We start from the raw sequence: 60,948 nt of genomic DNA on the forward strand, positions 1-60,948 counted from the left end.
TCTGCACACCAGGATCCCAGCAGTTGTTTCCCCCTCCAAGCCCCCACCCCCTCCCCCCACCCGAAAGGAGAGTGAAAATGTCTGCAATATTCATTGCCCACTTTCAGAAAACACCCCCCGCCAACTCTGTGTGAATTTGGAAGGTTTGACCCCTACTGTAACAGGACAGAGGCCATAGGCTCTCACCGCACAGCCAGATCCTGAGGGCTGTACTGTGAAAACAGGCCTCCCCCCTCCCCCATTACAACTCAGGAGCTGGGCTCTGACTGAACACTGGTGTTAAACCTGCTTCTCCCATTCACCCAACCCCCCCCCCCCCCCTCAGATCCTGCGCCCACACCCCCAACAAACCCCCTCTCCCTCTGGTCAGCTGTCTTCCTTTTCCCTCCAACATCCCCGTCTAACGCCCCCCCCAACTTCCACCCTCACCCCCTGCTGTACAGGATCCCACAAGCAGCAAAATGTTAACATGACCCCCCCCCCCCATGTTGGCAGAGAGGGTTAATTTAATCTGATACATCTGGTAGGCGGGGGTCAGACCCTGCAGTTTCTGCTCGTTTCAAATACTCCCCATTCCCAGAGCCTTCACTGTCTTCCCACACCCCCACACTTCCTCAAAGCCCCCCGCACCGCCCCCCACACTCCCCCGAAGAGACATCATCAAGGTTCCAGTCAATGGGAACAATTCTTAACCCCTCTCTGTCCCGTGTAAAACTAGAATGAGGCAGATGAAGCTCCATGGCGAGTGGAATTATAAACAGAGAAGCAGAAATTGTTTTTAGGGGGGGGCAAAATATTTGTGGACTATGGCTCAGTGTGGGGAATATTTGAAGGGATCTCAATTTCTTATGGAGGTGGCCAATATTGGGGGGCACACAAAGTGGGTGTGTTGAAATATTGTGTGAGAAACGAAACTCACTCACTTCAATAATTTCAGTCCGAGACGAGATCTGAAGCAATCAGTATGTTTATTATACGCTTGCAAGCGTGGTGCCTGGAATACACACGCAGAGTTTAGCAAGTACATATCTTATATAGAATTCACTACTCCAAACCCAGTGTCCATTACTATTGCTTATCTCCTGCCTTATATATAACAAAGTACAAGTTTTACTCAGCCATTTCACCACATCCTGCTGTGGCCCATCGTTAGGTATGTCCTCCTTCACTGCCATCTCTTTCCCCCACTTGTGACATTTCCTCCCATTCCCCAACCATATTGATCCTTATGACCTTTTAATTGGGGTTTGTTTTTGTGTTTTTGCAGAAGTGGGAAACAGATGCTTATAACTACTGCTTGTACAGGCATATCTGGCTTAACCTACACCCTCACAGCACCTTATCTATTTGTCTGTAACGTCTATCGTTGTTTGCAGGCACATTTCATTCTTATGTGCACATTTTAGCTAATACAAAAACAATTATATATTTCCTCCACATAGTTTTCACTCTTTTTGACTCAGCTCTTGATTGAAACAATTATACACTGGTGTGAGTGCATTTATCTTGCATAAGTAATTATGATTGCAGAAGGAGTGGGCGACATGGTGGCACAGTGGTTAGCACTGCTGTCTCACAGTGCCTGAGACCCGGGTTCAATTCCCGACTCAGGCGACTGACTGTGTGGAGTTTGCACGTTCTCCCCGAGTCTGCTTGGGTTTCCTCCGGGTGCTCCGGTTTCCTCCCACAGTCCAAAGATGTGCGGGTCAGGTGAATTGGCCATGCTAAATTGCCCGTAGTGTTAGGTAAGAGGTAAATGTAGGGGTATGGGTGGGTTGCGCTTCGGCGGGTCGGTGTGGACTTGTTGGGCCGAAGGGCCTGTTTCCACACTGTAAGTAATCTAATCTAAAAAAAAAGTAACACTACTTTACCTATATCCCACAACCGTGATGGGGGGCGATATTTGGGGGCGATATTTGGGGGAGAACTGAAATGGGGGAAATGCATATTTGAGGGGATAACATTTGCCAGGTGGCTGGCAAAATATTTGTGCAGGGGAGCGCAATTACCTGAGGAGGAGCAACGTTATTTGGAGGGGTCCAAGGTTTGGGGATTGGGGAGAAAACCGTGGGGAGAGGACAAAACTGAGTGACACCCCTCGGGGATGGGTAAAGAGAGGAGCAAAACTATGAGGCAGTGAAACATGTTTAGGGAACATCGGGGTGTGGGGGGTGGCAAAAAGTGGAGGAGGGGAAGGTATGAAATGAGCGGGCTAAAAGGGGGGGGGGGCTCAAAATTGGGTGACACAAAATTCTCAGGTGCGCATTTGACTGGGAATATATTTGGCAGGGCCAAATTTAGATGGAGACAAAATTTTGAGGGTGTGGGGGGGCTGTGGGAAAAAGAAAGATGCAGTGAAAAACATGAGGCAGAGGAAAGTAGAGGCAAAGAGAAAGATGAAGAGAGAAAGATGGAGGGAAAATACACAGAGAGAAAGAGAGACAGAGGGAGGGGACAAAGAGAGTGGGAGAATGAAATAAAGCAACATAAGAGTTGACTTTGTGAGAGACAGAACCACAAGTGAGAGAGAGAAAGAAAAGGAGACAAAGCGAGATAGCAAAATAGAGACAAGACACAGAGGGAGGGAGAGAGAGAGAAGGTGCAAGGGAGAGAAGCAGAGAAAGTCAAAAGGAGGAGTCAGTCAGGGAAAGACAGGAGTTCAGGAAGAGGTGACACTCACCACGACTGTAGGTCCCAGGACTGTCTCTGCCTCGGTGCTTTCTCACACTCCCTCTTTTCCATGAGGGACAGACCTTGCCCCTGGGGTTTGCTTCAGGAAACGGTGGGGGTGGGGGTGTGTAAAGAATCAAACCTGGCATTGACATTCCAGCAGTACCCATACACTCTCTTTCTCGATTTGAAGGTGCCAGTGTTGGACTGGGGTGGACCAAGTTGAAAATCACACAACACCAGGTTATGGTCAAAATGTTTCTCGCTCACTCACTCAAACACACAGACAGAAACCCTCTGACACTGACCTCCTGCTTCTGGCCACATGGCTGCCCCCAGGTCTGTCACTCAAACCCTTCTCTCTTCCCAGTAAACCCCAGCTCATCCAGTCAGATCCCAGCTCTTTCTACCTGGAACACACCTCCCAACCAGTAAGCAGCAGACCAAGAGGGAACGGACCATGATCAGGGGAGGAAGGAAGTATAAGAGAAAGCAGTAACTCAATAGTTCATCCCAGATGGTCCCCATCCCTCCCCCTCACTCATACTTCCTCTCTCTCTGTCTCTCACACACACATACACATTCACTGTCACGCATGCACATACACACTCTCTCTCTCTCTCACACACACACATACACATTCTTACTCTCTCTCTCACACGTGCAAAAACCTAACCTGAAATTTTCACAGAGACAAAGCTGCAGTTTCAAACCAGCTACAGCACATTTTTACTCAGCAAAGGGAACAAAGGATTCTGTAGGTAAGGAACTCAGATTTATCCCACAGAGGAACACAGTATTTTCACACAGACCAACACATGGTGTGAGTGGGACTGATATTAACCAGCTAGCTCAGCAAATGTTACTTTTAAATAATTTCTGAGAATGAACATCAATCCATTTCACAGACGGATATCATTTGATTACGTGGATCTGGTATACGAGTGGATGTTTGCTTGTTGTACAAATGATAATGAACTTATTAAACACATTCACCTCCTTCCTGACAATTCAGAGAGGGACAACACATCCCGTCCCACTTTCTCATCGGGATTATGTCCGCAAGAGCTGGAAATTAGCTTGTTGTCACAAACTGTGTTAAAGACGGTTAAACTCAGGGTAGTGTCAGTTACTGCGCAGAGGATCTCCGTGTGTGTGTGCGTGTGTATGTGTGTGTGTCTATGTGTATGTGAGTGTGTCTGTGTGTGTGTGTGTGGGTGTGTGTGTCTGTGTGTGAGAGTGTGTGTGTGTGAGTCTGTCTGTGTGTGAATGTGTGTCTGTGTCTGTATGTGTGTGTGTGTGAGAGAGTGTGTGTGTGTGTGTGTGAGTCTGTATATGTGTGTGTCTGTGTGTGTGTGTGTGTGTGTCTGTGCGTGTGCGTGTGTCTGTATATGTGTGTGTGAGAGAGAGTGTGTGTGTGTGTGTGTCAGGAGTTGGAAGGTCACATAACAGCTGTACAGGGCATTGGTTAGGCCACTTTTGAAATACCACTTGCAATTCTGGTCTCTCTGTTATAGGAAGAATCTTGTGAAACTTGAAAGGGTTCAGAAAAGATATATAGAGATGTTGCCAGGGTTGGAGGTTTGAACTATAGAGAGAGGCTGAACAGGCTGGGGCTGTTTTCCCTGGAGCATCAGGGGCTATAGGGTGACATTATAGAGGTTTATAAAAACACAAAGGGCATGGATGGGGTGAATAGCCAAGGTCAGTCATGTTGATGTGTGTTTCCATGTGTGTATTTATGTCTGTGTGTCTACCTCTGGCTGACATCAGACTCACTGAAGGGAAGTTTGATTGAAGGAATGAATTAAGAAGTCTCTCTCTCTTTCTCTCTCTCGCTTGCTCACTCCATATATTTTAAGTGATACAATGTCACCCTCTGGTGGCCTGCCCACACCACTATGCCCGGGGACAGGTTCTTTTTTAAGAGTAAGAACAGACATGAGAACATAAGAAATAACAGCAGGAGTAGGCCACCCAGATCCCTCTGCACAGGAGTATATGTAGCCTGCTCCCCCATTCAATAAGATCATGGCTGATCTTTTCATGACCTCAGCTTCACTTAACTCCTTTACTGTTCAAATCATTATCTACCTTGGCTTTGAAAGCATTTACTTAGGGAGCCTTAACTACACAGGGCAGGGAATTCCATAGATTTACATAGAACATAAAACATTCGGCCCTCGATGTTGCGCTGCCCTGTCATAATAATCTGAAGCCCATCCCACCTACACTATTCCATGTACATCCATATGCCTGTCCAATGACGACTTAAATGCACTTAAACTTGGCAAATCTACTACCGTTGCAGACAAAGCATTCCATACCCTTACTACTCTCTGAGTAAAGAAACTACCTCTGACATCTGTCTTATACCTATCTCCCCTCACTTTAAAGTTGTGTTCCCTCATGTTTGCCATCCCCATACTTGGAAAAAGGCTCTCCCTGTCCACCCTATCTAACCCTCTGATTATCTTATATGTCTCTATTAAGTCACCTCTCAACCTTCTTCTCTCTAACGAGAACAGCCTCAAGGCCCTCAGCCTTTCCTCGTAAGACATTCCTTCCATACCAGTCAACATCCTTATAAATCTCCTCTGCACCCTTTCCAAAGCTTCCACATCCTTCTTACAATGCGGTGACCAGAAATGTACACAATACTCCAAGTGTGGCTGTACCAGAGTTTTGTACAACCCTGAGTGAAAGGTTCCTCCTCAGCTCAGCCTGAGATCTACTCCCCCTAATTTTGAGGCTATGCCCTCTTGTCCTAGTTTCACCTGCCCCTGGAAATGTCCTCTCTATTTCTATCTTATCTATTCGCTTCATAATTTAATATGTTTCCATAAGATCGCCTCTCTTTTTTCTAAATTCCAATGAGTATAATCCCAGTCTAATCAGTCTCCCTCATAACCCAATCCCCTAAACTCCAGAATCAGCCTAGTGACCCTCCTCTGCACCCTCTCATCCTTGTGCCAATACATCCTTTCTCAAGTAAGGAGACCAAAACTGCACAAAGTACTCCAGGTGTGGCCTCACCGACATCTGATACTGCTGCAACATAACCTCTCTGCTTTTAAACTTAATCCATTTCGCAATGATGGACAAACTTCCTGCTGCATCTGCACACCAACCTCCTGTGATTCATGCAGAAGGACATTCAGATCCCTCTGCACAACAGCATGCTACAATTTCTTACCAGTTTTTGCAGTTAATTTATATTTTACTATTCCTACCAAAATGGGTGACTTCACATTTATTAACATTGTACTCCATCTGCCACACACTTAAACTATCTATGGCCTTTTGCAAAGCTTCACAGTCCTCTGCACACTTTGCTCTACTACTCATCATAGTGTCATCCACAAATTTTGACACGCTACACGTGGTCCCCAACTCTAAATCTGTGTAAATTGTGAATAATTGCAGTCCCAGTACTGATCTCTGAGGCACACTAGTCACCGATTGCCAACCAGAAAAACACTCATTTATCCCCACTCTTTGCTCCGTGTTAGTTAACCAATCCTCTATCCATGCTAATGCATTGCCTTAACACCTTGCATCTTTATCTTATGCAGCAGCCTTTTGAATGCCTGTGAAAATCTAGATGCACTACATCTACTGGGTCCCCATTATCCACCATGCTCATAAAGTCTTTATAGAATTCCAGTAGATTAGTTAAGCATGAACTGCCCTTCATAAACCTATGTCTCACCTGCCCAATGGGACAATTGATAATAGCCTCAAGCATCTTCCCCACTATAGATGTTAAGCTAACTGGTCTATAATTCCTCATCTTTTGTCTACCTCTTTTCTTTAAACAGTGGCATCACATTTGCTGTTTTCTAATCTGCTGGAACTGCACCAGAGTCCAGTGAATTTTGAAAATTTACCACAAGTGCATTTGCTATTTCTCCTGCTACCTCTTTTGGCAACCTGGAATGCATTCCATCAGGGCCAGGAGATTTGTCTACCCTTAGCTCCATTAACTTGGTCAACATCATCTCTTTTGTGATAATAATTGTTTCCAGTTCCTCTCCTACTCTCGTCTCTTTGTCAATCACTGGCATGTTACTCATGTCCTCCACTGTGAAGACTAACACAGAATATCCATTTAATACCTCAGCAATTTCCTCATATCCTGTGACTAAATGCCCCTTCTCATCCTCTAAAGGACCAATGTTTACTTTATCCACTCTTTTTCATTATATTTATTTATAGAAATATTTGTTATCTATCTTTATATTCTGACGTAGTTTATTCTCATAACCTATCTGACTTTTCTTTACAGCTTTTTTCATGACTTTCTGTTGACCTTTAAAGCTATCCCTACCTTCTAGTTTCCTGCTGATCTCGGACACGTTGTATGCCTTCTCTTTCAATTTGATAAGCCTCCTTTATTTTCTTAGATGCCCATGGTAGATTACTTCTTTTCTTACAGTCTTTCTTTTCATTCATTTATACTTTTGCTGAGCACTTTGAAACATTGTTCTGAAGATCCTCTACTGTTTGCCAATTGCCCCACAATAATGTCTTTGCTTCCCATCTACTTTAGCCAACTTCTCCTTCAACCTATTGTATCTCCTTTGTTTAAGCACAAGGCCCTGGTATTGGATTTTATTTTCTCGCTTTCCATTTGTAATCTAAATTCAACCCTTCCAAGAGGATCCCTCAGTATGAAATCATTAATTATTCCTGCCTCATTACACAGGACCAGATCTAGGATAGCTTGCTCACTTTACAGTTCCATTACATACTGTTCAAGAAAATTATTGTGGATTCAATAAACTCCTTCTCGGGGCTACCCTGACCGAGCTGATTCGGCTAATCAATGTATAGTTGATTCCCCCAGGTTGTGCGGTTGTTTTGACCTTCAAACAATGTCTTTGGAGACACAGAACAGTTTTCTCCAATTGATGTTACCCCCTGAGATATGAGGAGGAGATGAAAAAACGCAGTTTTGGCCTCATCCGCTGCACTTTGAATTATTTTCACACTTACAATCACTTACTTACAAGAGTACTTGAATGAGCATTTTGAATTATCATAGCATTCAAGGCTATGGGGTCCAGGTAGGCAAGTGCTACTAGTGTAGATTTACAAATAGAAACAAAAATTTCTGGAGAACTCAGCAGGTCTGGCAGCAGCTGTGCAAAGAAAGTTAAAGTTTCGCGTCCAGTGACCCTTCTTCAGGGGTGGTGTAACTATGGTGGTACAGATTTGATGGGCCAAAGGGTCTCTTTGGATGGATGATTCCCTCCCTAACTATCTTCTGATCAGAGAAGAAATGGTGGGGGGTTGAAAGCTGGGAGGACACATACTATGAAAGAGTGAAGTTCAAAGGGGAATCAGGCACAATGGAGTAATGGCTGTCTTGTTACCCAAAGTGCCCTGCGCTCGGAAAAGCGGTCTATCTCGGCCATGTGGGCGGGCGAGGTTTGCGAGGCGCTTGCGCAGTGCCGGCCGGGCGGCCATTGTCACAGGAGCTGGGAAGGAGAGACTGGGATTTGTGGAGGAGGGGGTGCAATCCCAGACTGCTTCCCCCGGGTAAGGAGAAGCATGCACAGGCACTAATGCAGACTTCCCCGTCTGGAAGGGTCGACGTTTGTTGTAATCCCGCAGGAAAATAACCTTTTTTTAATTTTCATAAGAAAGCAGACAATAATAAAGTCAGCCCAGGTCTGTAGGGGTGGGGATGGGGAGATTGGTTTGGGGGAAGATGGGTCTTTTTGTTTTGCAAAATGCTTAAACTTTCCTCTCCCCATCTTTTCCATTCATCAGCATTTTTTAAAAATTCCTTTGTTGAAGGTTGGAAAGGATGTGGGATGGGCAAGTTCTTTGCATGGTTAGGAATGATGCAGGTGTGCCCCCTCAAAGTGATATTGAAGAGAGTGGGCATTAGTACCAGCTGACAGGGTGGCAGATAGCGACATGGCCTTAACAAGGGCATTGCCGGGCTGACACACCGAGCAGGCGAACGGCATTTACAATTTTAACGTGGAAGTGTGGGATCAGGCTCTGCATTTTGACCGAGAGATCTACTGGTGGGGGGGAAGGAGTAGAACTTAGACTATTTCCTACATGATGAAAGGCTTCTGAAACCTGGAGCACAAAATGTACTTGGGAGTCCTTTTTCAAAACACTCTGAAGGCGAACAGGCAGGCTCACTTGGTGGTCTGGAAGGCAAATTCAATGTTATCATTCATTTTGGGAGGGATAGAATGCAAGAGCAGAAATGTACTGTAAGACTCTAGTCAAATTGCATTTGGAGTATTATGAGCTGTTTTGGACCCTTATCTAATGAAAGATATGCTGGCTTTGGAGGGGATCCTTGAATACAAGAATGATCCTGGGGATGAAGAGCTTGACGTGTGAGGAGAGGTTGAGGACTCTGAGTCTGAACTTGATGGAGTTTAGAAGGATTAGGAAGAATCTGATTGCAACTTACAGAATACCAAAAGGCCTGGACAGAGTGGACAAGAAGATTAATAGTAGAAGGGTTTGAGCTACAGGCAGAGGTTGAATAGACTGGGGCTATTTTCCTTGGAGCATTGAAGGCTGCGGGGTGACCTTATAGAGGTTTATAAAATCCTGAGGGGCATGGATAGGGTGACTAGCCAAGGTCTTTTCCTCAGGGCAGGAGTGTCCAAACCTAGGGGTTATAGGTTTAAGGTGTAAGGGGAAGGATTTAAGGGGGACCTGAGGAGCAAATCCCCTATCATGCAAAGGGCAGTGTGTGTGTGAGAAACGAGCTGCCAGAGGAAGTGGTGGAGGCTGGTACAATTACATTTAAAAGGCATCTGGATGGGGAACATGGAGAGGAAGGGTTTAGAGGGACATGGGCCACGTGGTAACTTACAGTATCTGGTCAGCATGAATGAATTGGACCGAAGGGTCTGTTTCCATGCAGTACATCTCTGTGACTGTTCGAGACTCGGACCTGAGGGCACAGCCTCAGAGTGAAGGGAAGACTGTTTCGAACTGCATTGAACGTATAATGTTACTACGCAGTACAGGCCCTTCGGCCCTCGATGTTGCGTCAACATGTGAAACCAATCGAAGAATTTCTTCAGCCAGATGAGAGAGATGGGAGAAAATTCAACTTGTGAAAGGAGGGGCAGAGAAAAAAAAAACCTGAGAATGGGGGAGAGGGGGCACCGTTCAGTGGAGATGGTGGGAAAGGGATCGCGGAGAGAGAGAGAGCGGGAGACTGTAGCATGAACTGGTGTGAGAGGCTGCCAGTTCTCTCTATCTCTCTCCTTTCTCCCACCTGTCTCATCTTTCTCCTCTGTCTCTATCTAGGTATCTCCTTTCCCCATTCTCTTTCTCTGTCTCTCATATCTCTCATTTCCCTTCTCTATCTCTCTCTCTGATGTCTTTCCTTTATGATCTCTCATTCTGACATAGCTCCTAGCCTCTTTGCCCCACCCTCTCTCATTCTCTTTCTCACTTTATCTCTAATGTCCTTTTCTCTTTCTCTCTGTCTGTGTCTTTCTCTCTCCCTCTGGCTCTGTCTGACATTTCTCCTCCTCCTCCTCTCTCTTTCTGTCGCACACACACTCTCTCTCTTTCTCTCTGTTCCTGTCCGACATCTCCTCCCTTTATGTTTTCCTCACTCTCTCAGTCTCCCTGACATCTCTCATTCTCTCTCTCTCTGTTTCTCTCTCTGTGTGCTTTTCTCTCTCTTTCTGACACCTCTCCTCTCTGTCCCGCTGTAGAGGTGATGAAGAGAAAGCTGTGGCCCCGGTGGAGCTGGGACAGTAAGAGGATGCTGACTTGTGTCCGGGAGCCAGTTCGACAGGAGCTGACTGCAGCGGCGATGGGGTGTTCTGCTGCTCCTGGCCAGCAGGAGGCACCGGACATGGCTGAGACAGTCCCTGAGCAGCCTGGGGAGTTGCTAGTTGCTGGAACTGGGGAAGAGGAGGAGGTGTACATTTGCTCGGTGTGTGGGCGCGGTGTGACCGGGGCATCGCCATTCTCCTTGCACCAGAGGGTCCACGCCAGCCACTGCTGTGCCACCTGTGGCAAGGGTTTCAGCCGCTCGTCCAACCTAGCACGCCACTGCCGCACACACGCCCTCCAGCCAGCGCATGGCTGCCCGTGCTGTGGCAAATGTTTCCGCCAGGCCTCCGACCTCCGACGGCACCGGCTGGTGCACACTGGGGAGCGCTGGCACCGGTGTGGCGAGTGTGGCAAGTCCTTCACCCAGTCATCCAACCTGGCACGGCACAGGCGCATCCACACCGGGGAGCGGCCCTTCCGGTGCCTGCTCTGCGGCAAGGACTTCAACCGGATGTCGAGCCTGGAGCAACACCAGCGCGTCCACACTGGCGAGAGGCCCTTTCGGTGCCTGCTCTGTGGCAAGGGCTTCAACCAGTCCTCCAATCTCTCACGGCACCGGCACATCCACCGCCGGCATTGGGCATGCCATCACCGCCGGCACTGGGCCCTCGGCCCATCCGACCAGGACACTCTGCCATGAGAACATACCACCAGAGCCAACACTCACCAGAAACAACACCAATGCCGAGCCCCCATCAGAACTGACACCAACACTGAACCCCACCAGAACCGACACCAACACCGAGCTCCCACCAGAACCGACACCAACACCGAGCCCAAACCAGAACCGACACCAGTACTGAGCCCCCACCAGAACCAACACCAACACCGGGCTCCCACCAGAACCAACACCGAGCCCCCACCAGAACCAACACCAACACCGAGCACCCACCAGAACCAACACCAACACCGAGCCCCCACCAGAACCAACACCAACACTGAGCCCCCACCAGAACCAACACCAACACCGTGCCCCCACCAGAACCGATACCAACACCGAGCCCCCACCAGAACCGACACCAGTACTGAGCCCCCACCAGAACCAACACCAACACCGGGCTCCCACCAGAACCAACACCGAGCCCCCACCAGAACCAACACCAACACCGAGCCCCCACCAGAACCGACACCAGTACTGAGCCCCCACCAGAACCAACACCAATACCGAGCCCCCACCAGAATCGACATCAACACCGAGCCCCCACCAGAACCAACACCAACACCGAGCACCCACCAGAACCGTCACCAACACCGAGCCCCCACCAGAACCAACACCAACACCGGGCTCCCACCAGAACCAACACCGAGCCTCCACCAGAATCGACACCAACACTGAGCACCCACCAGAACCGACACCAACACCGAGCCCCCACCAGAATCGACACCAATACCGAGCACCACCCCAGAACTGACACCAACACCGAGCTCTCACCAGAACCGACACCAACACCGAGCCCCCACCAGAACCGACACCAGTACTGAGACCCCACCAGAACCAACACCAACACCGGGCTCCCACCAGAACCAACACCGAGCCCCCACCAGAACCAACACCAACACCGAGCACCCACCAGAACCAACACCAACACCGAGCCCCCACCAGAACCAACACCAACACCGAGCCCCCACCAGAACCAACACCAACACCGTGCCCCCACCAGAACCGATACCAACACCGAGCCCCCACCAGAACCGACACCAGTACTGAGCCCCCACCAGAACCAACACCAACACCGGGCTCCCACCAGAACCAACACCGAGCCCCCACCAGAACCGACACCAGTACTGAGCCCCCACCAGAACCAACACCAACACCAACACCGGGCTCCCACCAGAACCAACACCGAGCCCCCACCAGAACAAACACCAACACCGAGCATCCACCAGAACCAACACCAACACCGAGCCCCCACCAGAACTGACACCAATACCGAGCCCCCACCAGAATCGACATCAACACCGAGCCCCCACCAGAACCGTCACCAACACCGAGCCTCCACCAGAATCGACACCAACACTGAGCACCCACAAGAACCGACACCAACACCGAGCCCCCACCAGAATCGACACCAATACCGAGCACCACCCCAGAACTGACACCAACACCGAGCTCCCACCAGAACCGACACCAACACCGAGCCCCCACCAGAACCTACACCAACACCAAGCCCCATGAGAACCGACACCAATATCGAGCCCCCACCAGAACCAACTCCAAGCCCCCACCAGAACTGACACCAACACCGAGCACACACCAGAACCAACACTGAGCCCCACCAGAAACAAAACCAACACCAAGCCACCACCAGAACCGACATCAACACCGGGGTCCCACCAGAACCGACACCAAGCCCCCACCAGAAACAACACTGAGCCCCCATCAGAACCGATACCAACACTGAGCCCCCACCAAAACCAACACTGAGCCCCCATCAGAACCGATACCAACACCGGGCTCCCACCAGAACTGACACCAACACGAAGCTCCCATCATAACCGACACCAACACCAATCCCCGAGCAGAACTGACACCAACACCGAGCCCCCACCAGAAACAAAACCGACACCAACACCGAGCCCCCACCAGAACCAACACCAAGCACCCACCAGAACCGATACCAACACCGAGCCCCCAACAGAATCGGCACCAACACCGAGCCCCCAACAGAATCGGCACCAATACCAAGCCCCCACCAGAACCAACACCAATACTGAGCCCCAACCAGAACCGATACCAACACTGAGCCCCCACCAGAACCGACACCAACACTGAGCCCCCACCAGAACCAACACCAACACCGAGCCCCCACCAGAACCGACACCAACACTGAGCACCCACCAGAACCCACACCAACACCGAGCCCCCACCAGAATCGACACCAATACCGAGCACCACACCAAAACCGACACCAACACCAAGCTCACACCATAACTGACACCAACACCAATCCCCGTGCAGAACTCACACCAACACCAAGCCCCCACCAGAACCGACACCAATACCGAGCCCCCACCAGAACCGACACCAACACCGAGCCCCATCAGAACCTACACCAACACCAAGCCCCATCAGAAACGACACCAACACCGAGCCCCATCAGAACCGACACCAACATCGAGCCCCCACCAGAACCAACTCCAAGCTCCCACCAGAACTGACACCAACACTGAGCACACACCAGAACTGACACCAACACCAAGCCAGCACCAGAACCGACATCAACACCGAGCACACACCAGAACCAACACTGAGCCCCACCAGAAACAAAACCAACACCAAGCCCTCACCAGAACCGACACCAAGCCCCTACCAGAACCAACACTGAGCCCCCATCAGAACCAATACCAACACTGAGCCCCCACCAGAACTGACACCAACACCGAGCCCCACCAGAACCAACACTGAGCCCCCATCAGAACTGATACCAACACTGAGCCCCCATCAGAACCAATACCAACACTGAGCCCCCACCAGAACTGATACCAACACCGAGCCCCACCAGAACCAACACTGAGCCCCCATCAGAACTGATACCAACACTGAGCCCCCATCAGAACCAATACCAACACCGAGCCCCCATCAGAACCGATGCCAACACCGGGCTCCCACCAGAACTGACACCAACACCAAGCTCCCATCATAACCGACCCCAACACCAATCCCCGAGCAGAACCGACACCAACACCGAGCCCCCACCAGAACCAACACCAACACCGAGCCCCCACCAGAACTGACACCAACACCGAGCCCCCACCAGAAACAAAACCGACACCAACACCAAGCCCCCACCAGAACTGACACCAACACCGAGCCCCACCAGAACCAACACCCATACCAAGCCCCACCAGAACCAACACCAACACCAAGCCCCATCAGGACCAACACCAACACCGAGCCCCCACCAGAACCAACTCCAAGCCCCCACCAGAACTGACACCAACACCAAGCACACACCAGAACCAATGCTGAGCCCCCACCAGAAACAAAACCAACACCAAGCCCCCATCAGAACCGACGCCAAAACCTAGCCACCACTAGAACCAACACCAACACCAACACCGGGGTCCCACCAGAACCGGCACCAACACCGAGCTCTCATCAGAACCAACACCAACACCGTGCCCCCACCAGAACCAACACCAACACCGTGCCCCCACCAGAACCAACACCGAGCCCCCACCAGAACTGACACCAACACCGTGCCCCCACCAGAACCAACACCAACACCGTGCCCCCACCAGAACCAACACCGAGCCCCCACCAGAACTGACACCAACACCGTGCCCCCACCAGAACCAACACCAACACCGTGCCCCCACCAGAACCGACACCAACACCGTGCTCCCACCAGAATTGACACCAACACCGAGCACCCACCAGAACTGACACCAACACCGAGCCCCCACCAGAACTGACACCAACACCGAGCTCCCACCAGAATCGACACCAACACCGAGCACCCACCAGAACCAACACCAGCACCAAGCCCCATCAGAACCGACACCAACACCGAGCCCCAACAGGAGCCCCCACCAGGACTGACACCAAGCCCCCACCAGAACTGATACCAACACCGTGCCCCCACCAGAATTGACACCAACAGCAAGTCCCCACCAGAACAGACACCAACACCGAGCCCCACCAGAACTGACACCAACACTGAGCCCCCATCAGAACCACAGCAACACTAAGCCCTCACCAGAACTGATACCAACACCGAGCCCCCATCAGGACCAACACCAACACCGAGCCCCCACCAGAATTGACACCAACACCAAGTCCCCACCAGAACCAACACCGACACCGAGCCCCCACCAGAACCGACACCGAGCCCCCACCAGAACAGACACCAACTCTGGACCCCCATCAGCACCAACATCAACACCATGCCCCATTGACACCAGAACCATCCTAATTCCTCCAGGGACTCGACCCCTGGGAGTCTGTCCCTGTGTTGGATGTAGCACTGAAACAGCAACTACAACAACAACAGCAAGGCACCACGTAGCACCTCTGTACGTCAGATTAAAGCCGGGTTTCTCACCAAACAGCTTCCGTGCTTTTTGAACAAGGGGGGAAGGGCAGTGAGTCCTGCACCATGGGTGTGGTGTTTGGGTGATGGCGATTAGGGGAGGGGAGAGCGTGCATGGAGAAATTAGCTGCATGTTGGTAGGAAAATGGCAGGCAGCAAAGACGGAGCTCGAGAAGAGGCTACCAGCTACACATTTTAACAGATTATCCAAACACTGGAGACGGTTCATACAAGTTTCACTTGAATGACCCCTGGGATGGAGGTTGCGCAGGGGTTTCTGTCTTCAGTGTAAAGGTCAGACAGGTTGGTCCTGTTTCCATTTGATGTTTAGAAGAATGAGAAGGTGATCTATTTGAAACACAGACTATCCTAAAGGGGTGGGAATTGACAGAGGATCTGAGAGGATGCTTCCCAGCATCTTCCCTGTCAAGTCATATTGTGAATATTCTATTTCAGTAAAGGTTGTATCTCATTTTTCTAAACTCCAGTACAGACAGGCCCACCCAACTCAGCCTCCACCTCAAGAGACAGTCCCTTCAAATTCATGTTCAGTACAACTGTTCACAGGATCCCTGCTGTGGTCTGACTATTGTCTTGTTTTAGCAAAAAAACCTCCCAATGTTTCAACCCCACTCCCTTTGAAACAACCGCCAAGAGTCCACTGGTCTCCCTGATGACCTTCTACATGTTGTTGTTGGCTTGATCGATGAGGGCTTGCAGCTCAGACCCTGTTAGTGGTATACCAGGAGAGTGGGCAGCTTTAACAGGGTGAAGCAAAGGGAAGAAGCTCACATTCACTTGGGATTTTCCTGCCTTCTTTCAAGAGCTTATATCTTCAAATGAAAGCCTGTTGGCACTCCTTTTCAGCTGACTGAGGGGTTCCGGACTCTCAGCAAGTCTTCAGTACAGACCAAGAGAACAGACTTGGAGTCATACAGCAACTTAGGGTTGACCAGATATCCCAATTTGACCAGGTCCCGTTTTCCAGCACTTGGCCCACATCCCTCTTAAACCTTTCTTATTCAGGTACACATTAAAGTGCCTTTTAAATGTCACAATTATACCCACCTTCACAACCTGGTAGCTTATTCCATACACGCTCCACCCTCTGCATGAAAATATTCCCCCTCAGGTCCTTTTTAAACTTTCATCCACATTTTAAACCCCCACGCTCGTAAACAAAACAAGGCAGGAGGTTAACACAAGGTGGTTGGGACAGTGTGCGTGGCCGGTCCAACAGAATCGAACTAAATTGAATGTGATTTACAGGAGAAAGCATACCACAGGTGATGGAGTTGCAAGTTCAGCCATCATTGTATTGAATGGTTCTGGATTGGTGGTGCTGGAAAATATCCTCGGATGTTGCCTGAACTGCTGTGCTTTTCCAGCACCACTAATCCAGAATCTGGTTTCCAGCATCTGCAGTCCTTGTTTTTACCATCGTATTGAATGGCCAGACTGGGATAGAAAAACCGAATGGCATTCTCCTGCCCCACCCCCCCCCTCCCAAGTTTCAAACACAAAGTTGGTCTGTGAGGTGAGCTGTGAGGAGGAGGCAGAGATGCTGCAGTGTGATTTGGACAGTGGGAAAAGGCACAGCAGGTGGAGTTTGATGTGGAACTTGAGGTTCCCACCAGGAATGCCGATAGTTTGGGAAAAGGGTCGGCGGGCAGTGAAGAAAGCCAATAGGTGTTGGCCGTCATAGCAAGAGGAATCGAGTACAGGAGCAGGGATATCCTGCTGTCTTTGTCCAAGGTGAGGCCACACCTGAAATATTATGTACACTATTTAGGGGTCTCCCCATCCGAAGAAGAATGTTCTGGCTATGGAGGGAGTGTAGCAAAGGTTCCAGTCTGTATCCTGGGATGGCAGGACTGGCATTCCCGGGAGTGAGTTACAGACCGGAATCAAATTGAGGGGTTCAGGGTGGTTTATACACAGATTAAAGATACTCCAGGAGGGAGTTACAGACTGGAATCTAATCGAGGGGTTCGGGGTGGGGTTTATACACAGATTAAAGATACTCCGGGAGGGAGTTACAGACTGGAATCTAATCGAGGGGTTCGGGGTGGTTTATATCCAGAATAACAGATACCCCGGGAGGGAGTTACAGACTGGAATCTAATCGAGGGGTTCGGGGTGGGGTTTATACACAGATTAAAGATACTCCGGGAGGGAGTTACAGACTGGAATCTAATCGAGGGGTTCGGGGTGGGGTTTATACACAGATTAAAGATACTCCGGGAGGGAGTTACAGACTGGAATCTAATCGAGGGGTTCGGGGCAGTTTATATACAGAATAACAGATACCCCGGGAGAGAGTTACAGACTGGAATCTAATTGAGGGGTTCGGGGTGGTGTATATACAGAATAACAGATACCCCGGGAGGGAGTTACAGACTGGGATCTAATCGAAGGGTTTGGGGTAGTTTATATACAGAATAACAGATTCCCCGGGAGGGAGTTACAGACTGGAATCTAATCGAGGGGTTTGTGGTGGTCTATATCCAGAATAACAGATACCCCGGGAGGGAGTTACAGACTGGAATCTAATCAAGGAGTTCGGGGTGATTTATATACAGAATAACAGATACCACAGGAGGGAGTTACAGACTGGAATCTAATCGAGGGGTTCGGGGTGGTTTATATACAGAATAACAGATACCCCGGGAGAGAGTTACAGACTGGAATCTAATCGAGGGGTTCGGGGTGGTTTATATACAGATTAACAGATACCCCGGGAGGGAGTTACAGACTGGAATCTAATCGAGGGGTTCGGGGTGGGGTTTATATACAGAATAACAGATACCCCGGGAGGGAGTTACAGACTGGAATCTAATCGAGGGGTTCGGGGTGGTTTATATACAGAATAACAGATACCCCGGGAGAGAGTTACAGACTGGAATCTAATCGAGGGGTTCGGGGTGGTTTATATACAGAATAACAGATACCCAGGAGGGAGTTACAGATTGGAATCTAATTGAGGGATTCAGGGTGGTTTATATACAGAATAACAGATACCCTGGGAGGGAGTTACAGACTGGAATCTAATTGAAGGGTTCGGGGTGGTTTATACACAGATTAGCAGATATCTGGGAGGACGTTACAGACTGGAATCTAATCGAGGGGTTTGGAATGGTTTATGTATAGAATAACAGGTACCTGGGGGAATATGTCCATCCATACAGACACAGTGATGCCCAGAAATATTGAGGCAGACAGACACTCTAAAACATGGTTCACTTCCTGTTTGTATTTGATGTTAATTACACAACCTCAGCCAGTTGATACATTTAATGGAGTTCTGGTACAAATGTGACGTCCCCAGTGTTGCTGAGATACCCAGGGCAGGGAGACAGTGCAACTGTATTCTCTCATCTGCCTGTCTCTGTCTGCTGACTGGAATGGACTTGCTGCTCTTAGCTGCAGTCCCCAAGGCTGCAAGGTGGCCACTGTCCTGGTGAATCCCTCCCTATGTAATCACAGCCAATCTTTCACCCTCCCTGACAGTCCATCTCTAATCCTCCAGAAAATCCCTTGCTCCTATGTCCTCTCCACCATCCACCCCACTCCTCAGTGTGACTGAGTGTGTATGAGTGAGTGTGTGTGTGTGGGAGAGACAGTGACTGAGTGTGTAAGTGTTTGTGTGTGTGTTGTGTGTATGAGCATGTGTGGCTGTCTGTGTTGAGAGTGTATGAGTATGTGTGCCAGTGTGTGTGTGTCTGTGAGAGTGCATATGAGTGTGCGTTTGAGTGTGAATGTGTGCCTCTGTATGGTTGAGAGTATGTGTGAGTGTTTGTGTATGTGTCAGTGAGTGAGTTTGTCTGTGAAGGTGTGTGTGTGTGAATGAACGAATGAGTGAGAGCTTGTATGTCAATTTGTGTGTGTGAGTGTGCCTGTGAATGTGTATGTGTGAGACTGTGTGTGTGTGTGCGTGTGAATGAGAGTGTGAGAGTGAACGTGTCTTTGAATGTGAGTGTGAGAGAAAGCATGTGTGTGTGAGAGAATGCGTGTGTGCGTTAGTGTCTCAGTGAGAGGGTAGGGGACAATGTCGGTGGCACTGGGTCTGTTTCTAGCTGAAGTGGGTGCGGTGGTGGAGTGAGAAATTGGAGAGGTCACTGAAGCACGCACCACAGACAGGACACTTGAAAGGGCTCTCTCCGGTGTGGACCTGCCGGTGCTGTGCCAAGTGAACCCAGTCTGTGAAGGACTTGGCGCAGTGTGAGCACTGAAAGGGTTTGTCTCCCAGGTGGGTGAGCTGGTGCTTGGCAAAGCTGCCAGTGCCATCAAAGCTGAGACCACACACGGTGCAGATGAAGAGGTCCTCGACTGTGGGGCAGGAGATCGGGGCCTTCTGTCGACTGGGCACCGGACTCCGTGCCATCCTGCCATCCCGCCGCTTGGCATCCATGGTGAGCTGGTCGCTAAACAGGGGCCGGTCAGGGGTTACTGCAGACCCTCGTCCTTCAGGTGATCCACAGGTGGGCGAGGGAGAGAGAGAGAGGGAGAGAGAGAGAGAGAGAGAGAAAGAGGGGCAAAGGTGAGTGAAAGAGAGGGACAGGCAGAACAGACAGAAATGGACACAGACAGCCAGACAGGCATACCCCAGAGATACAGGCAGACCCAGAGAGACAGGCACACCCAGAGATACAGGCAGACACACAGATAGACAGACTCAGAGATGCAGGCAGACCCATGTAAAGAGCTTGAGAGACAGGCAGACCCAGAGAGACAGACCCTGAGACACAGACAGAGGGGTAGACAGACCCAATCAGACAGGCAAACAGATACACTCAGACAGAAAGGCAGACCCAAATAACATACAGACAGGTGGAAACACTCAGACAGGCAGACCCAGCAGGGAAAGACAGTTGAGAGATACAAGGACATACAGGCACTGGGACAATCAAAACTTGACAATCAGAAGTGAAAACCTGAGTATAGACAAATGGTGGTAACATGGCAGACCCTATACAGAAAAACTCTGGTACAGACTCTTGAATGATCAGACCCCCAAACCACTAAAATCATGTGACAGCTAGCTCTTGAAACAGGCAGCATCTCGGACAGCCAGAACCTGGTACCAACAGACTGTGGCACACACAGGCCCCAATAAAGTCAGACCTTCGTACAGACAGAACCTGGGCTAAGCTGACTCTGATATAGTCAAACCCTGGGGCTGTCAGATTCTGGGATTGTCAAACAATGGGACAGATGTAATCAGACACTGATACAGTCAGACCCTGGAACTAACAGATTCTGGGACAGACAGAAAATGGTACAAGTTGAAGAGTGTGTTGCTGGAAAAGCACAGCCGGTCAGACAGCACCCAAGGAGCAGGAGAGTCGATGTTTTGGGAATAAGCCCTTCGTCAGGATGACCATGGTATAGTTATATTCTGGGATAGCAAGACTGTGGTACAGATGGAACTTGGGATAGGCTAGCTCTGATACAATCAGATCCTTGGGACTCGACTCTGAGACTGTCAGATCCTGGTATAGACAAACTGGTACAGACAGACTCTGGGATAATCAGACATTGGTAGAGAAAGATGCTGACACAGGCACTGGTACAGATAAACCTTGGTACAGTCACAATTTGGGGTAGTCAAATACTAGTACAGTCAGATCCTGACAGACTCTGGGATAATCAAACCCTGGAACACTTAGAATCTGGTACAGACAACCTGTTTCAAAATCAGACCCTGATACAGTCACACAGAGAAACAAACTATTGGGACAGTCAGACCCTAGAAGAGATAGACATTGGCACAATCAGACCCTAGTAAAGATAAAACCTAGTACAGTCTGACCCTGATAAAGACAGGCTTCAGTATAGTCAGATACTGGTACAGTCAGATTCTGATAGACAGGTTGTGGTACAGTCTGATCCTAGGCCAGATACTGGCACAATCAAACCCTTATACATTCAGACCCTGATAAAGACAGACTGTGGAACAGTCTATCCCTGATACAGATAGGTTCTGGGACAGGCAGACCACAATACTGACAGATTCAGGTAGTCAGACCCTGGACTTAACACTGACATCTACTACAAACCTAACTCCCACAGTTACCTGGACTACACTTCCTCCCACCCTGCCTCCTGTAAAAACACTATCCTTTATTCACAATTCCTTCGCCTCTGCCACATCTGCTCCCAGGAGGACCAATTCCACCACAGAACACACCAGATGGCCTCCTTCTTCAATGACCACAATTTCCTCTCCCACATGGTCGATGATGCCCTCCAGTGCATCTCATCCATTTCCCGCACCTCCGCCCTCGAGTCTCACCCCTCCAAATGCAACAAGGACAGTATCCGCCCAGTCCTTACCTTCCATCCCACCAACTCCCAGATACAATGCATCATCCCCTGCCATTTCCACCACCTACAAACAGACCCCACCATCAGGGATATATTTCCCTCCCCACCCCTATCTGCAATGCATGAAGACCTCCACGAATCCCTTTTAGGCCCACACCTCCTAACAACCCACCTTTCCCACCCAGCACCTTTGCTTCCCACTACAAGAAGTGCAAAACCTCCGCCCACACCTCACCCTTTATCTCCATCCGAGGCCCCAAAGGAGCCTTCCATATTATCACAGATTTACCTTCACTTCCACACACATTAACTATTGTATCCATTGCTCCTGATTTGGACTCCTCTACACTGGGGAAACGGGATGCCTACTTGTGGAACGCTTCAGAGAACATTTCCGGGATGCAGGCATAAAACAATCCCAGTGCCCATTGGCCAAACACTAACAGCCCCTCCCACTCCACCAAGAACCGCAGATCCCGGGTCTCCTCCAACGCCAAATCTGTACCACCCGAACGCCTCATCCTACACCTTGGGACCCTCCAGCCACAGTGGATCAATTTGGATTTCAGCAGTTTCCTCATTTCTCCTCCCCCACCTTTTTCCAGATCTAACTTTCTAACTCGGCACTGCCCTCTTGATCTGTCCTACCTGTCCATCCTCCTTCCCACCTATCTGCTCCACCCTCCTCTCCGACCTATTACCTTCACCCCCAACTTCTACCTATTGCATTCTCAGCTACTTCCCCCCCCACCCCCACCCCCACCCCTCCCTCCCATGTATCTCTCAGTCCTCTTCGGACACCCCCTCATTCCTAATACTCAAAATGTTGATTCACCTGCTCCTCGGATGCTGCCTGACCAGCTGTGCTTTTCCTGCACTACACTGTTAGACCCTGGTACAGTCAGACTATGATAAAGACAGACTTAGTACAATTGTGCCCTGGTACTGAGTGACCATGATACATTCAAACTCTGACACAGACACACCCACTCTGGTATAGTCACGCATTGGAATAATCAGACCCTTGTACAAACTTGGACAGTCAGATCCCTGTGCAGTCAAACCTTGGTACAGTCAGACTCTGGGATAATCAGATTGCTGTACAGTCAAACCTGGGAACAGTCAGACACAGTGCAGTCAGACCCAGGTTGTCAGGACCTATCGCAGGCAGATCTAGGTACAACCTGGCCCAGGCACAGTCAGACCCTGCCGCAGACAGACCTGGGCACAGTGTACAGTAATTCTAGTACAGTCAGGATCTATGGCAAACCGTTCGAGGTACAATCTGACCAGGTACAGTCAGACCTTGCTGCAGACATACTCAGGCACAGTGTAGTCCTAGTACACAGACCCAGGTACAGTCAGACCCTGCTGCAGACATACTCAGGCACAGTGTACAGTAATTCTAGTACAATCAGGATCTATGGCAAACCGTTCGAGGTACAATCTGACCAGGTACAGGCTGACCCTGCTGCTGACGGACTAAAACATAGTGTAATCCTGGTACAGTCTGATTCTGGTACAGTCGGACCTGGCTGCAAACAGATCCAGGTACAGTGCAATCCTTGTGCAGTCAGAACCTATTGCAGACAGATCCTGATACAATCTGAACCAGGTGCAGTCGGACCCTGCTGCAGACAACCCAGGCACAGTGCAATCCAGGTGCAGCCAGACCCTGGTATAATCCCAGCCATTACCTGTTGTTTTTTTTTCCCCTTTCCCCTGTTGATTTTCACCCTAGCTGCGGTCTTTTCCACTGCGCACGCGCCGCCCCTCAGCGCGCGCGAGCCGCTGCCACTGCGTCTGCGCATCGTCCGGCACACGCCACCCAAGTCATGCGCATGCGCGGGCGGGCTCACAGCGCCCCAACTTGGTCCCAAAACGGATAGGGGGACTTTCACAGCCCCGAGGGATTCTGGGGAATGGCGCCACCATTGACCCTGCCCCATTTCCTCCCCCCTTCAAAAAACATATTTGTCAATTCCCAAACTAATCCTGCAGGGATTTGCCAATTCCCATTCCAATCACACCCCCCCCAAACTTTGGTTTACCAATTCCTAAACTAATCCCACACACAGGGATTCCCGAATTAATCCCGCCCCCTCCACCCAACAGAGGGAGTTCCGAACTCCCAAATTAATCTCACACAAGGAATTACCAATTCCAAATTAATCCCATACACCAATAAAAGGAGTTCCAAATTCCCAAAATTAATGCCAAGTGCACACACAGGGATTTACCAGTTCCCACTGCCAAACATAGATATATCAATTCCCAAATTTATCCCCCACTCACACCATTCCCTAAACTAATCCCATTGTCAGGTACACATTCAACAATTCTCAAACTAATCCTACATCACCTCCTCCCCTCCGGAAGGAATTTGACAATTCCTAAACTAAATCCACATGGAGATTTACCAAATTCTAAACTAATCCTACATTCCCAAACAGGGATTTGTCAATTACCATACTAGTCCCACACACCCAGAGTTTCGCCAATTCCCAAACTAATCCCATTGTCAGACATGGATTTTTCAATTCCTAAATTTATCCCTCACTCGCACACAGATATAGGTAGCACAATGGTTAGCACTGCTGCTTCACAGTGACTGACTGTGTGGAGTTTGCACATTCTCCCCGTGTGGGTTTCCTTCGGGTGCTCTGGTTTCCTCCCACAGTCCAAAAACGTGCAGATTAGGTGAAGTGGCCACGCTAAATTGTCCATAGTGTAGGGGGGGGTGGGTGCGCTTCAGCGGGTCGGTGTGGGCTTGTTGGGGTGAAGGGCTGTTTCCACACTGTAAGTAATCTAATTTACCAATTCCCAAATTTATCCCCCAGCCACAGGGATTCACCAATTCCCAAATTAATCTCCTCTGACAAAGGGATTTACCGATTCCTAAATTTACCCCATGTCCACATAAGGATTTACTGATTCCTAAACTAAATCCACACAAGGATTTACAAATTCCAAAACTAATATCACACACCCACACAGGGATTTATCAAACTAATCCCAGTGACCCATTCCTTTCCCATAGCCCTGTCTTAATCCCCAAACTAATCCCACTGACCCACTCGCTCTCTGTAGTGCTGCATCAATTCCCAATCTAATCCCACTGCCTCACTCTCTCTCCATAGCCCTGAATCAATCCCCAATCCAATCCCACTGCCCTGCTCTCTCTCATAGCCTTGCGCTAATTCTAAACTAATCCCACAGTCCTAATCTCTCACTTTCAGACTGTCTCCATTGTAAGCAATATTCACACATTGCACTCTCAGATGATGTGGTCAGTGTAAGTTTATTAAAGAATTCTCACTCTCAGAACAATGATTATAAATCTACAAGCATGCAGACAGCACATCTCCCCACAGTTTTGATGTGTGCTCCTAGACTACATTCAAAGCTAAAAAGACAGCTAATCTGTTCTTTCTTTTGTAAAAGGTTTTTGAGGCAAAGGATGGCGGGAAAGAGAGAGAGGCAAAGTTTCAGTGTAAGTGTTACAGCTGGTCCTGGGCAAAGGATGATTGAGAATCACGGGCCCACTTTCAATGCAATCAAAAACAACAGTTACTCTTGGTGAGACTCAGTGGTATCTGTGGGAAGCAGTATCTGGCTGGATCCTTCTTCAGAACTGAAAAGGGAGGGGAGAAGAGGTTGGAAAAGTGGTCCTGTGGCAAAGGTGGAGGGTAGAATAGGGAACAGCCAGGGAAATGTTCGAGGGAGTGAGGGATACTGGATGGTGCAGGTATCAGAGATGGGTGGTTGTAATGAGAGGGGAACGGTATGCAGGGATTCACCACAAACAGTCAACATGATTTCGTTTTCAGGGGATCTCATGTCTGACCAACCCGATTGGATTTTTCAAAGAGGTGACCAGGTGACAGCAATGCTTTTGATGACAAGGTCTTCATAGGTTTGTGATCGAGGGAAATTGATAGCAAAGATAAAGGAAGGCACCAGCCTAATGGTATTATCACTTGTCCCTTAATCCAGAGATCCAGGTCATATTCAGATTTTTAAAAAAATCGAATCAAAAGTCTAATGATGACCATAAATCCATTACCAATTGGGGAAAACCTCATCTGGCTCACTAATGTCCTTCTGGGAAGGAAACTGCCATCCTCACTTGATCTGGACTACATGTGACTCTAGTCCCAAAGCAATGTGATTGATTCTTAATTAGGGATGGGTAATAAATGCTGGCCTGACCAGTGACATCTTCATTCTCATGAAGTTAAAAAAAAACCATGGGATGCAAAGCAAACTGGCCAAGCAGCAGAAAGCAGGGGGTGATGGTCAAAGGAAGCTCTTTTTGACTGGAAGTCTATGCCCCCAGTACAGTTCCACAGGGGTCAGGGTTGGGGCCTTTGCTGTCAGACATAGCAGGGTCGATCAACAAGTTCACGGAAAATCCAAAAATTGGCAAGGTGGTAAATAATCTTCGGGTAAAATATGAGGTCTGCAGATGCTGGAGATCACAGCTGAAAATGTGTTGCTGGTTAAAGCACAGCAGGTTAGGCAGCATCCAAGGAACAGGAAATTCGACGTTTCGGGCATTCCTGATGAAGGGCTTATGCCCGAAACATTGAATTTCCTGTTCCTTGGATGCTGCCTAACCTGCTGTGCTTTAACCAGCAACACATTTTCAAGGTGGTAAATAACCCTAGATTACAAATGGCCTGTTTAGTGGCAAATGGAATTCAATCCAGGTAGGTGTGAGATGATGCACTTGGGTTCAAACATGGAGCTAGGGCTGATCAAATCAGTTGCAATCTCATTGAACGGCAGAGCAGACTCAATGGGCTGAACAGCCTACTCCTTCAGGGAGGGGAGGGGTAGAGATGGCAGGTTTTGGAAGGTGCTGTCAGTTACAGGAGCCTCAGAAAGTCGCTGGTCTACATCATGCAAATGTTACACACTGCTGGTGCTGTGCATCAGTGTTAGAGGGGGGTGAGTGTTGAGGGTGGGGTGGGATAGGTCAGATCATCAGAAATAGGGTCAGGAAGTAACCCTTTGACCCCTTGTTCCTGCTGTCCCATTCGATAAAGGTGGTGGATGATCCAATCAAGGAACTCACCTCCCCTCTCCTCTCCATTCCCCCCCATACTGCCCCAGCTCCTCGACTCCTGATCCACCATCAGTACCTCTCTCTCTTGGCCTCAGATACATTCAATGATACAGTTCTCACACCACTGCTCCCTGGGGCAGAGAGAGTGGGAGGATCCCACAGACTCAACCCCCACGAATAGAAGAAACGTTTCCCTCATTTCCCTCTGAGATGGGAGATGTCATTCAGAAACTGTGCCTCCCTCCCCCTCCCGAATCTAGACACCCCAATGAGGTGAGGGGGAAGGGGAATATTCCCTCATCATTCACCCTGTCAAATCCACATGCCCACTCCCCCCCACAACCCCACCACCTTCCTGCTCCCTTCGGATCTTTCTACATTTCAATGAGATTGCCCTCTCCCTCTTCGAAACTCCCAATGGACACAGGCCCAGACAGTGTGTAAAACAGACCCCCTCCATCCCTCGTCCCAAGAATGAACCTTCTCTGACTCGCCTCCAGGACAAGGATCTCCCTCATTATGAATGGGATTCGCTGCCAATTAAGTGGGGAGGGGGGGGGGGGAAGCTTTGTCCCTGGATGGCGTTGAGCCTCTCGAGTATTGCCAGAGCTGCACACATCCAAGGCGAGTGGGGAGTATTCCCTCACCCTCCTGACTTGTGCTTGTTCGATGGTGGGATAGTCTCTTTTGGGGGTGGAGTGGGGGGGGGAAGCGCGGGTGAGTTGGGAAGAAGGATGAGAGACTGAGGGTCAGGCTGAAGTTTGCTGTTATTGTCTCGCGTTGCAATCTTCAGTCAATTATGGACACGTGGCTTCCATGTCAGGAATGCAGGCTACACCATCAGCTCAATATTCCCTTTTCCAAAGGGAGAGGACTTGCAAAGGACAGCCATTCAGGGGCAGCAGCTCAGTGATGGATGGACCACAGCATCATAAGATGGTGGGAGCTGGGGAGGGAGAGGGTTGGTTTGGGGGTAGGGGAAGAGTGACTGCAGGGATCTTGAGGGACAACTGCTGATCTCTGATCCGGGTCAGTGTCAGTGATCTTCGATCCCAGTCAGCGTTGGTGATCTCTGATCCCTGCCAGTGATCCTTGGTCTGATCCCAGTGAGTGCTGGTGATCTCTGGTCCCAGTCTGTGTTGGCAATCTTTAATACCAGGCAGTCTCTGTTTTCATGATCCCAGCCAGTGTCTGTGATCCCTGGTCTGATCCTGATCAATGTCAGGATCCTTGACAGTGTCTGTGAACTCCGGGTCAATGTCAGGGTCCTTAACACCAATCCCGGTTTAGTGTCAATGATCTCCGATCCCGCTAAGTTGTGGTGATCTCTGACCTGATCCCCAGTCAGTGATCTCCAATCCCTGGTCAGTGGCGGCAATCCTTGGTCCTATCACGGTCAGATTCAGTCATCGGTATCGTGTCGGCAATGTCTGGTCCATTCCTGTTTGTTGCCGGTGGTGGGAGGTTGTAGTGCCGTGTCCCTGCCACGTGATGTGTTCCATTCCTGGTGAGCTCGGTAACCCCCTTTTGCCCCCAGCCTCCGGTCAGTAGGACTCTTTGGCGTGAATGCGCTGGTGCTTGATGAGGTGGGAGGAGAGGATGAAGCCCTTGCCACAGTCACTGCATTTGAAGGGCCGCTCGCCGGTGTGCAGGTGCTGGTGGGTCTTCAGGTGAGACGACTGGATGAAACCGCGGCCACACACCGGGCAGACGAAGGGCCTCTCACCTGTGTGAACCCGCCGGTGCTCCACCAGTTGGTATGGCTGCTTGAAGGCCTTGCCGCAGACTGGACAGGCAAAGGGCTTTTCGCCGGTGTGGATGCGCCGGTGCGAGACCAAGTGGTGGGACTGGGTGAAGCGCTGGCCACACTCTGGGCACTGGAAGGGTTTCTCGCCGGTGTGAAGTCGCTGGTGCTTCCTAAGCGTGCACAGGATTGTAAAGCTCTTCTCGCACACGGGGCACTTGAAGGGCCGCTCACCTGTGTGCACAATCCGGTGCCGGATGAGTCCCGACGGCTGCTTGAACCCCTTGCTGCACAGGGCGCAGACATAGGGCCGCTCACCGGTGTGCACCCGCTGGTGCATCACCAGATCCGAGGACTTCTTGAACGCCTTGCCGCACTCTGAGCACTTGCACGGCTTCAGGTCTGGCGGTACTGTGCCGGATCCTGGTGACCGGTACGTCCGTAGGTACGGCGGGGTGCCGCCGGCGGCCTTACCATGGCTTTGCTGGTGCTTCCTCAGGGCTGACGGGTAGTAGAATCCGCGGCCGCACTCCTCACAGCGGATGGGCCGGTCCTCAGCGTGCACTGCCTGGTGCCGCCGGAGGATGGAGGGGTGCGTGAAGGCGGTGCCGCAGACAGGGCACACGAACGGCCTGCCGCGGGTGTGCACCCGCTGGTGCTTGAGTAGGCCCGATGGGTGCTTGAAGGCCTTGCTGCAAGTCGGGCAGGCGTGCGGGCGCTCCTGGCTGTGAACACACTCGTGACGTGCCAGGCAGTACCGGTACTTGAAGGTCTTCCCGCAAGTCGGGCAGATGTGCGGGCGCTCCTGGGCGTGGATGCGTTGGTGGTTCACCAGGCCAGAGGTGTGCTTGAATGCCTTGCCGCACAGTGGGCACTTGTGGGGCCTCTCTGTCCGGTGGGTACACTCATGACGCTCCAACCCGTAGCGGTAACGGAAACCTTTGGCACAGACCGAGCACTTCAGGGGCTTGTTATCACCCCCAGTACCTCTCCCTCCTACCTCCACCAGCCCGGATGTAAACCCCAGAAGCGAGGAGCGGCCAGATTCGACCCTGTCAACAATGCCCAACTTCTCCATGTCCCCCTCCTCAATCTCCAATCTCTCCATGTCGCCCTCCTCCAACGCCAACTGCACTCTAACCCCTTCCTCAAACCTCATCCCCGCCATGTCCCCCTCACCTATTGCCAATGTCTCCATGTCCCCCTTCCCCATCCTCACCCTCTCCATGTCCCCCTCTCCCCACCTCTGCCTCAATTTAACCTGCTCCCCAAGTGCCACCCTCTCTCTGAACCTCTCCTCCAAACTCCCCCTCTCAATATCCCCTTTCTCTAAACCTACCCTCTCTATGTCCCACTCTTCAATCCTCACCCTCTCTCTGACACCATCGCCTATCTCCACCCTCTCTCTGACCCCCACTTCCACCCCCAACTGCTCAATGTCCCCCATCTCAATCCCCACCTTCCCTCTGACACTCTCCCTCACCCCCAAACTCTCTATGTCCTCCTCCCCTATCCCCACTCTCTCTACATTCCCCTCCCCTATCCCCAACATCTGTCTGACTCCCTCCCCTATCCCAAACCTCTCTCTGACCCCCTCCTCAATCCCCACACTCCCTATGTCACTTTTCCTGATCCCCACCTTTTCTCTGACCCTCTTCCCCACCCCCAACATCTCTCTGACCCCCTGGCCCATCCCTACCATTGCCAACCTCTCCCTGCTCCCTTGATCCTGCTCAATTTCCATCATTGTCACAGCCACTTCCTTCCTGTCCAGCGTTTGTCTCCCAACCAGCACTTCCTCCCTCTCCTCCAGCCTGTGTTCTCCATCCGCCTCCATCCGATTCGGTCCCTCATCTTCTCCTCCATCCTCCAGGGCCTCCTCCCATTCCACCCTGTGGTCCATCAGCCTCCGTCCAGCCCAGAAGCCCTCGTGGAGGATCGGGATTCCGGGTCGAAGGTCAAGTGGCTCAAATTCCGACATTGAGCAGCTGAAGGCACCTGATGGGGGAAGATAGAAGTCAGAACATGGTCATCTAATGTAGGACAGTACAGCAGAGGAACAGGCCCTTCAGCCCATGATGTTGTGCCAAACATGACACCAAATTAAACTGATCCCTTCTGTCTGCCCTTGATCCCTATCGCTCCATTCCTTACATGTTCGTCTGCTTAGTTAAAAGTCCCTTAGATGTCCCTATCGTATCTTCCTCTACTACTACCCCAGCAGTTCTCTGGGGAAAAAAAAACTTGCCCCTCACATCTCCTTTGAACTTACTCCTCTCATCTTAAATGTATTCCAGATTAGAGTGGTGCTGGAAAAACACAGCAGGTCAGGCAGCATCTGAGAAGCAGGATTCCTGATGAAGGGCTTTTGCCTGAAACATTGATTTCCTGCCCCTCGGATGCTGCCTGACCTGCTGTGCTTTTCCAGCACCGCTCTAATCTAGACTCTGATTTCCAGTATCTGCAGTCCTCACTTTCGCCTTAAATGCATGCCACCTAGTTTTTGGCATTTCAACTCTGGGGGGAAGAAATTCTGACCGTCAATCTTTCTATGTATCTCATAATTTTACAAACTTTACAGTCTCCCCTCTGCCTCTCCCACTCCAGAGAAAACAACCCTAGTTTTTTGAGTCTCTCCTTATAGCTCATACCCTCTAATCCAGGAAGCATCCTATTAAACCTCTTCAGCACTCTCTCCAAAGCCTCTACATCCTTCCTGTAATGTGGCAACCAGGATTGAATGCAGTACGCTAAGTGTGGCCTAACCAAAATCATATAAAGCTGCAACGTGACATCTTGACTGTTATACTCAATTCCCTGACCAATATATGGCAAACATGCCATATATCTTCTTTACCACCTATTTACTTGCAGGCCAGGAGCTATGGATTTGAACCTCAAAACCCCTCTGTATATTGATGCTGTTCAGAGTCCTGCCATTAACTGTATACTTTTCCTTAACAAATGATCTCCCAAAGTGTAGCACCTCACACCTACCTAGATTAAAATCCTTCAGCAATTTCTCTGCCCAAATCTGCAATTGAACTATATCCTGTTGTATCCTTTGACAACCTTCTGCGCTATCCACAACTCCACTGATCTTTGTATTGTCTACAAACTTACTAAACCACCCATCTACCTTTTCATCCAAGTCATTTGTATATATCACAAACAGCAGCGGTGCCTGTGGAACACCACAAGTCACGGACATCCAGCCTGAAAAACACTTTCCAAAACTACCCTCTGACTTCTATGTGCAAGCCAATGCTGAATCCACGCAGCTATGTCACCATGGATCCCATACATCTTAATCTTCTGGATAAGCCTACCATGGGGGACCTTGTTGAAATCCTTACTAAAATCTATGTAAACAACATGTACTGCTCTACCCTCATTGATCACCTTCATTACCTCCTCAAAAAGTTCAATCAAGTTAGTAAGACATGGCCTGCTCTGTACAATGCCATCTGATTGTCCCTAATTAGGCCATGACTTTCTAAATGCATATAAGAATCACTAAGAATCCTCTCCAATAGCTTCTCAACCACTGATGTGAGACTCACCAGTCTAGAGTTTGCTGGATTGTCCCTATTGCCCTTTTTGAACATTAGCTCCACACCAGTCCTCTGGGACCTCTCCAATAGCTAATGAGGATCTTGGTCAAAGCCTCAAGGAATAAGCTGCCAGAGGATGTGGTGGAGGAAGGTACAATTGTAACACTTAAGAGGCATTTGGATAGGTATATGAATAGGAAGGGTTTGGAGGGATATGGGCCGGGTGCTGGCAGGTGAGACTAGATTGGGTTGGGATATCTGGTCGGCATGGACGGGTTGGACCGAAGGGTCTGTTTCCATGCTGGACATCTCTATGACTCTCAGCCTAGTATAAATACCTCCCTAACTCTCCTTTTTTTTTTAGCTTTGACAAAGGGTCAGTTAGACTCGAAACGCCAGCTCTTTTCTCTCCTTACAGACGCTGCCAGACCTGCTGAGATTTTCTCTTTTGGTTTCAGATTCCGCAGAAATTTGCTTTTATTTTTACCCCAGCCTTACCTGGTCTGGCCCGCAAGTGACTCCAGACCCACAGCCATGTGGTTGGCTCTAAATCACGCTCTGGGTAATGAGGGATGTCCTAGCCAGCGACGCCCTCATCCAATGAATGCTTATTTTTAAAAATTCCGCTTTAAGGGATTGCACTCCTGTTTAAGGGGGTCCTTCCCCTTTAAGAGGTTTCACGCTCTTTAAAAGCATGCATTCCGCTTTCAGGGGCTTCAATCCACCTTAAGGAGGTGCATTCCCGTTTAAGAGGATGCATTCCACTTTAAAAGGGGGTGGGGAGCTGCATTCCCGTTTCAGGGGATACATTCCTCGTTCAGGGGGTTGCCCTTCCCCTTTAGGAGGGTGCACCGCTCTTTAACAGCATGCACTCCGCTTTAAGGAGGTGCACTCCCTCTTGAGAAGATGCATTTCCCTTTTAAGGGGGTTCATTCTGCCTTTATCCTCCCGGCGGAGGTGGGTGAAGCCCTTCCCCCCCTCCCCAACCCGTCGCCCCCCCCCCCGGAGACTGCACCCACCTCCTTCTTCCCCCAGAGTCTGTGCGCCCAGCCTCGGCCGCTGCTCCTCCCAGCTCCGCGATCCCGCAGTCCTCCAACATCCCGGCGTGCAGCGGGGCGGTGGAGTCAATGCGGCGCAGGCGCAGCGTGACCCCCAGCCCCCGACATAGAGCGCTTTCAGGCGCGTGGGGGCCTACGGGAAGAGACGGTCGCCATCGTTCCCCCACCCCTCCCACTTTACCAAACCCGAAGGTTTGCAGCAGACTGCATTCCGATGGCGCTTCCACGGCCACACGAGAAAGTTCCGATGGCGCTGCGGAATGTTTGTATCCCCAGGATCACGACAGAAATACTTGGGGGGGGGGGGGGGATTGAGGGAGAGGTGGGATGGGAATGAACTAGAGAGAGAGAGAGAGCGAGCGACAGAAGTAGAGAGAGAGGTACAGATCAAAGTTTGTGATAAGATTTGTAGCTCGTGTGCTCGTTGTTGTGGTTCTGTTCGCCGAGCTGGGAGTTTTTGTTGCAAACGTTTCGTCCCCTTTCTAGATAGACGGACAGATAGGGAGCGAGAGAGAGATAGAGAACAGGAGGCACAGAGAAACGGGGAGATAGCGAGAGAAAGAGAATGGGAGACAGATAGTGAGAGGTTGAGGCAGACAGAAGGACAGACTGAGAGACAAAGATAGGGAAAGAGAGAGAGATGAGGAGACAAAGAAACGGGAAGAAAGCGACAGAGAGAGAGAGATTGATGGGGAGACAAATAAGTTGAGAGAAAGAGAAAAAGACAAGAAGAGAGTGAGAGGAAGAGAAACTAAGACAGAGAGAGTAACAGAGAAAGTGACAGAGTGGTAGAACTAGAGGGAGACGTAGACTCAGACAGCGTGACAAAGAGGCACAGGAGGAGCAAAGGAGAGAGAGAAAAACAGAGAGAGAAAGAGAAAGGGGCAGAGAGAGAGAGAGATACATAGACAGAGAGAGAAAAAAGAAATTCCTATCTCCCGCCAAACTTCAAATCCACACCCTTTCCTACGTGATTTCCAATCTGGAAAGGTTGAAAGGGGATTAAGAAAGGGCGAGAGAGGAAGGAGATGGTGGGGAGAATGAAAGGGTCAGGTGGGGGAAAGGAGAGGGTCAGAGGGGTAAGGAGAGGGTGAGGCGGGGAAGGAGTGTGTGAGGGGAAATGACAGGATGAGGTAGGAGGATGGAGAGAGGACGAGAAAGGTGAGGTAAGAGAGAGAGAAGGTAGGGTAAGTGAGGAGGAGAAAATGGGAGGGACGGATGAGAGACTGAGGCAGGAGTTCAGACAGTGGGAAGCGGGGGTCGAAAAGGGAGTGGGCAGGTGAGGGAGTGAAATAGAGAGGGAGGGGTGTGAGAGAAAGGGGGAATGAGAGGGAGAGAGAAAAATGGCATTGGATAGAGGGAGCGAAGAGAGGTGAAGAGGTAGAGTAAGAGAATGAGGAGAGTGTGGATTCAAAGTGGAGGGAGGAGGCTAGGTGTGGTCAGCTGGGTTAGAGGAGGAACTGGGTTATTCCTGTCAGGAAGCCAGCATTGGGATGATGAGTGAATGACCTCTTCCTGTAGCATGTTTCATTCTGGCACAATACCAATCAAAGGGGCGGCACGGTGGCTCAGTGGTTAGCACTGCAACCTCATAGCACCAGGGACCCAGGTTCAATTCCAGCCTCGGGTGACTGTCTGTGTGGAGTTTGCACATTCTCCCCGTGTCTGCATGGGTTTCCTCCGGGTGCTCAAGTTTCCTCCCACAGTCCAAAGATGTGCAGGTCAGGTGAATTGCCCATAGTGTTAGGTGCATTAGTCAGAGGGAAATGGGTCTGGGTGGGTTACTCTTTGGAGGATCAGTATGGACTTGTTGGGTTGAAGTGCCTGTTTCCACACTGGAGGGAATCATCTAACCTAAACTGGAGCCCAGGCAAGGTTGCAGAGTTCGTAATTAACAACTGTCACATCACAAAGGAGAGACATTAGTAGCTCTGATGATGGACTTAAGAAGCTGGGGTATGTCAGTATGATCAACGTGATGGGCATCTGGAAGTACTCAGGGACGGTCTCATAAGAACGGGGTACGATGCTCAACTCATCGACCAATTCCAACGTGCCACAGCAAGGAACCATAATGACCTCCTCAGGAGACAGACACGTCCTGCAACTGACAGGGTAGCCTTCATTGTTCAGTAAATCCCAGGAACTGAAAAACTACACCATGTACTTCGTGATCTGCAACACATTGTCAATGAGGATGAGCACCTCTCCAAGACAGTACCCACACCTCCATTGCTTGCTTTTAAACAACCGCCAAACCTCAAACAGACCATTGTTGATAGCAAGCTGCCCGGCTTTCAGGACATCTCCATACAATCGTGTCACGGTAGGCGCTGCAAGACGTGTCAGAGTGTGGGCATGAATACCACCCTTACACTTGGGGACACCTCCCACCATGTACATAGCAGTACTCATGTGACTCAGCCAACGTTGTCTATCTTATATGTTGCAGGCAAGGATGCCCTTTGGCATGATACATTGGGGAAACCGTGCAAAGGCTATGGCAATGGGTGAATGGGCACCTCACAAAAATCAACAGACAGGAATGTTCCCTCCCAGTTGGGGAACACTTCAGTGGTTCAGGACATTCGACCTCGGACCTTCAGGTGACCATCCTCCAAGGCAGACTTCGGGACAGGCAGCAACGAAACGTGGCCGAGCAGAGGCTGATAGCTAAGTTCCATCCCCATAGGGAGGGCCTCAACCACGACCTTGGGTTCATGTCACACTACAGGTGACCAAAATTGCACTATACACACACACACAGACACATATATACACAGACATGCACACAGACACTCATGCACACCCTTACAGACACACACACTCCCACATTCATCCTCTCAGAGACTTAGACCACTCTACACTCACATACACACATATACATTCTTTTGCACAGACACTCACAACCCCCCACCCCAGATAGACACACACACTCCCACACGCACCCCCTCACAAACTTAAGATACTCTACACATATGTATAAACTCTCTCTCACACTCACAACCCTCCCCAACCCACACAAACACACACAAAGACCCACATGCACACATATTCATATACGTTTGTGGGGTGAATTTGTACTTGCAGAGTTACATTGTACTTTGCTCAAAAACTGCATGAATTCATGTAAAACTTTGTTATCTCACGTTTTAGATTAGAATCAATCTAAACATCATGGCATAGACAGAGAACACAGGGGCTAACCCCTTCAACATATTGTCTAGCTAACACCAATTGTTACAGTTAACCTGGCAATGCAACTTTTAAAAAAATAGTTTTGTGATTTACACATGAGAGAAGTGAAACTATCAGTGGCGCTCCGAAAGCTAGTGTGCTTCCAATTTAACCTGTTGGACTATAACCTGGTGTTGTGTGATTTTTAAGTATGATCGACGTTGGACTCAAATCTCTGGCCAAATTTCCAAACCTGCATAAGATCTTGAAGATAAGTTTTTGTGACAGCGTGTGTTAGAAAATTGTTGGGATGGAGTTGGGGAGGAAGAATTGTATAAATGGATTGTTAAATATCTGACAACCCTGATTTTCCTTCATATGTCAGGAGTGGGAGAGGAGCTGAACCTCACCCTGTACCTGAGCGTGGAATTTTCAGCAGCATTCCAACTGCGAGCAAATGGGAAGTGTTTAGTTTGAGAAACCTGGTTGACGTGGACAAGTTGTACTGAAGGGTCTGTTACCATGCCATATGACTCTATAACTGTGCTCAAAGTGGAATTGGTGCTGGGCTGATGTGACGACTTGTTATCATGTCCCTCTCCTCAGTGAACACTGATGCAAAGTAATCATTGAGAATCTCACCCATTTTCTCAGGTCAATATACAACCTTCCTTCCTTATCCTTTAGTGGACCAACCATTTCTCTAGTTACTCTCTTGCTTCTTATATACAAATAAAAGGCCTTGGGATTCTCCTTAATTCTGCTCGCTAAGGTTATTCCATGACCCCCTAGACAAGAAGGAAATTCCAGGTAACTACAGGACATTGAGCCTGATGTCAGTGGTGGGGAAGTTGCTGGAGAAGGTAGTGAGGGATAAAGCCTATTTATATTTGGAAAAGAATGGGCTTCTCAGTGATAGGCAACATGTTTTTTTGCAGGGGAGATTGTGCCTTACCAACTTAATAGAGTTCTTTGAGAAAGTTGATAGATGAAGGAAGGGCTGTAAATATTATAGACATAGACTTTAGTAAGGAGTTTGATAAGGTTCCCCATGGTGTGCAGGGTATTCTAGCTAGGTGGATAAAGAGCTGATTGAGCAACAGGAGACAGAGAGTAGTTGTTAAAGAGAGTTTCTCAAAATGGAGAAAAGTGACCAGTGGTGTTCCACAGAGATCGGTGCTGGGGCCACTGTTGGTTGCGATATACATAAACAATCTGGAAGAGGGCATTGTTGGTCTGATCAGTAAATTTGCAGATGACACGAAGATTAGTGGAGTAGCAGAAAGCATAGGGGACTGTCAAAGAATACAGGAGAACATAGATAGACTGGAGAGTTGGGCAGAGAAGTGGCAGATGGAGTTCAATCCAGGCACATGTGAGGTGATGCATGTTGGAAGGTCTAATTCTAGAGTGAACTATACTGTAAATGGAAGAGCCTTGGGAAAAGTTGATGAGTAGAGAGATCTGGAGTCCAGGTCCATTGCATCCTGAAGGTGGCTGCATAGGTGGATCGAGTGGTCAAGAAGGCATATGGTATGTTTGCCTTCATCAGATGGGGTATTGAGTATAAGAGCTGGCAGGTCATGTTAAAATTGTACTAGACTAATTTGGCCACAATTAAAATACTGTATACAGTTCTGGGCGCCACATTACCAAAAGGATGTGGATACTTTGGAGAAGGTGCAGAGGTTTACAAGGATGTTGCCAGGTATGGAAAGTGCTAGCTATGAAGAGAGGTTGAGTAGGTTAGGATTGTTTTCATTAGAAAGAAAGGAGATTGAGGGGGGAACCTGACTGAGGTCTATGAAATCATGAAGAATATAGACAGGATGGATAGAGATAAGCTTTTTCCCAGGGTGAGGGATTCAATAATGAGAGGTCATGCTTTCAAAGTGGGAGGTGAAAAGTTTAAGGGGGATATATGTAGTAAATACTTTACACTGAGGGTGGTAGGTGCCTGGAACGCATTGCCAGCAGAGGTGGTAAAGGCAGGCACTGTAGATTCATTTAAGGTGCATCTGGATAGATGCATGAGTAGGTGGGGAGCAGAGGGATACAGATGCTGAGGAATTGACCGACAGGTTTAGACAGTGGATTTGGATCGGCTGAGGCTTGGAGGGCCGAAGGGCCAGTTCCTGGGTTCTAATTTTTCTTTGTTAAACAGGCAGCTTTGAACGTTATTTTGTATTGACAGGATAGTTCAGGTTCTTACTCATTTCCATTCAGATATGAAAATTCCACAAGAAAACAGCACTGGCTCTTTGACAGTGCTCACTCCCTCAGCATTGACCCTCTGACAGTGCAGCTCTCACCCTCCGACAGTGCAGCTTTCCCTCAGCACTGACCCCTCAACAGTGCCTGCTCCCATAGTACTGACACTCTGACAGTGCCCACACCTCAGTGCTGAATCTCCAACAGTGCCTGTTCCTTCAGTACTGACCCAGACAGTGCCCACTCCCTTAGTGCTGACCCTCTGACACTGCCCACTCCCTTAGCACTGACCCTCCGACAGTACCCACTCCTGCAGTACTGAACCTCCAACAGTACCCAATCCCTCAGCACTGACCCTCTGACAGTACCCACGCCTGCAGTACTGAACCTCCAATAGTACCCAATCCCTCAGCACTGACCCTCCAACAGTACCCACTCCTGCAGTACTGAACCTCCAATAGTACCCAATCCCTCAGCACTGACCCTCCGACAGTACCCACTCCCTCAGTGCTGAACCTCCGACAGTACCCAATCCCTCAGCACTAACCCCCCGACAGTACCCACTCCTGCAGTACTGAACCTCCAACGGTACCCAATCCCTCAGTGCTGATGCTCTGACACTGACAATGCTTCTTCCCTCAGTGCTGATTCTTCAGCAGTGCAGCACTCCCTCGATACTGACCCTCTGACAGTGCGTACTCCCTCAGCGCTGACTTCAGACAGCGCAGACCCTCTGACAGTATGACATTCCATGAGTAATAACCCTCCAGTAGTGTAGCACTCTCTCCAATACATGGTATATCTGCAGCACTCCCTCAGTGTATATCTATCAGTGTATGTCTATCAGTCAGACTGTGACTGTGTGCCAGTGGACCTGGGTGTGCTAATAAATCCATGTAGGTTTGCACACACATAGTTTTCATGAGCATGCAGGTATTTGTGTCTCCAGAGTGTGCATACAACCACAATGTGCTCAAGTCTGGGTGTGTATTTGCACATACCAGAAAGCATGTGTAAAATTCCATTTATACATACCAAATTGTGTGTAATTGTGTGTGTTTGCGCATAGCAGAATGTGCACATGAGCCAGAAAGTGTGTGTATGCACACCAAATGTAAACATATATGAACATGTAAGTACATGTGGGTATACCAGAGTGTGTACACAAAAGATAGTGTGTGCTTGCACGAGTATACATTGTGAAGATCACGATATTTGATTTTATTTTTGGTTTGCGACCGAAATGGAGAAAGGTCTGTTCTAAAAGAAGGAAGCTGTACAAAGAGATGCAGTGGCTTTATAGCACATTGGGAGCTGTATTTACACTGTCGCTGTGTTGATGTGGGAGAGGAAGTAGCAGGACAGGAGATTGCCAGACACAAGAACCCTGTGGGTGAGCGTTCAAGACCAATCTGCCTGGAGACAGCCTGTTGATTGGGTCCTCGACCAGTATGGGGATTAGGAGTATTCAGTTTGGTCAAAACTCTGTGACTGACTGCTGGGGTGGCACACAGTCCGTGCATGAACAAGGTTGGAGCAGAAAGACTCCAGACTCTAAAGAGGCTACTTCACCATCTCTCCATGCAGACTGGCAACAATGAATTGGAAAGCAGCTCACTGTTCTCACTCACCATTTGTCGAGCAGCTGCTGCCTCTGACCAGTGACTGAGGGACTGAACAGCTAGTGTTCCAAATACTGAGTGTGAGAGTGTGCAAACATTCTGCATGTGAGTCAGTACATGTGCATGTGTGAACATGAACACAGAATCTGCACATGTTTAAAAAGATTCAGCCGTGGGATGTAGGTGTCGCGACCTGGCCAGCACTTATGGTTCCTCCCGAGCTGTCCTTGAGAAGGTGGTGACAACTTTGCGAATTGCTGCAGTGTGTGTGTGTGCGCGCAAAGAGTGTACATACCAGTCAGTGTGTGCGTGTGCAAAGTGTATGCGTGAGAATATGTATGTGCAAAGTGTGTATATGTGACTCAGTGTCTGTCTGTGTGCGCGCGCAAGAAGTCTACGCGTGAATTAGTGTCTGAACATATACGCACAAGTGTGTATGAGTCAGTGTCTGTGTGCAAAGAGTGTACACATGAATCAATGTCTGTGTGTGCAAGCGTCAGTCTGCAAAGTGTGTATGTGAGACACTGTGTGATGTGCTTGCATGAGTCAGGTTGTGGATGTGTGCAAAGAGTATACGCAGGAGTCAACATCTGTGTGTCTTGTGTGTGTGCTTGCATGCAAACAGTGTTGATCACTTCCTGAAACAAATGGCTCGCTCACAGACAGAAATGCAGCCAGCTTTTCCTGGCTGTAGTTTGCCAGCGGGGAACTGGGGCACAAGCAAAAGCCGGATGGACCGACAACACACATCACAATGCTGGCAGAAGTCGATGCGCACGAGAGAGAGAGAGACAGAAATGTAGAGTTTACACGCTGCTGGCCCTTTCCTGCAGATCAAGTTGGCAGAGCGGGGGAGTTCGTCAGAGGGTCACGGTGCCCAGGTGCCGGGTGTGGACTCTTTGGTGCCGCTTGACGTGGGGCGAGCGGGTGAAGCCTTTGCCGCAGACGGTGCACTTGTAGGGCCGCTCGCCGGTGTGGACACGTCCATGCTTCTTGAGCTCGCCAGACTGTGTGAAGTCCTTGCCGCAGACGGTGCACTTGTAGGGCCGCTCGCCGGTGTGGACCCGCCGGTGGGTCAGCAGGTTGGAGGAGTTGACGAAGGCCTTGCCACAGATGCCGCAGGCAAATGGCCTCTCACCCGTGTGGACCCTCTCATGGACAGTTACCTCAGAGAGGTGCTTGAAGGCCTTGCCGCAGGATGCACAGAGGAACGGCCTCTCGCCCGTGTGCACCCGCTGGTGGGTCCTCACTGACGACGGGTGCAGGAAGCCCTTGCCGCAGATGCCGCACTGGTGCCGGGGGCGCCGTCCGTCCTGGTCGTTCAGTCTTCCTCCTCTGGAGGAAATGGGGGCAGGCCCCTCCATGACAATCTCCTTCTCCTCCTGTCGGATCAGCCTTAACCTGTCTCCCTTCGGTGGGACTGAGGGAAGAGAGCACATGAAGAGCAATTTTTTCAGAATGAAGAAGTACAGGGAGCTTTACTCTGTATCTAATCCCATTGTACCTGCCCTGGGAGTGGTCGATGGTGGGGGGGGACAGAGAGAAATGGTGTAGAGGGAACTTTGCTCTGTATCTAATCCCCTGTACCTGTCCTGGGAGTGATCGATGGTTGGGGGGCAGAGGGAAATGGTGTAGAGGGGACTTTGCTCTGTATCTAATCCCCTGTACCTGCCCTGGGAGTGGTCGATGGTTGGGGGGCAGAGGGAAATGGTGTAGAGGGAACTTTGCTATGTATCTAATCCCCTGTACCTGCCCTGGGAGTGGTCGATGGTGGGGGGGCAGAGGGAACTTTGCTCTGTATCTAATCCCATTGTACCTGCCCTGGGAGTGGTCGATGGTGGGGGGGACAGAGAGAAATGGTGTAGAGGGAACTTTGCTCTGTATCTAATCCCCTGTACCTGTCCTGGGAGTGATCGATGGTTGGGGGGCAGAGGGAAATGGTGTAGAGAGAACTTTGCTCTGTATCTAATCCCCTGTACCTGTCCTGGGAGTGATCGATGGTGGGGGGGGGGGGCAGAGGGAAATGGTGTAGAGGGAACTTTGCTCTGTATCTAATCCCTCGTCCTGGGAGTATTTGATGTGTATCCCACGTGATGTAACCTTGCCAACCAGTTTACCACGTGGAACTTTATTGAATGCATTACTGAAGTCCATACAGACAACCTCCAGCACTCTGCCCTCATCAATCCTCTTTTTCACTTTTTTAAAACACTCAATCAAGTTAGTGAGACATGATTTCCCATCCACAAAGCCATGTTGATGATCCCTAATCAGTCCTTAACTTTCCAAATACATGTACAGAGGAACCTCGATTATCTGAACATCAATTATCTGAATTTTGGATTATTCAAAGATCTCATGGTCCCGATAGAAACATTACATCAAAGCGGTGTTTCCAATACTGATGGCTTCTCTTGTTTACAATGATTAAAAATGAATTCAGCTTACTGAAATGCGGATGAGAACATTCCTGGACATCGATGGGAGCACAGGCACTGTCTCTAAATGTTTGATCACCAGCCCTGTCTTTTTTTCTCTCTCTCTCTCTCTCTCTCTCTCCATATTTTCCCTGGAGTTCTATACAAGGGGTTTCAGCAATGCTGCAGATCCCTTACACACAAAGTGTGTGTCTGCTCAGAAACAAACCCTGAGACAGAGAGAGGAAAAAGGAAACTTCAGCAAACTCCGAGCCCTAGAGGAGAGGCATTGAATCAGTTAACCGAATAATCAATTATCCAAAGGAAATACCACCTGCCCATCTTGTTTGAATAATCGAGGTTCCCCTGTACACCCTATCCCTCAGAATTCGCTCCAACAACTTACTGATCTGATATTAGGCTGACTGGTCTATAGTTCCCTGGCTTTTCCTTACCACCTTTCTTTATTAGTGGCACTATGTTAGCCAACCTCCAGTCTTCCAGCACCTCACCTGTGACTATCAATGATACACTTTCGCAGCAAGGGGCCCAGCAATCACTTCACTAGCTTCCCACAGAGTTCTAGGGCACACCTGACCCAGGGATTTATCTGAAAATGTGTTGCTGGAAAAGCGCAGCAGGTCAGGCAGCATCCAAGGAACAGGAAATTCGACGTTTCGGGCATAAGCCCTTCATCAGGAATCGGGTTTATGCCTGAAACGTTGAATTTCCTGTTCCTTGGATGCTGCCTGACCTGCTGCACTTTTCCAGCAACACATTTTCAGCTCTGATCTCTAGCATCTGCAGACCTCACTTTCTCCCCAGGGATTTATCCACCTTTCTGGATTTTAAGACCTCCAGCACCTCCTCTTCTTCTGTAAAGTGGACTTTTCAAAATATCACTGTTTCTCCAAGCTCTCTAGCTTCCATGTCCTTCTCCACAGTAAATACTGATGCAAAATACTCATTTAGTATCTCAACCCATCTCCAGTGGTTCCACACATGAATGGATTTGTTGTTCTTTATGGGGCCCTATTCTCTTCCAAGTTACACTTATGTCCTTAATGTATTATGGGCGGCACGGTGGCTCAATGGATAGCATTGCAGCCTCACAGCACCAGGAGCCCAGGTTCAATTCCAGCCTCGGGTGACTGTCTGTGTGGAGTTTGCACGTTCTCCCAGTGCCTGCATGGGTTTCTTCTGGGTGCTCCGGTTTCCTCCTGCGGTCCAAAAATGTGCAGGCCAGGTGAATTGGCAATGCTAAATTCAAAGGGAAATGGGTTACTCTTCGGAGGGTCGGTGTGGACTGGTTGGGCAAAGGGCCTGTTTCCACACTGTAGGGAATCCAATCAGGTATTTGTAGAACCCCTTTTGATTTTGCCAAAGCTATCTCACATGTCCTTTTTGCGCTCTTGATTTCCCTCGAGTATGCTCCTACTGCCCTTATCCTCCTGGGGGGATTCACTCAATCTCAGCTCTCTATACCTGCCATACACCTCCTTTTTATTGATCAGAACCTCAATTTCTCTAGTCATACAGCATTCCGTGTAACTACCAGCCTTGCCCTTCACACCAACAGGAACATACTGCCTCTGGCCTCTTACCTCATTTTTGAAGGCTTCCCACTTTCCAACTGTCCCTTCACCTGTGAATAGTCTCACCCAACCAACTTTTGAAAGTTCTTGCATAAGACCGTCAAAAATAGCCGTCCTCCAACTGAGAACTTTAACTTTTAGATCAGGTCTATCTTTCTCCATAACTATATTTAAACTAATAGAATTCAGATCACTACCCCCAAAGTGTTCTGCCCACTGACTCCTCAGTCATTTGCCCTGCCTTATTTCCCATGAGAAAGTCAAAGTTTCACTCCTTCTCTCATAGGTACACCCACATACCGAATAAGAACATTTTTTCGAGTACATTAACAAATTCCTCTCCATCCAAGCCCTTAACATTATGGCAGTTCCAGTCTATGTTTGGAAATTTAAAATCCCCTACCATTACAACACTGTCATCTTTACAGATATCTGAGATCTCGTTAAAATTTTCCACTGACTATTGGGGTTCCACACAAATAATTTCCCCAGACATAATCCCCGGAATATCTCTCCCAGAGAAAAAAAACCCTGTTCCCACTCCAAGGATGCTTCCAAACCTGAGTGTTTGCTCTCTCAATTTCTATTTTTTTTGCTTCCCTCTGCAAACTCATGTCATCTTCACTCCTTGCCTTTCCGTCTATTTTAGTATGTCATCCACAGGCTTAGCAACAGTATACTCACTCTCCTTGTCCAAGTCCTGAATAGATGTTGGAAACAACTGTAGCCCCAACACTGATCCCTACGGTACTGCACGGATAACCAGCCTGTAGATGTCACACACCTGCTCCCCCCCCCAAATCCCACCTTAAACCCAACTCCTTGGGCAGAAAGGTTCGCCTCACTTGGATGGGATTGTGAAAATTTGGGATCACATTCCCAGGAGCTTAGAAGAATGAGATAGGGATACGATGGAACAGGAGATGGAGGCAGAGGTGAGGGGGAAATGAGAGTAGCAAGCATATGGCTAGCAGTCTGACGAAGGAAGGGGAGAGGGCTGAGTGGTCTGAGGCTATTCCCTGTTTAGATCATTCCCACCTGCCTCACACAGGCATGGTCCCTCCTCCTAAACCTACCTGCCATCCCACGGGATGTAGTGTCAGACGTCTGAAAAGGGCAGAGGGTGGGGGAAGGAGGTGGAGAGACTCAGCAGAGGCAAGGACTTTTCCTGTGCACCCAGTGTAGCCCTCACCCCACCCAGTACTTCTCAAGTGCCTCCTGTCTGCTTTCCCCGCATAGACGTCCCTTCTGTGACAGCTTGGTGCCTAGAGAGAGAGAGAGAGAGAGAGAGAGAAAACACACAGAAGAATAGAGAGATGGTAGTTAAACAAGAAAATATGGAAATACTCTGGACCACTCCACACTGGGGTGGTGGTGGCACAATAACAACAATTCAGTTTCACATTTGGGCAGTGGTGTCACACTGATAGCAGACCCCCCACACTGGGGCAGTGGTGTCACACTGATAGCAGTCCCCCCACACTGGGGCAGTGGTGTCACACTGATAGCAGACCCCCCACACTGGGGCAGTGGTGTCACACTGATAGCAGTCCCCCCACACTGGGGCAGTGGTGTCACACTGATAGCAGTCCCCCCACACTGGGGCAGTGGTGCCACATTGATAGCAGTCCCCCTTCACCCTGGGGCAGTGGTGCCACACTGATAGCAGTCCCCCTTCACCCTGGGGCAGTGGTGCCACACTAATAGCCGTCACCCTTTACAGTAGGGTAGTGGTGTCACCCTGATGGCAGACGTCTTCACGCTGGGGCAGTGGTGTCACAATGATAGCAGTCCCCCCTCACACTGGGGCAGTGCTGACACACTGATAGCAGTCACCCTTTACAGTGGGGTAGTGGTGTCACACCGATAGCAGTCCACCCCGCTCACACTGGGGCAGTGGTGTCATACTGACAGAAGTTTTTGACGCACCCCCCCCCCCCTACACTGAGGCAGTCGTTTCACACTGATAGCAGATCCCCCCCCCCACCCCACACACTCTTCCCCCCCCCCCACCCCACACACTCTTCCCCCCACACACACACACACTCACACTGGGGCAGTGGTGTCACACTGATAGCAGACCCCCCCACACTTGGGCAATGGTGTCACATTGAAAGCAGTCCCCCTTCACCCTGGGGCAGTGGTGTCACACTGATAGCAGTCCCCCTTCAGCCTGGGGCAGTGTGTCACACTGGTAGCCATCACCATTTACAGTGGGGTAGTGGTGTCACCCTGATAGCAAACCTCTTCATGCTGGGGCAGTGGTGTCACACTGATAGCAGTTTCCCCCTCACACTGGGGCAGTGCTGACACACTGATAGCAGTCCCCACCCCCATACGGGGCAGTGGTGTCACACTGATAGCAGTCCCCCCCTCACACTGGGGCAGTGGTGTCACACTGATAGCAGACCCCCCACACTGGGGCAGTGGTGTCACACTGATAGCAGACCCCCCACACTGGGGCAGTGGTGTCACACTGATAGCAGACCCCCCACACTGGGGCAGTGGTGTCACACTGATAGCAGACCCCCCACACTGGGGCAGTGGTGTCACACTGATAGCAGTCTCCCCACACTGGGCAGTGATGTCACTCTGATAGCAGACCCCCCACACTGGGGCAGTGATGTCACTCTGATAGCAGACCCCCCACACTGGGGCAGTGGTGTCACACTGATAGCAGACCCCCCACACTGGGGCAGTGGTGTCACACTGATAGCAGACCCCCCACACTGGGGCAGTGGTGTCACACTGATAGCAGTCTCCCCACACTGGGACAGTGGTGTCACACTGATAGCAGTCTCCCCACACTGGGCAGTGATGTCACTCTGATAGTAGTCCACCCCCCAGACTGGGGCAATGGTTTCACATTGATCACAACCTTTTCACACTGGGGCAGTGGTGTCACACTGATAGCAGTCCCCCCCACACTGGGGCAGTGGTGTCACACTGATAGCAGACCCCCCCCACACTGGGGCAGTGGTGTCACACTGATAGCAGTCCCCCCACACTGGGGCAGTGGTGTCACACTGATAGCAGTCCCCCCACACTGGGGCAGTGGTGTCACACTGATAGCAGTCCCCCCACACTGGGACAGTGGTGATCCCTTTCCTCTGTTAGATGGTAGATACAAATGGCATTTTCATTACATATTGTTTTTTTCTATACTCTCTCTGATCCCTGAAATCTGCACCTACCTATCTCTGTGTTAGATTACAGATTTTAAAAAATATATTTTTGCAATTATTTTGTTTTTAAGTCTTTCTCTGACCTGTTTCTGTGCCTTAAGGCCTCCTTTTGTTGATCTCCTCAATGCGCAGGCGCCGCTTCCCAGCCGGCAACGCACCTGCGCGCGCACTCAATCCCACGGGCAATGCACCTGCGCACTTGCCCACCTCATGGCCACAACGGCGTCACGCCTGCGCACCCGCCCCCATCATACACCCCCCCGCCCCCCCACAAACGTTTTGAGGAATGGGGAGTTTTCACATGCGCCGTGCATTGTGGGTTGGGCGCCCGTCCATTGCGCTGCACCCCGCAATACCCCCACTTTTACCCCCGCCAGCACTGTCGGGGAGGTGAGGGTGCATCCATCCTTCTGTCAATGTTTATGAGGTGACACATCTCCCCCCAACCCCCATTAACTCACTGCCATGAACTGTCCCCCCAGCTGCATGAATCTAAATAGGGATGGCAACAGTCTCAAGAACCAGTTAATGTTCTGTGGACCAGGGACAAAATCCCATCATGGCAGAATTTTAATTCAAGAATAACTTGAAAATAAGTGTTTAATGCCAGTTCTCAGGGAAAAATAAATATGGTCCTCTAATGTCCTTTAGGAAACAAAATCTGCTATCCTTTCCTGTTCTGGCTGACACATGATTGCACTTTCACAGCAATGTGGTAGGCACTGACCTGCCCTCAGGGCAAATAGGGGCTCTGCCCGAGTGGTATTATCGCTAGACTGTTAATTCAGAGTCAAAAAGTGTGGTGCTGGAAAGTCACAGCAGGTCAAGCAGCATCCGAGAAGCAGGAGAATTGAGGTTTCGGGCATAAGCCCTTCACCTGCATTGGATCAGAGACATAGGTAATATTCTGCAGACCAGACCAGGTTCAAATCCTGCTACGGCAGATTGCATAATTTGATATCAGTAAAATCTGGAAGTAAGAGTCTAATGACAGTGAATCCATTGTCAATTGTTGGAAAAACCTATGTGGTTCACTAATGCCCTTTAGGGAAGGAGTCTGCCATCCTCTCCCAGTCTATCCAACATGTAATCCCGACCCACAGCAATGTGGTTGACTCTTAACTGCCCAATTAGGGATAGGCAATAAATGCTTGCTTGGCCAGTGATGCCCTCATCCCGAAATGAATAAACAAAGTTATCAAATTGCTTCTGTTAGTTTCTGCTTTGTGAATATGAGTCCAGTTATTAATCCATATCTGGCAGTTTCCACAAGGTGAATGTATGAGTTTTGTTATGAATATGTACCTGTTAGATTCTACACTGTGAATATGTGACAGCAGTTATCATGCAGTCCCCTCAGTTTCTGCTCTGTAAACTGAAAATGTAGCTATTAATCTGCACTTGGCAGTTTCTGGTTTGTGAATGTGTGTAATTACCATTCGCTCCCTGTAATTTTCTCCTATTTGAACATATGAGTTTAGTTATCATTCTGTGCCTGTGGAGACTAGGGAATTTGGAGAATTAAGACAGTCCACATGACAGAAGAGATGGCTCTGGAGATTTTAAAAAATATATAAAGGTGACTAAATCTCCAGGACATGATCAAATATATCCCAGGATACTGTGGGAAGCTCTCTTGATAATTTGAACAAATGACATTGTTTTCTTGCTTGTTTGTAATATTTTATAAGGAGGGTCCCTGTCAGTTATTGCAATACAAATGTGTGACTGTAGTTAACAAATCTGTACTTGTCAGTTAATGGTTAATATGAATATGTGAGTACCATCAATCTGTCCCTGTCAGTTACTGCAATGTGAATGGGTGACTGTAGTTATCAAGCTGTAGCTCTGCCTCTGCTGAATGAATGAGTGTTGTTATGCATCTACATCTTCAGTTTCTAATGGTGAACGTGTGAATGTAGTTACAATGCTATACCTGTCAGTTTTTGCTTGTCAGTCTGAATATAGTTATTAATCTGCACCTGTCAGATTCTGCTCTGTGAAACTGTGAGATTAGTTATCAAACTGTACTTGTCAGTTTATGCAAAATGAAACTGGGAGTATTATCATTAATCTGTTCCTGTCAGTTTCTCCTGTGTGGATGTGATAGAGCAAGTTTGATAACAAATCTGTCAGTAACTACTCTGTCAATGCCTGAGTGTATTTGCCAATCTGTCCCTGTCAGTTTCAGCTCTGTATGTTTGAGAGTACAGTTATTAATCTGTCCTGTCAGTCTCTGCTATGTGAATATGCGAGTGCATTTATCAATCTTTCCCTATCAGCTTCTGTGTTGTGAGTATGTCATTTGCATAGCCATTTTTGGAATGTAAATATGCAAATACAGTTACCAATTTCTACTGTATGTGCCAGTGAGTGTCACTAGCAATCTGTGCAGTGTGACTGATTGTACAGGGATCAATCGTTCTCTGTTCATTTCTGCTCTGAGAATATATAAGTATAGTTATCAACCTGTATATACCAGCTTCCGCTTTGTGAATCTGTGAATTTAGTTATCAATCCATACCTGTCTTTTTCTGCTCTGTGAAAGTGTGAGTGCAGTTATCAATCTGTACCTGTCAGTTCTGGCTCCATGCATTTGTTTTTGTCATGGCAAAGCAAAGGGGCTTTGTAACTACCATAGGGTAGAGTCAAACTGAGAGGAATGATAGCAAGGGCTGTTCTTCAGAATGCTTTCAGCCTTTCTCAGTGCATAGTTATATACATTTATGAATATTGATGAGAAATTTAATAGATACTAACAAAAGAACGTAACACCTAAGGGAAAGGGCAATGAACTTTGCAGCTGATTGACCACAATGTTCCTTCTACAGGAACGAGAATTAGCTAATTTATTTCATTATTCTATCATGAATATTATATAGCTCTGATCTGTAGTGTGATGGTGTAAGCCGTCAGCAGTATTTTTCTGATGGTCTATGTGGGGATGAGGAAAGCAAAAGGACTTGCACTTTCTGTAAACAGTGGAGAATATTTAAACTATCAAGGCAAATGTATTGAACATGATTAAACTCTTCTTGCAAAAAAAAGAGAAAGTTTACAAGTTACATGATTTGATTAAATTGATTTGTGGGCGGCACGGTGGCACAGTGGTTAGCACTGCTGCCTCATAGCTCCTGAGACCCAGGTTCAATTCCCGACTCAGGTGACTGACTACGTGGAGTTTGCACGTTCTCCCCGTGTCTGCGTGGGTTTCCTCTGGGTGCTCCGGTTTCCTCCCACAGTCCAAAGATGTGTGGGTCAGGTGAATTGGCCAAGCTAAATTGCCCATAGTGTTAGGTAAGGGGTAAATGTAGGGGTATGGGTGGGTTGCACTTCGGCGGGTCGGTGTGGACTTGTTGGGCCGAAGGGCCTGTTTCCACACTGTAACCCTAATCTTTTTTTCCACTGGCTTAAAAAAGTGATTATTTGATTCTATGGTTAATTTGAAGAAAAATGGCAGTCTATTTTCTTGCTTTTTTGTAATATTTCATAGGGAGGGTCAAGTGGGACTTTTTGTTGAAAATTTAAGTGAATTCGGAAACAAAGTCACACAATTATTTTTAACAAAAACGTACTGCTGGGCAGAGGGAAAACATGGTTTCTATTCCTGAAAGATGAACAATTTCAGAATGATGTTATGATAAAAGTTGGGTTAGCAGCTCCTGTGCTGCCTTGACATATCTATTGAAATGGAATGCTTGTTGAATTGGATTAGAATTGTCTGGTCTGAAAATGTGTTGCTGGAAAAGCGCAGCAGGTCACTGAAAATGTGTTGCTAATGTGGCCTGCTGCGCTTTTCCAGCAACACATTTTCAGCTCTGATCTCCAGCATCCGCAGTCCTCACTTTCTCCTAGAATTGTCTGGTACTTGGTTTTGTCTCAATTTGGAGGTGTCTGATGGAGGAGCAGTGCTCCAAAAGCTAGTGTTTCCTAATAATTTTTAACTTTGGTTTTGTCTGGTTTTGACTTGATAGGCTCAAGTGTCTTTTTGTGTACTGTGGACTCCTAAGAGCCATAAACATTTTGTATGTATCTGCTTCTGGTACCTGCGGTGTATATAAAAATATGTCACTGTCAGTCTTTGTACCTTGTGTGTCGATACAGTGAGTGCATTTTTAACTCAATCTGCATCGGTCAGTACCTTTGTGTACATGTGTATGTGTGTACTCAGTCATGATTCACTACCTATCAGTGACACTATTTGTTACTATGTAACAGCACACTCTCTTTGTCCATCTGGCTTGTGACATTGAAAATGCCCTGAAATCTTGATTTAGTTCCCAATTCTGTACTTTAGGTAAGGAGTCAGCCTATAACACTTCTACCATGGTGTGAATGTTCATGGGCTATGAATGATATTAATTGGAACTGAGCAGATATCTATTGAGAATGAAGAAAAAGAGCAAGCTTGTCTTTCCTCGGCTAATTTTTCATTTGTTTGGATACATCTCCAGAAATTGAGCTCAATCTAAATCTGATTCAATCTGCTCTGTGACCATGGAATGCGTGTTCTCTGCTTTGACAGTGGTAACATACCTGGTGTTTGTTTGAAGCAGCTGGTCACGCTTGGTTTTGCACTGAGAGAATATTACATTGCCTTGGTCCATCGAGTATTTGCTTGGAGGAACACAGGAATTTTCAGCTGTAAGATAATGTAAGCTGAATTAGGCAAGATCACACTAATCAATGCAGCAATCAGTTAATAATGATTAGGGTTTTTTAAACCCAGCAATTCGAACAGTACCAGGTTTTGATTCCACTCTTGCCCTGAGTTGCTCCTGATACCTTTTTCTTTTATTTCCAATTTCTTTAACCATTTCTGTTTCCTACAGTGCACATGGATGTACATTGTTGTTAGTCTTTGTATTTTGTGTGTCAATACATTGAGTGTATCTGGGATTAAATCTGAATCAGTCAGTTCCTTTGTGTATGTGTGTCTGCTCAGTAATGAGTCAATAATTGTCATATATGGCTGTCGAAATGATGTAGCAGCGTGATGTCATTGTCTACCTGGTTTGTGACATTTAAAATGTCTTTAAGTGTAATCTTGATTTAGTTCCCAGCTGTGTACTTTAGACAAGGAGTCAGCCTATCACACTTCAAACATGGTGTGAATATTAATGCCTTATGAATGATATTAATTGGAACTGGGAAGACATCAACGGAGACTGGAGAGAAAAAAAAAACTTGTCTTTCCACGGTTGTGTCTGACTATTTGTTGGATAAATCTCTGGAAATTGAACTCAAACGAAGTCTGATTCAATCTGCTCTAAGATTGTGGAAAGGATGTTTTCTGCACTGACATGGTAACATACCTAGTGTTTGTTAGAAGTAGCTGGTCACACATGGCTTTGTAGAGAGGGAATATTACATTGTCTTGATCCTTCGAATACTTGTTTGGAGGGAGACAGAAGATTTTTCAGCTGTAAGTCAACATAAGCCAAGCTCGGCAAGATCAAACTGATCAGTGTGGCATTCAGTTAATAATCATTCGGGATTTTTAAAACTCAGCAATTCGAACAGAACCAAATTTTGATTTCACTCTTGCCCTGAGTGGCTCCTCGTTTTCTCATTCCAATTTTTTAACGATTGGGTGAGATCCAGAAACTAACATCTGTACATCTCCATGACTGAAGCAGCTGCAATTCTGACAAACATCAATATCAAGTTGCCTATACACGAATTGAAGGAAAGAAGAGGCGCTATTTCTAATGTTTTACTCGAAACATTAAAACTGTTCGCTCTATTACATGTCCTTTTACGATTGTCACACAATTATAGTCTGTGCATCCATTATTCACTGCCCAATATCAACAGACAGCCTGGAACAGAAGGGCTTATGCCCGAAACGTCGAATTTCCTGTTCCTTCGATGCTGCCTGACCTGCTGCGTTTTTCCAGCAACACATTTTCAGCTCTGATCTCCAGCATCTGCAGACCTCACTTTCTCCTCCAGCCTGAAACAGAAGCCAAACAATGAATTGCCATCAGTGTTCAGAGGATTGCAAACCACAACAATGTCCCACAGCAGCTCCTTCCCGCTCTGTCTCCCCCAGCAGGCACCTACACACACACACACAGCCCGAGAAATGCCTCCCCCTTCCCCCCCAGCCCGCTCACTCCAAGTTCCGGGACCAGTTCCTGCTCCGCTCGGCATCTCACACACAGCTCCCGGCTCTCCCTGAACTCCCCTCCCGAACCAATCCGGGTCTGGGAGCCCCCTCTGTGTCCCAGGCTCCCACCCCGATGTGCTGCTGGATGAAGCCTGCTGTTCCCTCGCTTCCATGGGCGCTGATCTCTCCATTGCGGTCTCTTGCACTCACTGAGTAAATGCTGCTCAATGGCCGCGTTGGGGGAGGGCCTCACGCATGAGTTCCTCTTGTCGGGAACAATTATCGTTGTGAGGGGGCACCGCGCATGCGCTGCTTTCCCCCACTGATTCCTAGAGAGATGCAAAGCAAGAAAACAGACACTTCGGTCCAACCAGATATAACCTAACCCACTTGGCAGCATTTGGCCCATATCCCTTTCAGTCCTTCCTATTTATATACCATCCAGGTGTCTTTTAACTGCTGTCATTGTACCAGCCTTCACCTCTTCCTTCCAGACAAGCAGGAGATGGGGAGATCACAGCAAGTCAGGCAGCATCAAGAGGTGGAGAAATCGACGTTTCGGGTATAAACTTCTCCCAGTCTCCTGCTTGTCTACCTTGGATTCCAGCATCTGCGGTTTCTTTGTCTGCACCACCACCTCATTGCATGCATGCACCCTACTCTGTGTGAAAAAGTTGCTCCTTTGGTCTCCTCTAAACCTTTCCCCTCTCACATTAACTACACCCTCTAGTTCTGGACTCACTCAGCCAAGGAAAAAGACCTGTCGACTTACCCTATCCATGCCCCTCACAATTTTATAAACCTCTATCAGGTCCCCCCCCCCCCCTCCCCAGCCTCTGGTCCAGGGAAAACAGCCCCATCCTATTCAGTCTCTCCCTATAACTCAAGTTTTCCAATCCTGGTAACATGCTTGCAAATTTTTTTCTGAACTTTTTTTCCCCTCACACTACCGCCTAACTGCGGTAGTGCTTGTTTTTTCCACAGCACCCATGTGTGTGTGTTTGTGCAGGTGTGAGACACAGTGAAAGACACAGGGTGCGCGAATCTTTATTCAAATTTCCACCACTAGGAAGAAAGGAAACACCCGAGTGGCCAGTGACAAGCAGTGCCCTTCACATCAAAGGGCAATGCTGTGTGATCAGATAGTGAAGGGGAGGGCAGGAATTGGATCAAAATAGAGTTGGAGGGGGAAATAATACACTCTACTCCCTGTGGTGCCCACCTTCTGACCCCTTTCAAGTTTCAGGGCATCCTTCCGATAGGATGAACACAATATTCCAAACGTAGCCCAACCAATGTCCTGTACAACCATAAATTAACCTCACAATTATCTAAATTAATCTCCATCTGCCACGCCTTAGCCCATCTGATCAAGATCCTATTAAACTCCGAGAACCTTCTTCACTGTCTACTGGACCTCACTGAACCTCTAATTTTGGAGTCACCAGGTAACTTACTAACTAAACCTCCAATGTTCACATCCATAACATTTATATAAATGACAAGAAGTAGTGAACCAGCAGTGAACCTTGCGGCACTTCACTGGTCAGAGGCCTCCAGTGTGAAAGAAAACCTTCCACCACCACCCTCTCTTCTACCTTCGAGCCAGTTCTGTATCCAAATGGCTAGTTCTCCCTATACCCCATGTGATATAACCTTGCTAACCAGTCTACCATGAGGAACTTTATCAAACGCCTTACTGAAGTCTATATATATCACATCAAGCGCTCTGCTGTCATCAATCCTCTTTGTTACTTCTTGAAAAACTCAATCAACTTAGTGAGACATGATTTCCCACATCCAAAGCCATGCTGACTATCCCTAATCAGTCCTTGCCTTTCCAAATACATATAAATATTGTCCCTCGGGATTCCCCCCATTAATGTCAGGCTCACCAGTCTCTTGTTCCCTGGCTTTTCCTTACTACCTTTCTTAAATAGTGGCACCACATTAGCCAACCTCTAGTCTTCTGGCACCTCACCTGTGACTATCGATGATACAAATATCTCAGCAAGGGGCCCAGCAATCACCTCCCTAGCTTTCCAGAGTTGTAAGGTATACCTCATCAGGTCCTGGGAATTTATCCGTCTTTATGCATGTTAAGATATGCAGCACCACCTTTTCTGTAATATGGACACTTTTCAAGGTGTTGCCATCTATTTACCCACATTCTATATCTTCCATTTTCTTCTCCGCAGTAAACACTAATGCAAAATACTCATTAAGAATCTCCCCCATCTTCTGCTGGTGATTGCCTTGCTGATCTTTGAGGCCCCTTATTCTCTCCCTAATTACAATTTCTTCCTTAATGTATTTATAAAATCTATTTGTATTCTCCTTAAAACTACGTGCCAATGTTATCTCATGTCCCCTTTTTGCCCTGTTTTTATACTCTAAGGATCCATGCGATCGCTGCTGTTTATATCTGATACATTATTCCTTTTTTTCTTGACCAAAACCTCAATTTCCTTAGTCCTCCAGCATTCCCTACACCTACCAACCTTTCCTTTCACCCTAACAGGACTGCATCGTGGCTGAACTCTACCTCATTTTTGAAGGCTTCACATTTTCCAGCTATCTCTTTTCTTGTGAACATCTGTCCCCAAGCAACTTTTGAAAGTTCTTGCAACCATGTTTTGAAAGTTCTTGCCTAATAATGTCAAAATATGCCTTCCTCCGATTTAGAACTTTTAGATCAGGCCTATCCTTTTCTATCACTACTATAAAACTAATCCAATTAAGGTTTCTTGCCACAAAGTGCTCCCCCACTGACAACTCAGCCACTTGCCCTACCTTATTTCTCAACAGCAAGTCAAGTTTTGTGCCTTCTTTAGTAGGTTCATCCTACAATTTTCTTGTACATACCAGTCTATGTTAAAATTCTCTATCATTTTCTCACTATTATTCTTACAGATAATCTCCTTACGAATTGTTTCTCAATTTTTGCTGAATACTAGGGTGGGGGGTGGGGTGGGGTGGAGTATACAGTACAACCTCAATAAAGTGATAGAACATAGAACATTACAGTATAGTACAGGCCCTTCAGCCCTCTGTATTGTACCAGACCGTGAAACCCATCTGAAGCCTACCTAGCTTACACTATTCCATTTTCATCCATGTGTTTATCCAATGACCATTTAAATGCCACTTAAAAGTTGTCAAGTCTACTAGTGTTGCAAGCAAGGCATTCCATGCCTTTACTACTGAGTAAAGAATCTACCTCTGACATCTGTCCTGTATCTATTACCCCTCAATTTAAAACTATGTCTCCTCGTGCTAGCCATCAACATCTGAGGAAAATGGCTCTCACCGTCCACCCTATATAACTTCTGATTATTTTGCACGTCTCAATTAAATCACCTTTCAACCTTCTTCTTTCTAATGAAAATAGCATCAAGTCCCTCAGCCTTTCCTCCATACCAGGCAACGTCCTAGCAAATCTCCTCTGAACACTTTCCAAAGCTTCAACATGCTTCTGATAAGCAGAATTGTCAGCAATACTCTAAGTGCGGCTGCGCCAGAGTTTTGTACAGCTGCAATATGGCCCTGAAACTCAATCCCTCTACCAATAAAAGTAGCACACCGTATGTCTTCTTAACAAACCTATCAATTTCGGTGGCAACTTTCAGGGATCTATGTACATGGACAGATCTCTCTGTTCATCTACACTGCCCAGGATCTTACATTAGCTCAACACTCTTTATTCCTGTTGCTCCTTCCAAAGGGAATCACCTCACACTTTTCCACATTAAACTCCATTTACCACCTCTCAGCCCAGCTCTGCAGTTTATCTATATCTTTCTGTAACCTGCAACATCCTTTGGTACTATCCACAACTCCACCAACCTCAGTGTCATCCGCAAATTTATTAACTAATCCTTCTAGGCCCTCATCCAGGTCATTTATAGAAATGACAAGCAGTGGACCCAAAACAGATCCTTGCGGTACCCCACCAGTAATTGAACTCCAGGATAAACATTTCCCATCAACCACCACCCTCTCTTCTTTCAGCTAGCCAATTTCTCATCCAAACCACTAAATCACCCTTTCTTATTTCTTAGTTCCCTTTCTTATTTCTTAGTTCCACTCAAATAACTTTCCTGGATTTTTTCCCAGCAATACCTTTCCTAAGTACATCCATGATGGTATCCCTTGTCGAAAATGCCACAGTCCTCCCCTCTTGCCCCCCTTTCTATCCTCCCGATAGAATTTTTATCTGAGAACATTAAGCTGCTAATCCTGTCCATTCCTGAACCATGTCTCTGTAATTGCCATAATATCCAGTCCCATGGTTCTAACCATACCCTGAGTTCATCTGCATTCCCTGATAGGCCTCTTACATTGTAGTAAATGCAGTTTAATTTATTAGTCCTACCTTTTTCTCTGCTTTGTTCCTTCTTGAGACTGTTTGACTCACTCCCTTTCCCGAGTGTACCAGTCTCAGATTGATCTCTTTTCTCACTATTTCCCTGGGTTCCCCCACCCCCACTCCCCGGCACACACACACACAGACACACACACACACACACACACACACACATTACCAGTTTAAAATCCCTGAGTAGCTGGAGCAAATCTCCTTGCCAGTCCCCCTCCAATTCAGGTGTAATCCATCTTTCTTATGTCAGTCACTTCTACCCCAGAAGAAGTTGCAATACCTCAAAATTGTGCACTCTTCTCCCCTGCACCAGATCCTCAGCCCCACATTCATCTGCTCTATCCTTCTATTCCTACCCTCACTAGCTCATAACGATGGGAGTAATCCAGATATTATTACTCTCAAGGACCTCCTTTTTAAGTTCCTACCTAACTTCCTGCATTTTCCCTTCAGAATCTCATCCTTTCCCCTTTCTATGTCATTAGTTTCAATGTATAGAACGACCTCTTGCTGGTCCCTCTCTCCTTTGGAGAATATTCTACACTCTCTCAGGGATATCCTTGATCTGGACACCAGGGAAATAACGATATTTTGATTTCTTGCTGCTGGGTACAGAAACGTCTGTCTCTGTCTCTGACTAGAGAGAGTCCCCTATTGCAATTGCTTGCTTCGAACATGGCATATTCCTTGTTATATGAGAGCCAGCCCTGGTACCAGAAACTTGGCTATTGGTGCTATATTCCCCTGAGAGTCCAATATCTCCCATATTTTCCAAAACAGCATACATGTTTGAGATGGGGATAGCTACAGGAGACTCCTGCACTACGCCTAACCTTCTTACCTTTCCTGGAGGTAACCCATCTACCTGACTGCATCTGAGATCACACCCATCTACTAAAGACCATCTTTCTCCCTTAACAATCTACAGACCAAGAAAACAGCACTGTCTTACTGCTCTAAAAAATAATCAATGCTCCAGGCTAACTTAGTACCTATTTTTAAAAAATTCAGTCAGGAGTCAGATCTCAACCAAACATCAGTTAGTCATTTCCCAATTCCCTTTCCTCCCAGTTTGAGTAAAGAACTGTGGCTGCGGAGAAAGGACAGAACATTTCAAGCTTGAATATTATCCTTTTATGAAGGTTATTTCTGGGTCATGTTAATATCTCCCCCCTCCAGTTCTCCGAATCTGATCAGGGAGCAGAGAAGTTGACGGTCACTCAGCCCACTTAATGTGCTCCACCATTCAATAACATCAAGACTGATTCAGTTCCTGCAGCCATCGTCACATCCATATTAGAACATAGAACAGTACAACACAGAACAGGCCCTTCAGCCCACGATGTTGTGCCGACCATTGATCCTCATGTAAGGTAAACCTAATGTATGAACCCCCAAATTTCTGTAACCATATACACGTACAGCAGTCTCTTAAATATCCCCAATGACCCTGCTTCCACAACTGCTGCTGGCAACGCAGTCCATGCTCTCACAACTCTCTGCGTAAAGAACCTGCCTCTGACATCCCCTCTATACTTTCCGCCAAACAGCTTAAAACTATGACCCCTCGTGTTAACAATTTCTGCCCTGGGAAAAACAGTTGATAGCCAGAGACTATTTATGCCTCTCATTATCTTGTACACCTCAATTAGGTCCCCTCTCTTCCTTTTTTACCAATGAAAAAAGTCCGAGCTCAGTCAACCTCTCTTCATAAGATAAGCCCTCCATTCCAGGCAGCATCCTGGTAAACCTCCTCTAAACCCTCTCCAAAGCATCCACATCTCTCCTATAATAGGACGACCAGAACTGGACGCAGTATTCCAAGTGCAGTCTAACCAAAGTTTTATAGAGCTGCAACAAGATCTCACGACTCTTAAACTCAATCCCCCTGTTAATGAAAGCCAAAACACCATATGCTTTATTAACAACCCTGTCCACTTGGGTGGCAATTTTAAGCGAGCTATGTACGTGCACACCAAGATCCCACTGTTCCTCCATACTGTCAAGAATCCTATCCATAAGCCTGTACTCAGCTTTCAAGTTCGACCTCCCAAAATGCATCACTTCGCACTTATCCAGGTTGAACTCCATCTGCCACCTCTAAGCCCATCTCTGCATCCTGTCAATGTCCCGCTGCAGCCTACAACAGCCCTCTATACTGTCAACGACACCTCCAACCTTTGTGTCGTCTGCAAACTTGCTGATCCATCCTTCAAACTCCTCATCCATGTCATTAATATAAGTTACAAACAGTAGAGGCCCAAGAACAGAGCCCTGTGGAACATCACTCACCACAGACTTCCAAGCAGAATACTTTCCTTCCACTGCCACTCGCTATGTCAAAAGTAACATGCAGACAGATGTGCAGATTTGGGGGGAAATCAGACACATTTGGCTAAATTTTTGTTATGCAACGCTTTGAAATGTGATTATTTGATTCCATTAATTGGTTGAGAAAATGTATCCAGATTTCTTGTTTTTTTGTGTGTAATACATTCTAGAAAGGGTCAAGAGGAACACGGGGCTCTTTATAACTAATTGTAAGTAATTTGGAAAGAGGTTCTCAATTGAAAAAGAAACTGTTTCTTGCTTTACTGAAAGAAAGAAGAAAGAAATGTCATCTCCTGCCACGGGGTGGCACTGCTGCGTCACAGCGCCAGAGACCCGCGTTGGGAATTGTGTAGAGTTTGCACATTCTCCCCGTGTTTGCGTAGGTTTCCTCCCACACTCCAAAATTGCCCGTAGTGTTCGGTGAAGGGGTAAATGTAAAGGGGTGGGTCTTCGGAGGGTCTGTGTCGACTGTTGGGCCGAAGGGCCTGCTTCTACATTAAGTAATCTAAGCTAAAATGTGGGGATGACAGCTACTTTGCTGCTATGATACATTTATAGAGATGGAATGCTGACTGATTGGGATTATAGTTGTTTGCTGCTAACCTTTGATCAGTGCAGACTCAA

The 60,948-nt window shown here is 48.3% G+C and overlaps 3 protein-coding genes across 5 annotated transcripts; 1 reads left to right on the plus strand and 2 right to left on the minus strand.

The window, feature by feature from the left end:
- The first annotated feature begins 8,137 nt into the window (after window positions 1-8,137).
- LOC132837344 (zinc finger protein 239-like) lies at window positions 8,138-13,030 on the plus strand. The gene is made up of 2 exons (XM_060857010.1): window positions 8,138-8,214; window positions 10,386-13,030. The coding sequence occupies exon 2, from the start codon at window positions 10,391-10,393 to the stop codon at window positions 11,147-11,149; it is 759 nt and encodes a 252-aa protein (XP_060712993.1). The 5' UTR covers window positions 8,138-8,214; window positions 10,386-10,390; the 3' UTR covers window positions 11,150-13,030.
- Window positions 13,031-26,473: 13,443 nt separating this feature from the next.
- On the minus strand, window positions 26,474-29,833 carry LOC132837350 (gastrula zinc finger protein XlCGF52.1-like). The gene has a single exon (XM_060857015.1). The coding sequence runs from the start codon at window positions 29,790-29,792 to the stop codon at window positions 28,485-28,487; it is 1,308 nt and encodes a 435-aa protein (XP_060712998.1). The 5' UTR covers window positions 29,793-29,833; the 3' UTR covers window positions 26,474-28,484.
- A 10,047-nt stretch (window positions 29,834-39,880) lies between these two features.
- Window positions 39,881-53,872, minus strand: LOC132837357 (zinc finger protein 664-like). Of its 3 annotated transcripts, none has more exons than XM_060857023.1 (5): window positions 53,826-53,872; window positions 52,819-53,459; window positions 52,040-52,145; window positions 45,395-45,583; window positions 39,881-41,726 (listed from the first exon to the last, which is right to left on the minus strand). In XM_060857023.1, exons 4-5 carry the CDS (start codon window positions 45,399-45,401, stop codon window positions 41,167-41,169), a joined length of 567 nt encoding a protein of 188 aa, XP_060713006.1. In that variant the 5' UTR covers window positions 45,402-45,583; window positions 52,040-52,145; window positions 52,819-53,459; window positions 53,826-53,872; the 3' UTR covers window positions 39,881-41,166. The 3 variants fall into 3 exon arrangements, with proteins under 3 accessions (XP_060713006.1, XP_060713007.1, XP_060713008.1); XM_060857024.1 differs by lacking the exon at window positions 53,826-53,872 and adding an exon at window positions 53,745-53,777; XM_060857025.1 differs by lacking the exons at window positions 52,040-52,145; window positions 52,819-53,459; window positions 53,826-53,872 and adding an exon at window positions 47,587-47,621.
- Between the last annotated feature and the right edge of the window lie 7,076 nt (window positions 53,873-60,948).

Source organism: Hemiscyllium ocellatum, chromosome 49 (genome assembly GCF_020745735.1).
Source record: "Hemiscyllium ocellatum isolate sHemOce1 chromosome 49, sHemOce1.pat.X.cur, whole genome shotgun sequence".
NCBI classification, from domain to species: domain Eukaryota; kingdom Metazoa; phylum Chordata; class Chondrichthyes; order Orectolobiformes; family Hemiscylliidae; genus Hemiscyllium; species Hemiscyllium ocellatum.

What these genes read in the sequence shown, in the direction of transcription:
- LOC132837344 (XM_060857010.1), top strand. Translation starts at nt 10,391, where the DNA reads ATGAAGAGAAAGCTGTGGCCCCGGTGGAGCTGGGACAGTAAGAGGATG.
- LOC132837350 (XM_060857015.1), bottom strand. Translation starts at nt 29,792, where the DNA reads ATGGAGAGATTGGAGATTGAGGAGGGGGACATGGAGAAGTTGGGCATT.